This window comes from Heptranchias perlo, chromosome 8 (assembly GCF_035084215.1).
Source record: "Heptranchias perlo isolate sHepPer1 chromosome 8, sHepPer1.hap1, whole genome shotgun sequence".
NCBI lineage: Eukaryota > Metazoa > Chordata > Chondrichthyes > Hexanchiformes > Hexanchidae > Heptranchias > Heptranchias perlo.
Genome location: NC_090332.1, coordinates 81,209,029 through 81,263,824, shown reverse-complemented (window position 1 = coordinate 81,263,824; position 54,796 = coordinate 81,209,029). Strand labels below are relative to the sequence as shown.

The 54,796-nt window shown below is 42.5% G+C and overlaps 1 long non-coding RNA gene across 1 annotated transcript; it reads left to right on the top strand.

Annotated features, from left to right (window-relative positions):
* The first annotated feature begins 13,894 nt into the window (after positions 1-13,894).
* On the top strand, positions 13,895-40,848 carry LOC137324252 (uncharacterized). The gene is made up of 4 exons (XR_010963572.1): positions 13,895-14,095; positions 27,477-27,579; positions 28,968-29,192; positions 40,181-40,848. It is a non-coding gene; the product is annotated as an uncharacterized lncRNA (long non-coding RNA).
* Positions 40,849-54,796: the final 13,948 nt, after the last annotated feature.

The following is a 54,796-nucleotide window of genomic DNA, read 5'->3' as shown; positions in this document are numbered from 1 at the left end:
TCGGAAACACCTATCGTTACGACCTCCTGTTCCTCCCATGACCCCTCGCCTTAGAGCAGCCACCACAGCCCCTTGTCGGCTCAATTTGCCCCGTAACCCCTGAATCATTAACTTACATCGTCGACCGGGAGCAGCTCTGCATAAAGGAGCGCGCAGAAGTCTGCGACCACCTGGCGACTCACTCTCAGCCTTCGTAGGCTCTGCTCCTCAGAGAGGTCCAGGATGCTTACCCTCTGTCTGTAGACCCCCTCACGAGGGTAGTGCCTCCTGCGGCGTTGGGCCTTCTGTTGTTGCCCTCTCTGCTCTTCTGCAGGTCCCTGTGGCTCACCTCTGTCTTGTGGAGCTGCAAGTGGCGGAACTGCATGCCGTGCCCGCCTCGGATGGTGATGTTCCTCCTCCTCGGATGTACTGGTGAATGCAGCCATTGTGCCCCCCCCAATCCTGATGCTGTCAATTTGAGGGTATCCAAAATAGGTAAATGTGTGTAAACAGAACAATTCTGAGTGTGAAACAAGAATTCTTAGTCTAAACACAAAGAACTCCCAGCCAAAAGTTTGTCTGAGAGAACTGAGTGCCCTGCTGCAATAAAACACCTTTTAAACCCCAGGGATTTAAATGGCCAAATGGCTGCTGGCTCCAACCCGCCTCGGTTTCCATGGCGTGTTTCACACTGCACGAGAAACACGATGAGGCAGCGTTGAAATCATTTCCTGCATCAATAAAAATAAAAATTACCATTTCAACGACTTTAACTACCTTAATTCCTGCTTTAAATATCAGTCCACTGGCTTTAATTACCGACGGGATTTCTCGCTTCCTGAAGCACGGCCACCCAGATGAGTCTGGGTCGTACACGTTTTTCGGCAGGTTGGAGCTAGGATTCCTTCCCGCTCCACAAATCCGCAATTTTGATTGCCCCCCACACCCAACGTGCCCAGACTTCGGGGCTAAAATTGTGCCCGTAGCCTCCCTTAAAGCCCCACTACAGTTGATGAGTCCTGACTCTAGTCTCCCATTTTTCTCTGTAAGCCTATCTCTGTCTTGTAATATTTTCCGTCACTGTAATCCCAGTGCTGTCGCAGTTTTAGCCACCAACTGCGAACTCTCCAGCATCGTAAGGACATCAGCCAGACGTTCTTTCAGGCTCTCGTTTTCGTCTGACTATCTCTTAATTTCCCCGTCTTTCTCGTCTGAATGTCTCTCAATTTCCTCTAACTGATTCCTATTTTCCTCTTTTAATTGTTTAATATGCTCCTCACTCTTAAGTGCACACAAGTTTTCTTCCCACATAAGGGCCCTTTTACCAACTCTCTCCATCTTTTTATTTCGAACTTGCTCCTCGACCCATTCTATGGCCGTCTCATAAGTCTCATTCTTCTCCACTATTTTGGAGATTAATTCTACAGGTTCCTCAGACCCCGTTAGTTTCTTTTTAAGTTTCTTTTCTAACATTTCATGGACATTTGCCATGATCACTTATACTAAACAAAACCTCACTCCCGGAATTTGAACAATTCACGTCTTTTGTGATCACATTAAGTCTGTGGATTTTTAAACATTTTTTTCCTTTAGGTGTTTGATTTCATGTCAACATGAAACATTGATTAGTCACCTCCTGGCTGGAGTTAGGTCACAGATCAGCCATGATCTCATTGAATGGTGGAACAGGCTTGAGGGGCTAAATGGCCTACTCCAGTTCCTACGTTCCTATGTCTTTTCAATTTATAACAGATTCAGATGTGACACCAATTGGTAATCAATGCCTCATTTATTAATAGTTAAACCAAACATATAAAGGTATCAAATTTTTAGACAAAACAATATTACTATCATTTAGATCAAAACAATATTACCCCATTGAACTCTGGGCAGAGGTCATAATTAAATTGGTGGTATGGCTGTTTCAAGTTTTCCAACATTGAGGTAGTCTTCTGATAGTCAGGTGTTCTTCTGACAGTGGTGTCATCTTAAGACAGCTAGATGTTCTTTCGACAGCTAGGTGTTCTTCGCTGATTGCTCTGCCCTGAGCTCAAAAGACATTGGGTTTTTATGCCCCCCATCTCAGATACTCACACCATATATGGAACAACATTCATAAGACCCTTATAGATTAACAAAGTTGTTTTTCAAAGAATTTAAATGGTCAGCTTATTTTTAACATTACTCATCTAACCACGAGACCCTTTTGCAAGGTCATTAATTCAAGATGGTCAGCTTGTTTTAACATGGCACATTTAACCGCAAGACTCTTTTCAAGGTAGTTTTTCAAGGAGGCCAGTTTGTGTGACTCCATTGTCTAGATAGCTTGTCATGATCCTGGTCTTATTGCAATCTTTAGATTATTGTTCTGCTTTTTGGGTCATTGTTCCTCTTTTATCATGTAGCTGCCTTGCCTCACAATGAGGGTGACACGATGTATAGTATATCAAAAATGGGTAATTGGCAGTCTTAACTACATAGAAATTACAACATGGAAACTGTCGAGGATGGTGCTAATGAGATTTGGCAAATCTAGGAAGGAGGGGGTGGGGAAGAAAGCAAGGGGGGACTGCATAATGCACAGATGTTAAAATCCAATATTAAAAGTTATTTTTAGGAAAAGGAGGAGGTGGCTATTACGAATCCATGTGAAAGCAGAAAAGAGTGATTTATTGACAAACAATAAATGGAGATTGGGTGAGACAGTGAAAGCTTTGCTCTCTCACCTCTTAAGTTCAAATCCAAGGCAGACTAATGGATGCAAGTTTGTTCTTTCTGCATTATGTATCCCAGTCTTTGCTCTTTACACTAATATAGACTGGCAAAGTATTAGTGTAAAGGGCAAAGAGGGGGAGGAATTTCTTAAGTGTGTTCAGGAGAACTTTCTTGATCAGTATGTTTCCGGCCCAACGAGGAAGGAGGCATTGTTGGATCTAGTTCTGGGGAATGAAGTAGGTCAAGGGAGCAAGTGTAAGTGGGGGAACATTTAGGGAACGGTGATCATAAGGTTAGATTAATTATGGAAAAGGACAAGGAGCAATCCAGTGTAAAAATACTTAATTGGAGGAGGGCCAATTTCAGTAGGTTGAGAATGGATCTGGCCCGGGTAAATTGGAATCAAAGATTGGCAGGCAAAACTGTAATCAAACAATGGGCAGCTTTTAAAATGAGATGGTTTGGGTACAGTCTAGGTACATTCCCACGAGGAGGAAAGGTAGGGCAACCAAAGCCAGAGCTCCCTGGATGACAAAAGAGATAGAGAGTAAGATGAAGCAGAAAAAGGGGGAGTATGACAGATGTTAGGTTGATAATACGAGTGAGAACCAGGCTGAATATAAGAAGTTCAGAGGGGAAGTGAAAAAGGAAATAAGAGGGGCAAAGAGAGAGCATGGGAATAGACTGGCGTCTAACATAAAAGGGAATCCAAAAGTCTTCTATAGGCATATAAATAGTAAATGGCATTAAGAAGAAGGGTGGGGCCGATTAGGGACAAAAAAGGAGATCTACACACAGAGGCAGAGGGCATGGCTGAGGAACTAAATGAGTACTTTGCATCTGTCTTTACCAAGGAAGCAGATGCTGCCCAAGTCACAGTAAAAGAGGAGGTAGTTGAGATACTGGATGGGCTAAAAATTGATAAAGAGGAGGTACTAGAAAGGCTGGCTGTACTTAAAGTAGATAAGTCAACCAGTCCGGATGGGATGCATCCTAGGTGGCTGAGGGAAGTAAGGGTGGAAATTGTGGAGGTGCTGGCCATAATCTTCCCATCCTCCTTAGATATGGGGATTGTGCCGGAGGACTGCAGAAATGCAAATATTACACCCTTGTTCAAAAAAGGGTGTACGGATAAACCCAGCAACTACAGGCCAGTTAGTTTAACCTCGGTGGTGGGGAAGTTTTTAAAAACGATAATCCGGGACAAAATTAATAGTCACTTGGACAAGTGTGGATTAATAAAGGAAAGCCAGCACGGATTTGTTAAAGGCAAATCGTGTTTAACTAACTTGATAGAGTTTTTTGATGAGGTCAATGTGATTGATGTTGCGTATATGGACTTTCAAAAGGCGTTTGATAAAGTATCACATAATAGGCTTGTCAACAAAATTGAAGCCCATGGAATAAAAGGGGCAGTAGAAGCATGGATACAGAATAGGCTAAGTAACAGGAAACAGACATTGGTAATGAACGATTGTTTTTCATACTGGTGTTCCCCAGGGATCGGTACTAGGACCACGGCTTTTTTTGATATATGTTAATAACTTAGACTTGGGTGTACGGGGCACAATTTCAAAATTTGTAGATGACACAAAACTTGGAAGTGTAGTAAACAGTGAGAAGGATAGTAATAGACTTTAAGAGGACTTAGACAGGCTGGTGGAATGGGCAGACACATGGCAGATGAAATTTAACGAAGAGAAGTGCAAAGTGATACATTTTGGCAGGAAGAAAGAGGAGAGGCAATACAAACTAAAGGGTACAATTCTAAAGGGGGTGCAGGAACAGAGAGACCTGGGGATATATGTGCACAAATCGTTGAAGGTGGTAAGACAGGTTGAGAAAGAGGTTAAAAAGCATACCGGATCCTGGGCTTTATAAATAGAGGCATAGAGTACAAAAGCAAGGAAGTCATGTTGAATCTTTATAAAATACTGGTTCGGCCACAACTGGAGTATTGTGTCCAATTCTGGGCACTGCACTTTAGGAAGTATGTGAAGGCCTTAGAGAGGGCGCAGAAAAGATTTCCTAGAATGATTCCAAGGATGAGAGACTTCAGTTATGTGGAGAGACTGGGGTTGTTCTCCTTAGAGCAGGGAAGGTTGAGAGGAGATTTGAAAGAAGTGTTCAAAATCATGTCGGGTTTAGATAAAGTAAATGGAGAAACCGTTCCCATTGGTGGAAGGGTTGAGAATCAGAGGTCACAAATTTAAGGTGATTGGCAAAAGAACCAAAGGCAACATGAGGAAAACCTTTTTATGCAGCGAGTAGTTATGATCTGGAATGCGCTGCCTGAAAGGGTGGTGGAAACAGATTCAATTGTGGCTTTCAAAAAGGAATTGGATAAATAGTTGAAGGGAAAAATTTTGCAGGGCTACGGGGAAAGAGCGGGGGAATGGGATTAACTGGATTTCTCTTACAAAGAGCCAGCACAGGCTCGATAGACCAAATGGCCTCCTTCTGTGGTGTAACTATTCTATGGTTCTATGATTCTGTGATTGTTGAGAAAGATGGACCCATGATGTTGGCTACCCATTATATTGTAATGATTATAAATCATCTTGAGTTAGAACAATTCTGCTCCAAACAAGTAGTAAAGATGATTGGAATAACTGTTAGAAGTGCCTTCAATCCTCATGAAAACTCAGCAATACTTGTCACCATTGGCAATGCTGGTGTTCTACCAAACTTATATACATGTACCCAGTGATGGAATATTGTTAGTCAACATTATTACCATTTTTACTGCTAGTCTATTCCATATATGCATGACTCTGGGGAGAAAATTCTTCTAACCTCAAGTGTTAATTTTGTATTGATGTCATCTCATTCTGCAGCCATAGTCAAAGTTAAATAATGTCTTTACTTCCACACCTTCACATCTCTTACTTATCATTTTAAATCCTCTTCTCAATCTTTTCTACAGTAAAAGCAAGTTTCATAGCTTGGAACTCTATGTGAATAATCTTTTTCACTCCGAATCCTGTGGGAATGTTACACTATCGGAGGTGCCAGCTTTCGTATGAGATGTTAAACCGAGGTCCCATCTCCCTTTACAGGTAGGCATAAAAGGTCACATAGTACTATTTGAAGAAGAGGATGGAGTTTCCCCTGGTGTCCTGGTCAATATTTATCCCTTATCCAACATCACTAAAACAGATTATCAGGTTATTTATTTCTTTGCTGTGTGTAAATTGGCTGCTGTGTCTCCTTACATTTCAACAGTGACTACACTTCAAAAGTTCTTAATTGGCTGTGAAATGCTTTGTGAAGTACCTGTTCCCTGTGCCCTGAAAACATGCCTCAGGTCAACCTCAGATGAGCACCCTTTATTATACGAGTGTGATTTTTTTACCATTTCCCATATCAGCCACCTACTGGGCTCTGAGTGAGATTTTCAATTAGTACCAAATTAGGCACAGTTTTATACTGTTAGTCCCTGCCCACCAGGAACTTAATTGAGACTACCCAAATTCATATTGTCTCCTTACACCCGGTAGACAGGAGAGACTTCCGTCTCATCAGTCTGGGTTAGATTTGGACCCTTGTTCCAGAAATGAGCAGCCAATTGTTTAACTCATTACACCACCCAGTTCCTGTCTATCTAAAATTGTTAATAAATTATAAATAAATAGAAGATATTTTGTATCTAATTTATATATAAAGTATTTTGAAAAGTCTGTAAATTTGAAAGAGAAAAAGGTAGTAATGGTAGAATACATCAATTAAAACCTTAAAATACTGGAAATGCCTGACATTCAACATTTGAAAGAGAATGTTTTGAAATGGGCTTCTTCATAAAAGAAAATGATGATAAAGTATACCATGAGTTCTAAGTATGTACTTTATTTGTGATGATTATTTGGTAATTTATTTCAAAGGCTGCAGTCTATGAATCATTTGTATCACCTATTTAAATCTCCTACAATGTCACCAGTACTATTGAGTGGATGAAGCAGCAACCCCAAATTCCCCACTCTACTCTCTCGCCAACCTTCTCGCCCAGCATGCCCGCTGGGAGCTGATCTTGACAATCTCCTTCTGTCCCATTCACCCATCCCCGCGCTGACCCTGTGGACTCTGCCAGTGGATCAGCTATCACCGCCCCTCTCCGCATCTCCCTCCAGAATGTCCGTTCACTTGTGAACAAAGCTTTTGCCATCAATGATCTTATTGTGGATGATTGCATCGACATCATCGCCATGATGGAAACCTGACTCATGGGTGATGACACCTTCCCCCTTACTGAAGCCTCCCCGTCTGGCTTTACATTCCTCCACCTGCCCCACCCAAACCGCGGCGGTGGTGGTGTGACCCTTATCACCAAATCACACCTTGGTCTGTCCCCCTACTCCTCTGGCACCTTCTCCTCCTTTGAGCATATCATCTTGTTCCACCCCTCTCACCTCTCCTTTAAAATCCTCATTCTCTACCGCCCACACAAATACCGTGCCAACTTTCTTACCGAGGTATCTTCACTGCTTTCCTCCCTCAGCCTCTGCACCGAGCGACTTCTCATCCTCTGTGATTTCAACCTCCATCTTAACTCACCTTGCCCTATCTCCTCTGAGTTCCCTGCCCTTCTATCCTCCCTTAACCGCTCTCTGCATATAAACTCACCTACCCTTACTCACAGCCACCCTCTCGACTTTGCCATCTCATGAGGCCTCTCTACTCCCATCATCTCAATTGCAGATCACTTCCTTGTATCCCGCTCCACTCACATCCCTCTGCCCACTCCCAACCCCACTTCCTTCTGTGTCTGCCCTGGAAAAAACTCCAGCAAGTCACTTACAACGGCACTTTCAAATTCCCAACTGTCTAGCCTTTGGCCCACCATTTGCCACAATATTCTTACAGCTACCGATTTGCAGGGCCTTGGTGAGACCACACCTGGAGTATTGTGTGCAGCTTTGGTCTCCTCACCTAAGAAAGGATATACTTGCCATAGAGGGAGTGCAGCGAAGGTTCACCAGACTGATTCCTGGGATGGCAGGACTGTCGTATGAGGAGAGATTGGGTCGACTCAGCCTGTATTCACTCGAGTGTAGAAGAATGAGAGGGAATCTCATTGAAATGTATAAAATTCTGACAGGGCTAGACAGACTGGATGCAGGGAGGATGTTTCCCCTGGCTGGGGGGGTCCAGAACGAGGGGGTCACAGTCTCAGGATACAGGGTTGGGCAATTAGGACTGAGATGAGGAGAAATTTCTTCACTCAGAGGGTGGTGAACCTGTGGAATTCTCTACCACAGAAGGCTGTGGAGGCCAAGTCACTGAATATATTTAAGAAGGAGATAGATAGATTTCTAGACACAAAAGGCATCAAGGGATATGGGGAGAGAGCGGGGATATAGTATTAAGGTAGAGGATCAGTCATGATCATGTTGAATGGCAGAGCAGGCTCGAAGGGCCAAATGGCCTACTCCTGCTCCTATTTTCTATGTTTCTATGACCCTTTGTCATCATCGACCTGAAACGTTAACTCTGTTTCTTTCTCCACAGATGCTGCCTGACTTGCTGAGTATTTCCAGCATTTTCTGTTTTTATTTCCCATTCACCCACCACTCCTGTGCTGGCTGATCATTGGCTCCCAGCCCAGCAACGTCCCGATTTTAAAGTTCTCATCCTTGTGTTCAAATCCCTCCTTGGTCTTGCCCCTCCCTATCTCTGTAACCTCTTCCTGCCCTACAACCCTCCGAGATCGCTGCCTTCCTCTAATTCTGGCCTCTTGTGCATCCCCGATTTCCTTCGCCCCCTCCATTGGTGGCCGTGCCTTCAGCTGACTAGGCTCTAAGCTCTGAAATTCCCTCCCTAAACCTCTCCACCTCTCTCTGCTCCTTTAAGACGTTCTTTAAAACCTACCTCTTTGACCAAGCTTTTGGTCACCTGTCCTAATATCTCCTTATGTGGCTCGGTGTCAAGTTTTGTTTGACAATGTGAAGCACCTTGGGACGTTTTACTACGTTACTATTGCCAGTTACTGAGCATTACTGCCAGAGGCCTTGAAATAAGTTTTGTATTGGTAATCTCAGACAGGGTACAGTGAAGAGGAAGTTCGAGCGGAGGGAAAAAAAGCAATTATCTGTTCTAAGAATATAAGAAAGCATAAAAGAAGTAAACGGCTTTGGCCCATTTAGCCTATTCCTACCAAATAAGAAATATTCTCTGCTCTGACATGCACTGACCGCTCAATCCATTTAATATCCTGAGGAAAGATTCTGCGGTTTCTCTTTGCCCCTGAGAGGTAAATCAAACATCATTCCACAATATCTATCCAACCTCACATCTTGCATAACATAACCTAGACCACTTGCTTTCTTTGGCTCCATGGACCCAGAAACTCAAGAACCATCATATTCCACATGACATTTGATCATATCTGTCTGTACTTATCCTCATAAAGCTTAATCTGAAACCAAACCAAATCAAGCAAAACTTTAGATAACTCTTCAAACTTTATTAAAAATTAAAAATATATAAAGATAAGAATGCTGGCATTGAAACCTGGCGACTAGGCAAGGTCAAACGACTGAAATTTGTTTACACTGGAATGTAAAATATTGAAATGATGAACTCTCTTTTCTAATTCTGCTTTTTTTGTTCACAAATGGGCAGACAGTCCACTAGAGGGCAGACTGCTGCTGTAAAATGCAGTTCAATCGGAGCAGTCGTGCTCGCTGTCATTTTATTGCCAAGGACAATTTGTAAGTAGAATTGTGATTCCGGTCGTACTGTTGCTTTTGAATGAATATGAAATACTGGTGCAGCACTGTTCTAAATGAGAAGGTATGTTATGTTTCACATGGTTAAAGATCAGCATTACTGATCAAGTGAATACCTGTGATTTTAACGAACAGTTATGTACTGTCAGGATTTGTGAGTGTTTTCTCATGCTTTCTTGTTCCATGCATTCTTGTATTCTTACAAAAGATAGTTGTTTTTCTGTCCTTTGCTTCAGTATCCTTAAGAGTACTGAAACAAAATCTACTTCACGGCCTTTGATAATATTGCTCAGTAACTGGCTGCTGGGAGATATGCAAGCCAGCTTTCCTCATTTCGGGTAGTTTTTTTGTTGTGGATTTACCAAAACTATCAACACTGGTGAGATTTTCAGTCGTGAGTTGTATATCTGAGGCATTAACTTCTGCCCAAAATGTAATCATAGCTGAAAGTGTCAAGTTCCACCCGTGACTTGGACCACAAGGGATGGTTAAATGGCATTCTTTCTTTCTCTTATTATCTATTTTTTTCTTTGTTCTTTATTTTTCTTTTATTGCAACGCACATGATCTTGGGATTTGTGAGTGTTTTCTCTTGCTTTCTGTGACTGACAATAATTGACAGTTATGGAGACAGGCTATCCCAGGATCCATGACAGCAGTGAAAACACACTATTAAATTCATAGACCCACACAGATTGAATAGTCTCTGATCCTACAGATGGGCATAGCCCTACCTTCTTAGTGTTCTCTTGCTTTCTCCCATTCTCCAGTGAGAGAAACCAAGAGAAATTACCAGCACAGTCAAAACGCACGGGAGATTGTAATCCCCAGGTAGAATGGTAAGAAATCACAATCATCTGCATTAATCTCCAACTAAATGTGGGCAAGTTGCTAGGCCTGGCTCCCATGCATGGTAGGAACTGAATTGTGACTGTTTAAGGTCACTGCATTTAGGATTCTTATGGCCTTTAAAGAAACAATACTTTCTTTTCACCAATTTGAGTCAAAACCCCATTCTAGAAATGTAATGAGAGTGTGTTAACCCACTGCCTAAACCCTTTGCCTTCGATACTCTATTATTTTCTGAAACTATTTTAGTGGGAGTCTACACATACGTGCTATTTACAGCTGTTGGTCAGTACTGTGTGGGAATCTGTTGGAATAGTCGAGTCTGAAGGTGATAAAGGAATGGGCAATGGTGGGTGATGTTATGGAGGTTTAAATAGTGGTCTTTGTGATGGAGAAGCTATGGGGTTGAATAGGATGACAGGGTTGTGAACACTATGTTAGAGTTAGCTTAACTAAAGTAGAGTTAAAAATTGGAACATTCGAAAACTGATTTCTGGGAAATAATATTCTTTATTCCTTAGCAATGTCTTCTACACAACATATCTAATGCTCCGTGAGTTTAGAACTACCCTTCAAACATGACAAATCTATTTAGTATTGTTCAGTCATTTGGTACGTAAAAACTGTGGTGGCAATATTTGTATCATGACCAGGTTTGTTACTAATATAAATTTCACCAAGGCTTAATTTTCAAAGAGTTGCACTCTTCGAAAATTAAACCAATTAGTTGGAGATGGGGCAGGACTTACGGCAAACATTGTATTTTACAGCAAACAAAATTTATTTACTCAGCAAACAGCAAAGCAACCAAAGTCTATTTACATAGTCTATTTAAAACGAGTCTCTACCAACTGCAGCAAACAGATCACATGACTGAAACTGCAGCAACTTCTCCCGATAAAAGCAGGGTGATTTCTCCAGCAAAATGCAGTTAGTGGAGGATAGTTACATACAAATTATGTGCATAAAATTAATCTCAGTCATTTACAGTAGTGTGGTCTCCAGGCGTGATTGAGGGGGAATTACCCAATCATTTCTATTCTGGCCGGTAATAGTGGTGTCATTATACGCAGCCAATTTTCCTCTGTGCTATGCCCAGATGATCTAATATGTCTAGGAACAATAACAGGAAAGTCTGCTCCAATGCCTTTTTTTTTTAGATGAAGTAATGCATTTTTATAACTTATTAGATTGCTTTTCATTCCCTAAATTTGATGTTTTAAAATTCTAATAATGATTTGAATCAGCAACTAGCAATAAATGGTATCTGGTATTACACCAGGCAGCCAAAACTCTTAATGCTAGAACTTTAGAAAACTCATTGTAAAATCATAGTTTAAAAGTGTGTCATTTTAGACAAGTCTGGAGATTCTCCAGTTTCTAATCTAACCCACACGAGCATTAGAAATTCACCAAAACAAATTGTAAGTAATTTTTACAACACATACATAAATATTAAAATTCATCAAGTTTGATATAATATTCAATACTGACAAGGTATAATATTTCAAAATAGCTGCAACCTCCACCAATGGATTCTAGAGTTGAGATCCCCACACTGTTTGTGATGTAAAATTACTTGAGTGGTAGGGAATTAAAAGGTTTTATTTTGCAGTGACATATTGGCCAGGAAGTTCTTCGGAGCTGCTCGGACTCCATTGAGGTTACTTTGCTGGAAGTGGGGTTTAAATCCCGTTTACAAGTGCTGCACTTCCGGTGAGGTAACGCCCATGGCGGCAGAGCTGCTCTGAGGAATTGCCTGGCCATTTTGTTATTTATTACGTACAGTAACATGTTACTGCAACACTCTATGATATAACACAAGCTCTGGTTTAACTCGCATTGGCATTGCTCATCGAACCATAGAATTATAGAATTTTCCTGCATTGGCGGCCCTATTGCCTATTGCACCTGTGCTGGCTCTCTGAAAGGGCTAACCGCTTAGAACCATAGAATCATAGAACGATACAGCACAGAAGGAGGCCGTTTGGCCCATCATGCCTGTGCTGGTTCTTTGAAAGAGCTATCCAATTAGTCCCATCCTCCTGCCCTTCCCTCATAACCCTTCAAATTTTTCCCCTTCAAGTATTTATCCAATTCCCTTTTAAGGATTCTGTTTCCATTACTGTTTTCTGGTAGGGCCCATGTCATAACAACTTTTTGTTTTCCTTTCTTTTAGGAAACACAAATAAAACATTTGCTTATAATATACTCCTTAGTGTAACATGATTTTGTTCTGGATCTTAAATTTACCTCATTAGATCCAGCTGTTATTGTACAATAATATTTATGTATAAATATTATTTGTCACAAAAACAATTACTTGATTTTTTTCATTATAGAAGGGGTTTCCTTTTTACTGTGGGTGTGTATTTTGCTGTGGATCTTAAAGTTAGCCTTGTATAAAGATGCTATTATATTATAAAACGTACTAGCTGGAAAGGCTGCAATGCTTGCTTGCCTTTTATATCCTCGTTTATTTTAAGCATAAATGTTTTGGGAGTTATTTAATGCAGGACTTGATGTGGTGAAGAGCAAAAGTGTGCTGTAGGGCAAGTCTTTACCATTCTTTTTTCACTCCCATTCTGTTGCTATTTTGATTAGGTGGTGAGTGTGTTCAGTGAAAAATAAAGTAGGCAACATAGATTATACCAATTATTCTGATACCCAAGAATTGGCACGAAAAGATTGGCAAGAACTCCACCTAGTGGATAAAGCAGTAGTGCAGTATTTTTGTTAAAGTGACAGTTATTACTGTACAGTAATATTCTTAACAATCAAATGCTTTTTGTCAAGTAAACATTTAATTATTTGAGGAGTGTGAACTTTTCATTATAAAAGGGGTTTCTTTTTAACAGTGGATGTGGACACATGCTTAACTCTGATCATTTGTTCTTCGATTTATTCCCCTTGTGCATCCTTTCCTGAAAGCAAAATGCTGGGGTATGTTCTCCAGGTAGCAACATTTCTCTTCACGTACAAGCCTGGACACTGAGGGGGAATATAATGCAGTCCCCAAGCAACACTAGTGGTGTCTGCTAGTCAGTCACTTCAAGCGCCTGCACAAAAATGAAGTGACCTTGCCTGATAAAGCAAGGCATCAGCATAAGGCACCCACTGTTGTACTATCGACCCCTCGGTGTTGGTGGTCTATTTGACTGTGGGAGCCATCACAGCTGAGCCTGATTCTGTCCCCATCCACATCCATAGGTGCATTTCTAGCAGGCGTCAACAGATAGCAATCAGGATCAAGAAACCTAGCTGATGCTGAGGTCGGTTATAGTCATCTGCGGTGGTATTGCTAATTTAGCACGGAACAGGGATTGAACCTGGGACTTTACTGGCCTCTATGACCCTGTACCACACGTAATGTGTTTACCTACTCGAGCTCTCAGTGTCGTAACCCTAATTGGAAGACCAGATGTCTTGAATTTCCTATGCAATCCTGGCTATTCAAGTATGCAGCTGATGTTGATTCTTAGGTACTTGAAGGAATTTGCTCAGGATTTCCTTTTGCTGGAACCTTGCACCATTAATATTTTAGAAAGGATCTTAATTTCCTGATAAACAATATCTATTTAGCAACAACGTACATTTCAATTGTGCTTTTCACGTACAGAAAGATATCTAAGATTTACAGGGTAGAGGAGAAAACAAGGACAGTGGAATGGAAGCACGGTCAAAAAGGAGGTCCCTTTTAGGAGGCTTCTGAAGCAGGGAGAGAGTTGATAAGAAGGAAGGGTTGAAGAAGGGAATTCCAGAGTGGCTTAAATAACAATAACAGGCTGCCAATGATGGAGTACAGAATGAGGAGCCAGCCAGTGACAGGTAAGTGGAGAGGGCAATGCAGAGGCATATAGCTGAAGGAAATTGCTGAGTTGGAGCAAAACTATGGATGGATTTGATAGCATGGATGAGGATCCTAAAGTTGATGCAGTGGGGATGGGGGGGCCATGGGGATGTGATTTTAGTGCGGATGAGGGTACAGGACCACAGCATTTCGAATGAGTTGTGGAGGATGGAAGTCAGGAAGGAGAGCTTTGGAGAGATTGAGTCGCTAGATGATGAAGGTATGGATTAGCGTTTTGTTAAATGAGGGGGAGAGGATAATATTTCGGAAGTGGGAGAAGGCGGCTGGGTAAACGAGCAGATGTGGGGCAGGATGCTGAGCCTAGGGCTCGAGCAGTATGCCAAGGTTGATTGATCAAAATTACCCAGTTTTAATTTTGAGTAGATTCTGATGTCGATTTGTGATCTTTATAGATGTTTGTTTGGTTTGGGTTACGCTCAGCAGTTTATGCCTCCAGAAACCCATTATTATTTTCCCTCCAAGCTGCCATATCCAGACAAATCAATAGTTTGATCTGCCAGCCACTTCTGACGTGTTCTATTTATTCTAGTATTTGTGTTTGAAGTTAAATGAAGTTAAATCCGTCGGGTAAGATGATAGGCAGACTCGGTCCTTGTTTCTTGTCTTGCCTTTATTTCAATGTTGCAGTGCGACAAGCAGGATACAGTCAAGCCCAGGCACGAGCTCTTCAGACAGTACCATAGCTTTAATTGAACCATCCCTTTTTATACATTCAAATCTCCCACTTATTTCCCTTAAATGTAAGGAGTCTTACAACACCAGGTTATAGTCCAACAGCTTTATTTGAAATCACAAGCTTTCGGAGGCTTCCTCCTTCGTCAGGTGAGTGTAGGATTCAAGATCTGCACCCATGAGGACGGCCTCAACCGGGATCTTGGGTTCATGTCACACTACATGTAACCCCACCAGCGAAAAAAAGTTATCTGTTTTTAATACAACTGGTCATTCTCTCTCTTTCTCTGCCTTTCGGGTGTTTGTCTCTCTCTCTCTGTCTTTGTGTTCTGACCGTTTGTGTATTCAGTAGTCTTGTATGTAATGTTTCTCTGTCTGAACACCATTCAACTCCTTTGATTGCCTTGATAACGGGCAGTTGGAAAGATTATCTGTAATCACCAGGCATTGTTCTCTGACTATATATGCTGTACCTTTACGGAATCCTACACTTACCTGATGAAGGAGGATGCCTCCGAAAGCTTGTGATTTCCAATAAAGCTGTTGGACTATAACCTGGTGTTGCAAGACTCCTTACATTTGTCCACCCCAGTCCATCACCGGCATCGCCACATCATATTTCCCTTAACTCTGTGATTGGTTATAAGTTTGTGCATTGATGCATCACCCTCTTTTCTGTTTGTGCTACCCTCAGTGTTAATTGTATCCATGTGATTTATATCAATTAGTGTTAATTGTATTCAGGTGGGGGCGTATCAATTGGGATCTCTCTTGTATTCATTTATAAGAGAACTATCTATGGTGTGGATTGCGTTGATCTCTGTGAATAAAGGCTTGGAAGCAACTGAAGACCAGGCTCGGGTAGTCTATGCTTCATCACCTGGCTATCCAGTTTGTAACACTCAGCAGTCTCAGCCGCACCCAGTTTCGGCCTGTGGCAAATGAGTTTTCAAGCTGCTAATTTAATCAATTGCTGAGGTGATCAGGGCCATTGTCTTCTGCTAATTTAATCAATTGCTGAGGTGATCAGGGCCTTTGTCTTCTGCTAATTTAATCACACACGCATTATCATATGTCCCAACTATCCTTACTGCTCATTTTCAACTTAACTCCTTCCTTCCCATGTCTCAACAATGTTAGATTGCTTTTCTTAGAGACTGTAAAATAAATTTTCCCTTTTCTTGTATAGTTTCAGGTAATTACATGTGACAATAACACACCCATCAGTCTGCAACTGCTGCCCGCATCTACATTGACAAGGCCACCTAAAATGGCCAATAAAAATAAAATGACAAATTGTCACATTTTTTGTAAATATTAATGTGAACAGAATACATGTCAGAGATAAGAGGTTTCTGCTATGTTGTGGCCATTATTTTTCAGCTACCATCATAAATCATCAATGCTAAAATGCATTCTCTGTTTTTTAGAGTGATTACTCCCATCTTTTCAGTATCTTTTTCCATTTTAAGAAGGCTGGTCAGGTATGTTGAGAGACTGATAGTAATAAGTTACAGTCACAGTGGAAGAGCTGGAATAGTTTCCTCTTTATGCACTTCTCTTGTTGATGACATATTACAGATTGATTAAGCTGCAAAGTTAACTTCACTTTCATTCAACTATTTCTTCTCAGTTCTTCACACTTTTTGTTGTTTGATTATTTTTCTCGTGGTAGACTCTGTTACTTTTTTTTTCAAAATTGCCTGTGATGTCCTGCCATCTCTGACACAGTTGGTGCCACTCTGCCGCACATTGTGACATACTGTGGGCTGATCAACCATTGCTATGTATGATTTTCACTGCATGGTTTTCACATTGTTTTGCTCCCTCTAAGTTGTTATGGGTCACTACTACCCATGGCTCACACGTCATAATCCATTTGAAAATTGCTTGCAATTGATTCATAACATTGCTAATGTTTGTGTGAGGAGTTTCAGTTTTCTTGACTCATTTATAGTGTTGTCAATGCATTCATTTAATACAGTCCACTGGCTGTGGACTCTAGTTTGTTTGTGTGCTAGCTATATTCCAAATGTGTTTCCATGTGTAGTTTCTAAAGACCTGGTCATGGTTCTTCAAGTTTGAAGACAGTCAACATCTAGTGGAGAATTGTCTTATATGGTTACACCAATGAGGATGTCATCATTTGAGGCACATTGTAGCTGGGCAAGCATGACAAGAATGCTGGCTAAAAGCAGAGGGAAATTCTCCACCATGACCTAGTGATACTATTAACCTAACTCAATGGTATTCATGATGTGGTCTGTGGGTCACTTGCAGCCTCCCTCCTCGGAATCTGTGGCCCTTGGGAGACCTGCTGCTCCATAAGTCTCTGGGCCTCCAATCATGGTGCACTTGGTTGTGGGATGTTGCCATGGCTGGCATTTGTGGCTGATCTCTGTCTTCTTGTTGTCCAGTGAAAGAGAACAAAGGAAGGCTTTTAGGAAATGGTAATTTCTCATTATCCACATAGCTCAAAATATAGGACCAATAGCTTTAATTGAAGTATCAGCCCGTGCTTTTATCCCTTCCTGCGGAAGGTGAATGGCCACCACTCAATAAGTACCCATGCAGGCACATTTGAAACTAAGAGCTTGCCCTGTGGTATCTATGGATCCAGATCTAAACCCCATTACTCCATGGTGCAGTGTATTGGAGTACGCCTGAGAGTAGCATTCAATTAAGACATTGTTTGGAATTGTGGCTCTTGACAGAAAGTTAATGAAAAACACTGGTCTAATTAAACAAACAAATGGTTTAATGTGAAGATAGCTGTCCTTTTAATCCTGAAGATTATATTTTTTATATAGTGTGGCACTTTTGCTTACAGAAAAGAAGACTGTGGAACATTTAGTTGAAGTAAAAGTTTAAAACACTGCTAAACAAAGAGAGCGCTGGATATTATTGAATACAGCTGTTTTGGTGTAATTTGCTATCTGGCAGGGTGGATTAATGTATGGCTTTAGTAAGATGCAGTTATGTACATATGATTTATAGTTCATGTACACACTATTTGTTATCATGGAGACTTAAGGTCCACCCAAAGCTGTATTTAAGATGAATTTATGCAGTATTATGATAAAACGAATAAAACTTTTATTCAAAAAAAAACAGAAAACAGCTGTGTTACCCAATCTTTGTAGTTTATAAAATATTTGCCCAAAGTGGCTTTTTGGTTCAGCAATGTAGAGGGATGCAACTCATTTATGGGGCCTTTGCCTCAGAAGAAAAAGTGACACAAACTGACTCCCAACTTGCACATTGTACCAGTAAAATCATTTATGGCCCCTACTGATGAGGAACAGACATTTCCTGGTTGATTGTTCCAAAGTAAACCACATTTTTTCCACACTAGTTCACAAAATTTCCCAACCAAAATAACAAAGTAGTTTGTACGATAAAAAGCAAGTTGGAGGTTCTGCGCGAGAAAAGGATAGCTACAAAAAATCCTGCAAAATAAATATTGGGTTTTGTATTATAATTGACCCTGATGTCTGTATTAAATGTGACCTTTTGGAAGTTATATATACTATAGATTGGGAAAAAGTAACACATAAAATCTTTTATTGCTGAATTCGGCATTTCAGTCTTTTAGTTTCAATGTATATTTGTTGATAAGCTATGGTGATTAGACAACTGCAGTATTATATTGTGCTTTTTTTAATACAATGATTTCCAACACTGAAGAGAGCTTAACCTGAGAGGAATGTTGCTTTTGTTCTGTTCTGGTTAAGGATTTCAGTCTCAGCCAGTGGACACTTTCATCATTAATGCACAAAACTTCTTCTCTCTCAAAACTCAAAGCACATTCTTAATGATTTAACCTCATATAAATGACATTCATTTACTAAGTTAATAACATTTTAATGAGTGCTTTTTTAATATACCACCCTCAACGTAAAGATGAATGTTTTGGAGTTTTAGATAATCTTTGGGGATCAGTGACTATTTATCTAGTAATTTTCCCTCAGGAGATTAAATAGGTTTAGAGCCCATGATGCAGTACATGGTCTATGAAAGAATAGGCTAGATGGGCAAACAACCTTTTCTCATTCAATGCTTCCTGATGTTCTAAGTGTAAAGCTGATAAGGACTAAGAGAATTCTTACAGCTTTCCAATTGGGAATTGAAATTCATAGGTCTAGGCTGAGATTTCTGTTCGATTTATGAGATATTCTCAATGGAACACACAGAAATCTCAACCATGAGTCCATGGTTGGAATTCATTGCAGAGAGGCACTCAGGAGGTTTCTCAGGGGTGATACGAGTAATGTCTGAGGTGCTGAGGTCACTTAAAGATGATCAGCATGGACTGTATTCATGGAAAAGACAGCAGCGGGCCCTGAATGCATTCTTCTGTGAGGCAAGCAACCCCAAATAGAAAAAGAATGAGATGGAAAGAAAATGTACTGGAAACAAAATTTTTAATTCTGCTTTGAGCTTATTTGCCCAAATTTATTAAATACTCTTTCAACATTCGGAGAAGACAAAAGGGGAGTTCCCCTCCATTCCGTCCCGTACCTGACTTCCTGCCGGCCCGATATTGCACTGGGTCCAGAGCCGGGATACAGCGGGTTACCCATTCCGAGCACGCAGCTTGCCGGGCTCTTGAAATGGATCGGGCCTCCCACCAGAGGGATCAGGTGGTCAACCTTTCCGCTCGCCCGATAGTTAAAAGCAGATAAAGAGAGACTTGGCAAACAAAGTAATAGAAAAACATTTACGGCCCAGAAATTGCTCGGAGCGGGAACCGCTCCATAGATTTATACTAACCCACGAAATTACCACGGTCTTTACCGGGTGCACTTCCTCGAAAAGGAAGCTGAGAAGAGCCCGGCGTTAGTTCAAGCAAAGCTAGGACCCATGGGAGAAGTGAAAGGATTGATCTCTCCCCTCGAACAATCAGATTGCAGCATTTTTGACGAGCTGCGACCATTTTCTGCAAGCTGGAACGTTAAATCCAGCAAGTGAAAGCTACAATAAAATCATTTGTAAAAACAGTTATAGACAGCGAGAAAAAGAGAGGGTAAGAAATAATCAAATTAAATTGTAAATTTAAAAAAATTTAAACAAAAAACATTTTTTAATGACCAAAAACGATTAAAATGAGGAGTAATGAGACTCCACATTTTTAAAAGTTAATTTTTAGTTTTTTGGCGGTTATTAAGACTTACCGTGCTGTTAAAACATAGTTTAGACCTGGTATTTATAAATGTACCTGTTTTGTGGTGATATTAGTTACTTTCCAGCTAGGCAGATGAGCAAGTTGCCGTTGGTCCATTGATTCCACAGATTCCAACCGGCGATATCCCTTTCATTCGAAGCTGTCATATCGCCGTCATTGCGCATGTGCGAACACCAGAACTTGCTCCTGGATTTCGCCACAAACAACAGTGAGCGCTGTTCAGCTCACCATTCTTTTTAAAGCAATTTATGGGCCATTAATATTTCATTAAAAGAAATCCAGTCAAACAGCTTCCCTCAAGTATTAACTTGACAAGATTGAAATCTAGTCCATGGAACTGAAAAAATAGTCTGAATAATTTAACTTCAGAAAAGATAACTACCATCAGAAATTCATTAGAAGTTAAACACATGTTTCACAATTTGTTCCAGGATATTTTTAGTGTCGAGCTTAGGCCATTGGAGTATTACAAGCAAGTCAGATTGAACCCTGATGTTAAACCAGGTTCTCTCAAGAAAAAAGACATGTATCAAAACTTTGGCTACCAACAGCGTCCCCCACTCTTTACTATATTCAAAAATAATGTGGAAAGTGCATTTATAGTAATGTTAGCAAATTTCCTGATGATGCCAAGTCAGTCCAGTGACCAGTGCAGGAGAAACTGACAGCATTCAAAGGGATCTGAATATATCGAATAAATGGTCCAAAAATGGTTTAATTCAGGTAAATTATCTGAAGGGTAATGTATATTGGATGAAGGAAACATGAAACAAGCACAAATAATGAACTCCTCAGATAATGAAGCAGTCCGAGCCCGCATGCAGCAAGACCTGGATAACATCTAGGCTTGGGCTCATAAATGGCAAGTAACATTTGCGCCAGACAAGTGCCAGGCAATGACCATCTCCAACAAGAGAGAGTCTAACCACCTCCCCTTGACCTTCAATGGCATTACCATCACCGAATCCCCCACCATCAACATCCTGGGGGTCACCATTGACCAGAAACTTAACTGGATCATCCATATAAATACTGTGGCTACAAGAGCAGGTCAGAGGCTGGGTATTCTGCGGCGAGTGACTCACCTCCTGACTCCCCAGAGCCTTTCCACCATCTACAAGACACAAGTCAGGAGTGTGATGGAATACTCTCCACTTGCCTGGATGAGTGCAGCTCCAACAACACTCAAGAAGCTCGACACCATCCAGGACAAAGCAGCCCGCTTGATTGGCACCCCATCCACCACCTTAAACATTCACTCCCTTCACCACCGGCGCACAGTGGCTGCAGTGTGTACCATCCACAGGATGCACTGCAGCAACTCGCCAAGGCTTCTTCAACAGCACCTCCCAAACCCGCGACCTCTACCACCTAGAAGGACAAGAGCAGCAGGCACATGGGAACAACACCACCTGCACGTTCCCCTCCAAGTCACACACCATCCCGACCTGGAAATATATCGCCTTTCCTTCATCGTCGCTGGGTCAAAATTCTGGAACTCCCTTCCTAACAGCATTGTGGGAGAACCTTCACCACGTGGACTGCAGCGGTTCAAGAAGGCGGCTCACCACCACCTTCTCAAGGGCAATTAGGGATGGGCAATAAATGCTGGCCTCGCCAGCGACGCCCACATCCCATGAACGAATAAAAAAAATGAGGGGTGTCCAATTATAAAGGCAGAAAAGAACAAAATTATGTGATTATTGACCATTTCCTATACATTAGGTCAGTGTGAAGATATAACTAACTGGAGTAATGAAGCATTAGGATGTATCTCAAAGACATTTAATTATTAGCCAAAACATGTCGGGGGAAAATTCAACCTCGTTTTGTCGCAGTATTTTTGTGGAGTGAGGAGGAGCGCTACTGCTCCTCCTGGCTCCGCAGAACTGAAACTATTAAAAAGTTTTCTTACCCTATTTTGAGTGGCCCCCAGCAGTCCCTTTAAGGACGACTGGTTCGGCCGCTCAAGACCCGGAACAACTGGGCGGAGCATGCATGGCACCAGCCAAATTGCAATAAGCAAGGCTCCTAATACCTATTTCAGGTAGGCGCTCTGCACACCCCAGTAATCTCCACTTCCCAATTTGGCAGACGGTGCAATTCCGGGGGAGATCAGGCCCGTGAGATCGCGACCTGAAATTTGTCCCTCCAACGTTAACTTAATGCCTAAACAAACGGGTGCAATTCTCCCCTTTGGTATCAGAAACGGAACTGTAGCAGCTGGAATTATTGCCTTGTTGTGCTGTGCCCTTAACTCATTCTATGGAGTGCTATCTACATGATATCTAAGTAAAAAATCATTGTAATGCATGTATTATGCATCCTTGTACTTCCTTTGAAAATTACAAGGGCTCAAACTGGCCAAGCAGTCTCCAGAAAGATTAATTTCAAATGACCTTTAGTTTTGCAGCCAATTTGATCCGTTTGTCACAGTAACTATTGGATTGTGAATGCCCAACCTAATTTTCCTTGCAATCAATAAAAGGTGTCAGAGACAAGGTGACTTTTCTCTCAGGTGGCTGGATTAGATTCTCACTCAGGTCCCCACATGTGTCATAGCACATCCTGTTAGAAAGGTACTAACTAGCACAAGAGCAATCACAATCTTCTTAGGGTAAGAGTTCTAAAAAGGCGTTGTCTGATTTGAACCTGCAATTTGATTACTTCGTGCAGCAAAATGCTCCCCATTATCGTGGCCTAAATATGAGCACAAAGTACATGAATTATTGAGGAAAGATGCTTTGCAGCTAAAACTGATAGAGGAATACATTTACAGTGTGTTTGTAGCAGCAAGAATGCTACATACAGACAAATCATCGAAACTTACAGCACACAAGGAGGGCATTCGGCCCATCATGCCTGTGCCGGCTCTTTGAAAGAGCTATCCAATTGGACCAATTAACTGCTCTTTCCCCAGAGCCCTGCAAATTTTCCCCTGAAAATGATGGGGAGGAAAAGACCATCTGGTCCATCCTGTCTGCCCCGCACAGTTGTGATGCTTGAGGCATCTTAAATAGGCACCTCCTACCCACCATCATCCATGTAATCTCTAGGAAGAAACAAAAAAAAGATAAAAACCCAAGGGCAATTAGGGGGAAAAAAAATCTGGAAAATCCCTCTCTGACCTCATAAGGGGATCGCATTGACTATGCTTGTAGTACCTGTTATCTCACCTGCCTCTTATAAGATATGATCGCCGCCCCAGCCAGGAACTAGTCCAGCTCTCTTTTGAAGGTATTCAGAGAATCAGCATTCACTGCATGAGCCATCTACTATCCTCTGGGAAAAGAAGAACTGCCTATCATCTAACCTGGCCTACTTTTGTGCAACTTATATGCATGACCCCGGTCGTCCCCATTATCTCAAATTGAAATAATCTATCAGCAGCAACACAATCTAGCCCTTTAACTATTTTATATACCTCAATCAAATCACCCTGAAGTCTGTGCATCTCTAAAGTAAATAGACCAACTTTTTAAGCCTATCCGAGTAACTTTCTTTTATTCGTTCATGGGATGTGGGTGTCGCTGGCGAGGCCAGCATTTATTGCCCATCCCTAATTGCCCTTGAGAAGGTGGTGGTGAGCTGCCTTCTTGAACCGCTGCAGTCTGTGTGGTGACGGTTCTCCCACAGTGCTGTTAGGAAGGGAGTTCCAGGATTTTGATCCAGCAACGATGAAGGAACGATGATATATTTCCAAGTCAGGATGGTGTGTGACTTGGAGGGGAACATGCAGGTGGTGTTGTTCCCATGTGCCTGCTGCCCTTGTCCTTCTAGGTGGTAGAGGTTGCAGGTTTGGGAGGTGCTGTTGAAGAAGCCTTGGTGAGTTGCTGCAGTGCATCCAGTGGATGATACACACTGCAGCCACTGTGCGCCGGTGGTGAAGGGAGTGAATGTTTAGGGTGGTGAATGGGGTGCCAATCAAGTGGGCTGCTTTGTCCTGGATGGTATCGAGCTTCTTGAGTGTCGTTGGAGCTGCACTCATCCAGGCAAGTGGAGAGTATTCCATCACACTCTTGACTTGTAACTTGTAGATGGTGGAAAGGCTTTGGGGAGTCAGGAGGTGAGTCACTCGCAGCCTCTGACCTGCTCTTGTAGCCATAGTATTTATGCGGCTGGTCCAGTTAAGTTTCTGGTCAATGGTGACCCCCAGGATGTTGATGGTGGGGGATTCGGCAATGGTAATGCCGTTGAATGTCAAGGGGAGGTGGTTAGACTCTCTCTTGTTGGAGATGGTCATTGCCTGGCACTTGTCTGGCGCGAATGTTACTTGCCACTTATCAGCCCAAGCCTGGATGTTGTCCAGGTCTTGCTGAATGCGGGCATGGACTGCTTCATTATCTGAGGGGTTACGAATGGAACTGAACACCGTGCAATCATCAGCGAACATCCCAATTTCTGACCTTATGATGGAGGGAAGGTCATTGATGAAGCAGCTGAAGATGGTTGGTCCTAGGACAAGTCCTGAGGAACTTCTGCAGCAATGTCCTGGGGCTGAGATGATTGGCCTCCAACAACCACCAGCATCTTCCTTTGTGCTAGGTATGACTCCAGCCACTGGAGAGTTTTCCCCCTGATTCCCATTGACTTCAATTTTACTAGGGTTTCTTGGTGCCACACTCTGTCAAATGCTGCCTTGATGTCAAGGGCAGTCACTCTCACCTCACCTCTGGAATTCAGCTCGTTTGTCCATGTTTGGACCAAGGTTGTTTAAGCTTGTTTAACCTGGGAATCATTCTTGTGATGCCCTGCTCTGAACCTTCACATCATCCACAATATGAGGAGACCAAAACTGTGGCACTTAGATGTACAAGTTTCCTTGAGATTAAGGGAGATGACATTTAAGCCAGCTGCTCCAGATACAGCTGCCAGTGTAGAAGGTGAAGTTACCCAGGAGCAGAGGCTCCTGGAACAATGGATAGCACTTCTGCAGATGAAGATTCATCACTCTGACTTCTCAGATGGCTAACACCATCCTTCTGAAGTTCATCCACACCTCATAAGGACGAGGTAGTATATAGTTTGGAAACATTGCTAACTACAAGCATATATGCATTATATATTCTAGGCATAGATTGGGTGGTCAACCCCAGATGGTTCCTTGATAAGATATTGAAGTGAAAGGGTTATGGATTGGTCTTCTCCTTTATTTGCTTTTAAATATTGACATAGTCCTGCTTCAATCACTAACTCCAATAGTACTGGTGACCCCCAGGATGTTGATGGTGGGTGCTTCGGTGATGGTAACGCCGTTGAACGTCAAGGAAAGGTGGTTAGACTATCTCTTGTTGGTGATGGTCATTGCCTGGCACTTGTCTGGCGCGCATGTTACTTGCCACTTATGCGCCCAAGCCTGGATGTTGTCCAGGTCTTGCTGAATGCAGGCACGGACTGCTTCATTATCTGAGGGGTTGCGAATGGAACTGAACACTGTGCAATCATCAGCGAACATCCCCATTTCTGACCTTATGATGGAGGGGAGGTCATTGATGAAGCAACCTTCTGTGTGAGACAGTTTCTCCTGCTCGCAATCCTAAATCTCTTACATTTAATCTTATATTTATGTCCCCTCATTCTGGACCCCTCAATCACTGGATACAGTTTCTTTCTATCTATTCTGTCCCATCCCTTCATAGTTTTAAACACCTCTAGCAAATCACCCAATAATCTCTTTTGTCCTGTCCTAATGAAAACAGACCGATTCTTTCAAGAAAATGTGATTGCCAATTTATGAGTAGTTTTTTTTTGTTGACCCTATGCCTACCAGGAACTGGTTTGAGGTTGTCCAAACTCATGGCACACCGAAACCTGAAAGCCAGCAGAAAAAGGAGACTTTCAGCCTGGACTGAATTTGAACCTGGGTGCAAGACGTAAAGCTGTTGTGCTAATCCATTGTGCCACTCACCCTTCACTAAGGTTACTTACCTCAACGTAACCGTTCATCTGCAAAGTTGTGTTGAAAAGTAGGAAATGGCAGGAGTGATAATGAAACACTCAAAATTGTTCCTCAATTGTAATAGTCAGCAGCAATGCAAATGAATATAAAATATACAATGAGTGCTTTGGTGCACTAACTGTGGACTCAGTACCACAATGGGCAGTGCATTTACGCAGCGAGCCGAACAGCACAGAAAGAAAAGAAGGAACGGTGTTTAAAAATAAATAATTCCACATAATGTAAAAACTACAGGGTGGACACAACAGACAGTAATTAAATCTTGGGAAATAAAAACAGAAAATGCTGGAAAACTCTCAGCAGGTCAGGGAGCATCTCTGGAGAGAGATGACCTTTCATCAGAATTAAATCTTGGGGTTCAGATGGTTTAGGACATCACCTGACTCCCATGATCAGATTACTGCCTTGTAATCCATCTCAGCCAGTAACCCAGTTCTTTATACAGCAGTGTTAATGTTTCTGTGTGCGTGCAGCACATGTGCTGGCATTGTGCTATTGTGAACAACAGAAATGACATATGGGTCTTCAGCTTTTCTCCATCCTACAGTTAGAAAAATGATTGCCAAACACTTTGTCACGAATACAGTGGTCATTTAACAACAGCTTGGGTTTAAAATAGCAAACAGACTGGCTGAGATTGTAAATGAAGATACTCATTATACAGAGGTGTAACATGCCATGGATTACATTACTTTCCTATGACTAGAGAATACTCTTGCATTCTAGGGAATCAGAATAAGGATGTTTAGTCAACAATTCTTCAGCTGTTAATTAAAACTAAATACAGAACCCACGAGAAAGCCCTGTATCTATCTCAACATCAAGGCCTAGAAATTCGATCGAGCCTAAAAACGGGCACGCAGTGGTGGGGCATGCACTGCACATGCTCGTTCACATGATGTGGAGATGCCGGTGATGGACTGGGGTTGACAATTGTAAACAATTTTACAACACCAAGTTATAGTCCAACAATTTTATTTTAAATTCACAAGCTTTCGGAGGCTTCCTCCTTCCTCAGGTGAACGTTGTTGGAAATGAACGACAACGTTCCCAACAACGTTCACCTGAGGAAGGAGGAAGCCTCCGAAAGCTTGTGAATTTAAAATAAAATTGCTGGACTATAACTTGGTGTTGTAAAATTGTTTACAATCGTTCACATGGTTATGGGGACCATGTAAAATTGGTGCTGCGAGCTCATTATAATGAGTCGGGCGTGAAGCTAGTGCTACCCACGCTGCTTATTGGCTGCATGCCTGTTTGTAGGGGCGGGAAATCGGGCTTTACTGGTGTCACTTAAAGGCAGCCAGCGCCTCTTAAAGGGGAGGTACACTCTGGCTGAAAACAGCAGGGAAACGTTGTGAAAGGTGTAAAATGGCTGGATGAGGTAGAGACAGGGCACCCAAGTTCTAGGATGCAGTGTTGGGGGTCTTGGTCCAGGCTGTGGACAGGAGGAGGGAGATCCTGTTCCCCATCTCCCGAGGGCAGAAAGCCCTCCACTAACACACTCCCTTCTTTCTTGCAGGAGATGATTGCACACAACATGCAGCAGGAGGTGGTGACCGAAGGAGGCAGAGCCCACTTGCATGCCCTTTCCCCTCTGGAAGAAGACGTGCTGGCCATCACGGGTAGGGGGAGAGTCATGGCCGTGGCAAGTGGTAACGCTGGAGAGACATCGTGCTGGGGTGCTTCACAACGTATCCTCTTTTTCCATTCCATCTCCCCCTACACACTCTACATGACAAACTACAGCTGCTTTCAGCCATCTCTGCTCCCCCTTTGCACTAAAAGCCGACCCTCGTATCCTCTCTTTCATTTCAGCTGCTGCAAACGTCAAGGCCCTTGTGACACTTCAGGAAGAGGAGGCCAGCCTTTCTGAAGATGTCACATCACTTGATCTCACCTTAGCAAGCACCAGCTCAGAGACTGGCACCATGTGTGCTTTAGAGCGTAGGTTGACGGAGGGGTTTTCAAGTGGTGAATCACCGGCCACAAGTGTGCAGCAGCTAGGGCAGCACAGATGCCAGCTCGCCAGAGGGAAAGATAACATATTAGATCTGCTGCAGAGGGCGCAGATGCTGACTTCGAGGGCCCAGTCTACTGAAGAAGGCTGGTGAGCGTACACCAGGAAATGCTAGGTGCACTGGGCAGCCTGCCAATGAGCTAATGCGCAATGGTTCAGACCATGTCACTTGCTGCAGCCTTGAAGCAGCCATTGCATTAAAAGTTAAAGGCCATGGTGACCTTGACAGCCACAGGCAGTGCTGTCCATGCCCTGGTTTGAGGCTCTAGTTGTTGCTGCAGTAGGTGACATAGCTCGGAGACAGCCTCCTTGGTAAAGCGCAGGCACCTCACAAGTTGCTCCTCGGTGAAGTTGAGGTATGAGAAGTGCTCCCTGCAGACCGGCTGTGGTTATGGTCTCCTGTGCAATGTCCTCCTCCTCCTCCCTCTTCTCCCAGCTGCTCCTGCTCTCTCCTGTCTTCTTCGCTGCTCCCCCTCGTCCTCCAGCTCCAAAGGTTAACCTACCAGACCACCCATGACTGCAATCAAACTGTCTTGAAGGCAGTCAAAAGCAGTGCAGTGCCAGCACAAAGTTGTTAGCAGAAGTCAGAATTAGAACATAATAGAAATAGGAGCTGGAGTAGGCCATATAGCCCCTCGAGCCTGCTCCGCCATTCAATTCAGATCATGGCTGATCTTCGACCTCAACTCCACTTTCCACATGTCCCTTGATTCCCTCAGAGTCCAAAAATCTATCGATCTCAGTCTTGAATATACTCAATGACTGAGCATCCACAGCCCTTTGGGGTAGAGAATTCCAAAGATTCACCACCCTCTGAGTGAAGAAATTCCTCCTCATCTCAGTCCTAAATCGCCCATTCCTTATCCTGAGATTATGCCCCCTAGTTTTAGACTCTCCAGCCAGGGGAAACAGTCTCTCCACATCTACCCTGTTAAGCCCTCTAAGAATTTCATACGTTTCAACGCGATCACCTCTCATTCTTCTAAATTCCAGAGAATATCGGCCCCTTCTACTCAATTCAGTTGTGGAATGCAGAAACTAGGCATAAAAAGGAACAGACGTTAATCAGCAGCCTGAAAGGATAAATCGACAACTAACCTGTGTGGAGTGGATGAACCCTTTAAATAATGCTGCTGCAGGGCCCTTTCTGCCTGTTCGTGCCATGATTTGCTGAGCGAGTTTAGCACATGGAGACCAATTTCACAATAGGATCCTACAGTAAGTATTATTCAATTATTATAAAGAGCATTTACAATACTTCCAGCACGTGAACTGGACGCCTACGGAGGAGCCCAATCCAATACGGCAGGTGCTACATTTCCAGTGTGGAATGAGCGCGCGCCTGCCCCCTATCATATCGGACCCTTAGGCACCAGTTTTACGTCTGTAAAACAGATGCAGCACAATTGAATTTCTAGGCTCAAATATTTAATTGAATTGTGGAAAAGCTTACAGAGAAGAAAAGTGCAGAATAATAAAAGGACTGGTAATGGAATATTAAATCATTATTTGGAAGATAAAAACATGTTTTATTTCACCACATCATTCATTTTCTATGGAACGAATATGGTACATCAAGTGAACAAAGCAGACTGTAGTACATGATGTACTAGCAGCCGAAAGTCATACACAACTTAAAAATGTCTGGCCTTGCTAACATATTTATAGAGCTAATCAACTTGTTGTCGTGCCAGCTTTTCAGACTCCTCCAAAATGTTCCATTAAAGCACTATGAAGTGGTACTAGCAAAATGCAAGAAAATGTTTTGCACACAAAGGTTATTGATTCTATTAAAAGAGTGGAACTATTTGGATTGCAACATCCCAAGTTTTACCACCGATGCCATTTATTATTTGGGTGAATAGAACTCTGCCATAGCTTCGGTCTACAGCTGTAGCCACATGTGGTGATTTTCAAGAAGCTGAAGACTAGATTCATTTAGGAAATTAAAAATAAATGTTAACTGTGTGTGTGGGGGGAGGGGTAATCATTTTAAAGCTAAAAAATGATGTCCTGGAGTTTACTATTTTCTCTTCTTCCACTTTTCCTCTCAAAGTGTGTTCACGCCACCTGCCTTCCCCAGTTGAGGAGACAGGCTGCCCTGTTAATTGTATCCATGTGATTTATATCAATTAGTGTTAATTGTATTCAGGTGGTGTGTATCAATTGGGAACGTGCTTGTAACCATTTATAAGAGAGCAGATCTAGGGTAGGATGGTGGTGGTAATATGGATCTCTGTAAATAAAGCCTTGGCTCTAGTATGCCATCCTTCACCACCTGGCTATCCAGTTTGTAAGATGCTCCACATCCTGTTCAGGGGTAGCCATGGTGATTCTCTCTGATTTCGCACAGGGGCAAGTGCCTAGTCTCCACTTGATCAATGGAAAGAATGGCTCTGATGAGTTAAATGGTCTTTTCTTGGCCTATGCTTTCTCTTGTCCTTGTATAGAAAGCAGTTTTCAAGTTGTTCAATTTTGGCAAAAAAATTAGCTGGCTATGTATTGGTTTGACTGAAGCAGTATTAATAGTGATTTATCTTGTTTGTGTTTTTTAAATTTGGTGGACTGCATGTTAATTTGCAGTCATGAAAGTGCCATACGTTGTCACAGTGGTGGTGAATGGATGAAGAATAGCTTTAGAGGGTTAGAACAAAAAAAATCAATATGGTAAGTATGACAAGCTATAGGTTCTGCTGGGACTTAACATCACCACCAGGAGATTAAGGTCAAATCATAATAATATGTTTGACAGATAAGTGTTCTGTTTGAATGAGACGTTAACTCTGTCTTCCCTTTCAGGTGGATGTAAAAGATCCCAGTATTTGAAGAAGGGCAGGGGCATTCTCGTGTCCTAGCCAACATTTAACCCTCAACCAACATCACTAAAACAGATTATCTGGCCATATATCACACCGCTGTTTGTGGGACTTTGCTCCCACAAAGGGTGGTGGCGTTCATCTGAGTCAGTGTTCAATATGGATTGCCAAGACGGTGGGGTCAATTTTCACTTCTATCGCCTGGTATTAACGGCCTCAAAATTGGGGTTGGTAGCCTTACTGCCCCATTAACGCCAATGAAAGAGGTCTAATGTTGGGTGCCCGAAGTGCCCGCTTGTCTTAGGCGGGAAACTCTTTTTAATGTGCAAACTAGCACCCCGATTGCACTTAACTTGCTGGTGACTGCGTGGCCTGATATTGGGAGGCCTCAATTCGGCGACCTGCATTGATATGCCTGTTTGGCAGCCTGCAGCAACGCCGGTCCGATGTTAATGAGGCCGGTGCCTCAAAATCCTGGCCGCCTCTTCACTGCAGGTATGGCCAATTGGCCGTTCGGTTGCCCAGAAGTCAAAATTGACCCCTGTGTCTTCAGTGCAGACAGCTATTCAGGTAAGGAAACCTCAGCAATGGCACGGACTTGAAGAACTAGTAATGACTACAGTCTACTCTTGTCAAAGTTGCTTAATTCAAATTGTCCGATAATTCAATTTCTTTTAGCACTTACATTCCCACTTTGTGGTGTAATTTATATTGCTTAATTCAAAATTCATTTTTTGCACAAAAGCACTTTGACTTATTAGTAGACTGTATAGTGGAATTATTATCAATATCAATGGTCTGCTGGTGTGGTGCTTTTTCTCCTGATCCTACTGCCACAGAACCTTTAGTAGAATTAGATTGCTTTCATTTTGTTAGTGATATGTGGTGAACTGATTTTAAACAATACAGCAGAGGGGGCTATACTCTGCCTCTAATGGTTGTCCCAATCCCCAGCACTAACAATGCTCATCTTGAGGACAAAATTCACATACAAATAAAGCAAAGGATAGAGTTATAAATGACTGCAGTCTGGTACAGCTCTTAATAGTTTCATTGCCTATTTCACGGTGCACTACGATGTGCACTAAAGCAGTTATGGGCAAATATACAGAAGTGCCACAGAGTTTAGATGGAGAGTTAGAAATTTGAAGTAAGTTGCATACCAGCTGATCAATTGCCTTCAGCCTAGTGTCCCTGGGAATCAGCCATCGATATCAACCTTGTAGGTATTGCCTTCCTTGCTGTCAGCATCATTCTGAATCCCTCCAATTGATTACCACATTGCTGAAACACTTGAAATAAATTTGTGCTCAATTCCAGACATTACAAATGCATTCTTACACTGTGTTGCTGCAATTCTCGTCGTTCCTGAACAAAGGAAAGGAAAAGAGAACAAGCAGCAGGTTCCACATGGCCTTGGCAAGTGCCTGGAAACAGGCCATCTCTTGAGTATAGTTGGTGCATAGTCTGGAGGACACTGGGGCAAAGAAATAAAAGATTTAGAAGAAATCTGAAAGAGGATTGGATACCCTCAAAACAAATTGGGAAGCAAAAGAGCCTAGAAGAGCTCAGCTTAAGTTTTGTCTTTTGCATGTCACGCACAAGCAACATAATGATATATTCACAATGACCATAGAATCATAAAAATTTGATCAGAGAGGTGACTATGCCTGCACTGGGGGATGATTTAACAATGCTTATGATATCCAAACATATGAAAATGACTGGCTGGAAAAGACCATCTGGTCCATCAAGCCTGCCCCACACAGTTGTGATGCCCGTGCATGATGATTAGACACCCCCTACCCACCAGCAGCCATGTCATCTCCTGGGAGAGGCAAAAAAATCAGATTTTAAAAACCCCATGGCCAATTAGGCAAAAAAGATCTGGAAAATTATTTTCTGACCCCCTTAAGCAGTCGAAAGCTGGTCCAGAATATATCTTGTGAACCAAGTACAGGCCACCTGTTGTGCACATACAAATGGGGTGGAATGGTGGGGCGGACGGAACCTTCCCCAACTGTTTTAAAATGCTACAGTGTCCCTTTGAAACATTAAAAAAAAGTGTCTTGTTTTGTCTTAAAGGCAAATTGTTTCATGTATGTGGTAGGGACAACTTTCCATTCAATCGTATCAAGAGCAACATTTGGATATTCACAAATAAACCAATTTTAGATCACTTTAGCTTATGAATTCAGTTCTGTACCAATGCCTAATGGCGTTCTACTAGATTGCATGGCAGTGGATGTGTGGGTTTCAATGTTACACATTATTATATTTTACATTACTAAATCATGCTAATACAATTGAATGTTTCAATTTTCTAATTCTCTTCCTCCAAGAACTGGTGTTAGGCAGAGTATATTTGAAATGCATAATAATAATCATTGAAAGAATGACTCATATTTAATCACAAGGGAGGAATAAAATAATTTAGTTAAAATTATTTTATACTTCACCTGTGCTATTGATAACCATTAACGTATCTAAGCGGTTTTCTGAAATCTTGCTTTATCTAAATTGCTCACTAAAGTGCATTTGAAATTTTTATCATTTTTATTGAATTTGAAATTGCACTTAGTCAGACCATTGTTTTAGTTTAGTTGTTCAATAGCAGGATTTTGATGTACAATTAAAGACTCAGTAAAACATTCTATAGCAGACTACAGCTTGGAAAAGGGATAGGATATAATTCAATGTTTTAAAACGTACTGTAATATTTTATTTTCACTCCTGCACACCCACCTTACTACTGTTGACATTTTAACTTTAGTAGGTTAGAGGTGAGATTGACTGAGGTTCTGCTATAACTTCCTAAAGGACACTTCCCTATCTTTTCATAAGAGCACAAAGAGCACTTATTTGTAAACCACCCTCCCTTTTTAAATGTATACATTAGTGCAAAACTGGTGAAAATGAATTAATTTTAATATACACTGAGTATCAACTGTTTCCTCTCCTTTGAGGGTATCTCCATACTGTTGAGAAAATTGTGCCTAGGGACTTCAAGCCTGATTCTTTCAAGTCATTTTTTTTTTTGGCAGTTATTTTAACATTCATTGTTGCTTTCTTTCTTTAGGTTCCTCAATACCATGCATTGTGCTTATTTTAGGTCTCTACCAATACTCCATTGTAAGTTTTCACTGCAAGATTTAGCCATTGATTCTCCCACCCTTGCAACTGAGATTGGGAACTGCTGTGGGAAACTCTAGACATGAATCTTATTCTACTACTCCGTGCAACTCTACGGTGTTACTCCACCTCCTGTATAAAACCCAGTTTTCATGTTGCAACTTTCTCGAAATTCAACAAATGCTAGCGGGTACACACAAGTGTGTACAGTTCATAGGATAATCACCTCTCTCCATACATCTGCTGATCCAAGTGCTTCTATGTCTTCATGAGCCATTTAGTTGTTAAATTTTACTTTTGTTTCTCCTGCTATCCAGCTATAAGACAACCATTAATCTTCTTCAATTCTGAGCTTTGTGATACCTGAGGCTAATGAAAATTTCTGAATGCCAAATGTCACTGCTACATTTCCTGCCCTGATCAATGTGAGAATAGTTGTTTTGAAAATATTAATATTGCCGACACCACCTGAAAATAATTTCCTGGATATTTTTCTCGTTCGATTTTGTCCTATTTCTATTACCATATTATCCAAGCATCTCTCCCAGAGGTTGGCACAGTGGTCTGTGCATTCTTAATGACTGCTGTCAGTGGCTCTATTTAATGTAGTTGTAGTGTCGATTTCTGGAGCTGACTAGATTAGCCAATAAATAGGAAATGTTGTAAGCCAATTTAAAAAAAATTATATGTCAACATATGCCAACAAATATTGACTACTTCTGGAATCTTATGTCAACAGTTGTAAGCACAAAGCCAGATATGTAGGTTTCCACAAAGAAAATCTGACCATTAGTTTAGTGACTAGTTTCCAAATCTCAGCACTTTTAAGCATAAGCAATCATTTTGGTCAATATGCTTAGCTGATTAGTTTTCAGACTTATCAATGTATCACTAATCTGGTGAACTAGTTATTGACATAGCAAAACCAGTTGACAGCAAATTTTGCGCTACATGGCTTCCAAGTATCCCAGCATCTCCGGGAAAAGGCTTGATTTCACAAAGAGGAGTCAGATGATGTCAGGTTCTGCACTTTGTTTCATTTGCGAATTCAGCTAGAGACCCATCTGAAAACTGACCAACTAGCCCAGTTGGTTTGAGTGACGGGTAGATTTGGGAACTGATCACATAACTTTTGGTTAGGAGTTGAGTTACTGAGATATTCCTTCCTATAATTTAATTTTCTTACTGATTATCAAGCATAAGGAGCAAGGATTGAAATACAGCACTTCATTTAAAATACCAGCGACATGACATTTTCATTTCTTCTTATTTGTTCTCGGGATGCGGTCGATGGTAGCAAGGCCACATATATAGCCCATCCCTAGTCCTGAGATGGTAATGGTGGGCCCTCTCCTGAACCACTGCACTACTTGTGGTGATGGTGCTCCTATATTAGTGTTAGGTAGGGAATTTGAGGATATTGACCCAGTGATGATGAGTAACAGCGATATATATCCTAGTGAGGATGTTGTGTGACTTGGAGGGGAACTTGGAGGTAATGGTCTTCCCACGTCTTGGCTGCTCTTGTTGGGAGGTGCTTTCAAAGTAACCTTGGTGAGTTGCTATTGTCTAACCAGTGTAAAATAAATCATGTTTGTGAGCAAGCGATCGGTAACTAAATTCATTTAAGATGATTTATATTCACAGTGCTTAATAATTAGGCAAGTGATTTGTTATTGCTTCGAGCTGCTCAGAAACTGGCATCTTCATTGCTCTGGGACATCTTTTGCAGAATTGCAGTAGTCAGCAAATCACGCTACACATGGCAAGTAGATAAATCACTTGCCATTTCAGAATAAAATGTTTATCATATATTGATCTTGGCTAAAGAAGGTTAACTGAGAAAAATCGTGTCTAAATTTAATTTACATTCAAGATGCTTTTGGGAAGGGGAGGAGCAACAGAGGTGGAATACAGAGCTAATAAGCTCACAATTAATCTTGAACTATGATTTTGATTTCAAGGCCTTAGCTCCCAGAAGAGAATGGACCGTATCTTTATATGTTCAAGAGAACAGAGAAATAAGAATGGTGAATTGATATCCCAATGAAAGACACAAAACCAAATTGTTTGGCTTGATCAACAAGCAGGCAGGCAATAGCATTAACTATAGGGGTCTGTAATTAGGAAGCTATGTGATAAATTAAGTTTAAAACTGAAAGGTGTAGGATAGTATACATAGGTTAAAAATGTAGGATATGGGTGTGCAGTGAATGGAATTAAATTAGCACAGCAAGGCTTATAAAAATCACTTTCAATGTCTAGACAATGCAGCAAATTAGTTAAAAAGCTAGTGGAATGTTGGGATATATAGCCTGAGCAGTAGAATATATGTCTATAGAAGTTATGTTAAGGCGAAGGCTAGTCAGATTACATTTACAATACTGTGTTCAGTTCTGATGACCGAGTCACAAAAAAAGATATACTCGGATTAGAAATAGTGCAGGAAAGAGCAACAAAATTGTTCGTAGCTGAGCCTGGTCCTGCTCTCATCCAATGTTTGCACATGCTCACATTTCAGCAGGGGTCACTGAAGAAGCAATCGGGAGTGGGAGCTCTTGTTGCTTAACCCCCTTTCTAGCCTAGGGCTACTGAGGCATTTTTAATTCCCCTGCTGCTGCCCTGACTAAGATCAGCTAACTCAACAGAGATTCACAGTTTTGAGGTCCTGGGAAAGAATAAAGTAGAGCTAGAATTAATGCGATGAGTCTTGATTTCATCATCGTGAGGATGCAGGAGGAATGATTTATAATGGTGTATTTTGGCTGAATTCTCATTGTGATACACACTGGACTTACTGAGAGTCCCCTCTGCTGGTCAGACTGGAGAATGTTGCAGATTTTCCAGCTGTCATTAAGGAAACTGGGCCTAGGAATTAGAACAATCCCTGCGCCAGAACAGGTAGGCCCAAGGTCCACCTGATATTGGGCCCCGGGCCTCATTTACATAACACCTGCAAACTGCAGACAACTGCTGGGCATCCCCAGGCAGCTCGCCGGTGAAGAGGATTGCAATTTCAGGCTGCTGCATCGCTGGCAGCGGCCCTCAAGTAAGTCCTGGGAGTGGGGTGGGAGGGGGGAGCCATTGGGATGCAGGGGGCGACCGGGAGAGGGAGAGGGGCAGTGAGCTTGAGAGGGAGGGGGGCAATCGGAAGGGGTCTTCGGAGTTGCAGTGAAGCTGCGAGAAGCACTCCTGCTCCTCCCGACTCCACGTTCAGGTAAGTATATTTTACAAAACATACCTTTTTTGGTGGCGGCCTGTAGCGGTCCCTCTAAGGCCGCATGTAGACCACGTTTTACTCAACTTAGCCAGCCTGGCAAGGTTGCGTTCAGGGCAAACTAATTTTGTAAAGTGGGTGTCAAAGAGACATTAGACCTCTTATTTGTATATGCATTGGGCCTAACGCCTGTTTCAAGCATGGGCCCTAGACGCCTCTCTTAATGTCTATGATGGGCGTGCACCTCCGGCTCAGCACCACCCGCCATATTGGACACCGTAAAACAGGTCCAGTGTCATTGAATCTCTAGATCCTGATATCAGTTGGGATAAAGGTGGGGGTGGGGGTGGGGGTGGGGGTGAGGGGGGGGACCACAATTGGCCTTAGTAACCCTGGATTAGGGAAGGGAAAATTAGGTTGCCACTCCTGATCACTATCCAGTGATTCCCGCTTATGGATTGTTTTTATAAACTCATCTGAAATGTTGCCACTTTTTGTTGAAATTATCACTGTAAGTAAATGAACCATGTTTGCTGGAGCACATGCACCACATTCAGTCATTTTTTGATGCTTTGCTTCACTGTATTTGTGAGAAAATGAGATTCTGTTGTTTAATGTGGCACAAATGTATTCTTATCAGAAGCACAAGTAATAAATATTTTATTTTGTGCTAGTATTGTGTATAAGTTGACAAGGCTCCAGTGTAAACCGTCCCTATTATTTATTTTGTTCTCTTGCCAATTTTCTCCCCTCTCTTAGTCTCTTCAAGTTATTGAATCCTCACTGGGTGCAAGTGGCCATTATTAATATCTGAGCCTTGACAGGGAATGTCAATGGGATGTTTGACTTTGAGGAGTCCAATGCCCATGTCCATGTACTCCCAGCAGGATTCACTGGATAGTGATCAGGAGTTGCCACCTGATTGTCTCACCCCTAATCCAGGGATGCTGAGGTTACTGTAGTGGCCCCATATTTGTCCCAACTGACAACAGTTAACTCAGCACAGACCTAGGATTGAACCTGGTCTGTCTAGATTGAGTTCTGATGAAACATCGACCTGAAATGTTTAATCTGTTTCTCTCTCCACCGATGCTGCCTGACCTGCTGAGCTTTTCCTGCATTTTCTGTTTTTATTTCAGATTTTCAGCATCCGCAGTATTTTGACTTTGTCTCGATCTACTGCTCACTGGATAAACTTGGGGGAGCCATCCACTCTTATTAAACTGCACTAGCGCAGACCAAGTATAAATTGCTGGCCGTAGGGTATTGGCTGTGTAAAAATAGTACATTTTCATTGTAAATCTGTACAACATATCATATGGCTACTTTAGAAAGATAAAGAATATTAAAAAAAATCATGGCCTCAAGAGGCAACCGTGTAACCAGTTACTGCCCCTCGATGCCCCACCCAGCGAATTCCCAATCTCAGCCAAGTTGTCTACTAAGTGTACTGAAGGAAAATTCAGAAGTGTATCATCGTGTGCCATTTTCTGTTAGCCAGTACAGACTAAATCGTGCATATCATTTAAGCAACTGTAGGTATGAACACGAGTTTTGTACACATCTCACAATTGGCACAGTTCCTGTGCTGTTAACTCCCTCCTGTCTGTATTTTCCTCCTTTCCTCAAGAGACTGAATCCTGCTGAGGTAGAATTCCATGGTGCCAGCATCGATCTTCTACCTCACCCAAGTGCTCATTCTTATTGCGTGAGCCTAGACAGTAAGTGTCATCAGGCCGTTTGACTATGGGGAGGAGGCATCATGGCTACGCCTAATCCCTTGCTCACCTGATCTCTAAACAAATGCACTTTATGGTATGGGTTTTGTTTCCTCTTCCAAGGCTCCAGGAACAGATACCAATTGTGGGAACCCCTACTGCTATTCCATCTCAGATCAGCTAACAACACAGATCTGGAATTAAATGTGAGACGTTTCTGGTATATGCATGGTTTAGTACTACACCAGATTTACCCTGTTCAGCCATCAAGGAAGCAGGAACTGCACCTAGGATAGTTTAACGTTGATGTAGTTGGTAGTTGAAGTAAGTAAAAACAAAACAGCTCCTGATACTGGTGTAAATAGATCTTTATTACATTTTCTATCGATATGGTTCTTCAAAGTAAGATCACTACATTAGACTCAATCAGTGGCAAATCTGTAACAGTTTATTATGTTGATTTGTGTCCATTGTGAACTGGAATGGGCCTGATAAAACTAATTTCAAAGGATGCATCGACATAATCTGAGGTATTGATAAAATTAAGCTGAATTTGATCAATAGTAATAAGAGAAAGGCATCTTTCTTCAACAGTTAACCCAGCTGGTTTCTTATTGAGAACCCATGAGATCTAGTCATTCGGACTGTTAGTTTCATCCAGGTGATCTGAATTTAACTCTTGACGAATGCATTTTAATTTTGTTTTGCTGTAAACTAAAATAACTTTCTGCAAATCTCTACCTTTGTCATCGTTTGCTATTACGAAGGGGGGAATGAAAGAAAATTGCAAACATAATGCGTCCTTTATGATTTGAAGGAAATGATTCTGGCAGCAGATTCTAAAATAGAACAAGTAAGAGATTAATTTGTTGTCAGAATGTAGCAATTGTGACTTGAAGCACCCACCAGGAGACATTGACTTCACTGCTAACATTTTCTTTCAAACCCTACGTGTATTGCAAAACATCTCAAGTAGAAAAATGTGCTGGCTCCCAATGCTTTGAATTCACGCTTTTTATATTGCAGGGTGGATTTAGAGCATTGGTGGCAACTGGGGGAATGTCCGTGCAGAGCAATAATATGAAAAATTGTGTTGTTGACCTGTGTGGTGCTTTATTTCCAGAAACAGGGTGTGAAACCATTTCAGTTGGGTGCTGTTGTGTGCCTTCTGTTGCACATATAGTGCCTTGGTTATATCATGGAAATACCAATGATGTAGGAAAAATAATGTGGAAAGCCTGTTACTATAATAAGAATTACTGTGTTGTTAAAATAATAAAGATGTACATGATTCTCTCTCCTCTCCTGGGACTCTTGGGACAGTGTACAGGCGTTGGGTGGCCGTGCTGGCTCAGGCTATGGCGGTAGGGGTGGCTGAAGCTGGTTGAAACCCTGCTATTTAAAAAAAAAAACACTGCAAGAACTTCTCTGCCTTTTCCCTGAATGGGCGGCGTCTGACGAGACCACCCTACCGAACTTGGCAAGGAAGTGACACAGCCAAGGTGATTGAAGCATGGCTTGGAAGAGACACAATGAGCACACACCTGAGTGCTTAAGGGGTGCCAGACTGCAGATTAATCTAATCATGGCCTGGCACCAGCTATCGAGGTACTGAACAAAAGGGAGACTAGAGGCCAAGGCCTGTACATGAGTAAAGGAACCAATTGAAAGATGGCCATGCAGCTGAGGCCCAATCGCCGAGCCCAAAGAGATTAGGCATGAGGTGGCCATGCACCCAGAAAGATGTAAGAGAGGGATGCCAAGTTCAGACCACACGGCGGAGAAGGACAACGAGCCAGGAAGGACGTGAGGAGGTTCCCTCAAAGCCAGAACCGGAACAAGAAAAAGAAGTTAAGGATCCAGAGTCAGCGTGCTTCGTTGTCCAAGGGAAAAACGGGAAGTAAAGCCTGTATTATACCTGTACATTACTGTCTTGCTCGTTAAACTATATGGATGCCTGTGTTTAATAAATCTTTCTAAGTTGTTTTGAACGAATTGGTCTTACTGTCGATTTGTGCCAGGCGCAACCTTAAAAGTAACGTAAGTAAAATTCTTACAATAGTGGCTTTCTTGCCTTTAGAGGCATTTTTGTAGTATAAATGGAATATCAGTGAAGGAAAGGATTGACAGCTGAATTGGATGAGTTCTTCTGCACTGGAAGCAATGAGACTGCACATTTGAGGGAATGGGCAGCGCTCTGAACAACCCTGTCCACAGTTTATTCCCTAATGTTATAGTTGGAAATGCTGTTTAACCACCACAAATAATGGCACGGTTTGTTCAGTTATAGTGAGGACACTACATTCCAAATTAATGAATTTTTCTTAAAGCAAATCCACAAACATTTAGATCAGTGTCTCAGAAGGGGCCAGAGTTTTGAAATGAATAATTAACTAGTCGATCTCCTGTGGCATTGCACATTGTAATTTGGAGAATAAAGTCACTCTCTTACCTGTTTCTGATATAGTCATTTTGGTGATTCTCTGTGTCTCATCTTGTCTGCTTCTGTATCTCTCTTTGCTGCTTCTCTCCCTGCTTCTCTTTGTCTCTTCTAATTCCCACACTGTCTTTTTCCTCTCCTTTCATGTGGGAGGTGGTGGGTGGCACCGCATGGTGTAGTGGAGAAAGGAGACACAAACTGCTGCGAGCTGCATTTGGGAAGGGGCTGTGAGGAAAATGTGACCCTCAGTGTTTCTCTTCCCATCCCTTAGCCTTGCTTGCACTTCCCTCCAATCTCCTTCCTCTACCCCTTCACCCATCCACTCCCTCACTCCTATTACTATTCCTACCTTTTCCCCTTTGATTGATCAATCTTTGCCCATGTCCTCCCCTTCCTCTTGCTCCAATGTCAATCACCTCATCTTTAACCCTCCTTTCCACTCTTCCCCACTCCCTCCAAGGGTGGGTGCTGACAGGCCAGAGGCAACCTCACCCTCAACCAGCTTCCCTCCTCCTCCTACCCTTCCTTCTTATTTCCCTCAAAGGTGCTTTGTTTACTTTCAAAATTCAACTTGCTTGAAAAAAGCAATCAAATTAGAATAAGGAAAAAATGCCTATCTACTTTCTCTCTCTCTCTCTCTCTCTCTCCCCCCCCCCTCCCTTCCCCCCTTTGTTAAAATACAGTGTTGGAATAATGGAGCAGGTCGCTACAGGGAGGGAGTCATGCTCTGTATCCTGGGCCAGACAGTAGTGGAGGCGAGGTTGGGGGGTCAGGCGGGGGATTTGCAAATATTGGGTGGATCAGGAGGTGGGACGTGTCAGGCACAGCTAACACATATTGGTCGAAGGTGGAGGCACTGTTGATGGAGGGTAGTGTGTGAGATATCAACTCAGAAGGCTGCATGGGGAGCCAATTGTCACTGAAGATGACAAGGACAGACAGTATAATGGGTTTCCCCACTGGAGTAAGCTTGATGCGAAAGTTTTTGATGAATTACACATACCAAATTCAATATGTAATAGATTGATTGGTGGGAGAAGGGGCAATACTTACTATATTTATGAAGTTCAGACAGGGGCCTTTCCTTCTGAGTGCACCACTCCGCCGCAGCTGCTGTTCAACTAAATTTATATACCATTACATAATGTTTTGGTGCAGTTCAGTTGTGTGTCACAATTAACATTATTTTATCTTTGCAGGAGGTATAAAATCCATCTGGCTAAAATTGAGACTGCAATATCTGTTGAACGTTTTTGAATTGACGAGTGTTGATTGTATTAGCGTACTGCACAATCTCCAGAGGTGGAGCTGTTGCACTTTAAAACCTTGTTGGACCATAACACACATCTATCTATCTCCAAGTTTTGAGCGTGGCCTTTTCATTCTAGACATCGCATTTTGTATAAAATATCAACAAATCACAACTGGACAATTTTAGGAAAGGGAGAAAGAAGCTCGATTATTGCCTGCTCTTCAGATAACTTGAAGACATTGTTGACGGGCTGAGAAGAAGAACCAAGCAGCAGTTAATCAAGCAAAACTTCCAACAACAATTGGCTTGTAATTTACCTCAGGATCTAAACATTCCTCCTTCTTACATCACTGTTATGGATTAAAAACAGAAAATGCTGGAAATACTCAGCAAGTCAGGCAGCATCTGTGGAGAAAGAAACAGAGTTAATGGGCAGGATTTTAATGGGAAAAATAAGTGGGTTGGGTTGGGGGGGGCATTGAAAATTGCAACAATTTCAGACCCGCCCCCAACCTGCCTCCATCCCGCCCATTTCTGTTTTTCACCGGGGCAGGATGAGGGGCGGGCGACCAACCTGCTCTCAGGAGGCAGGTTGGTCACTAAAACCTTTCAAGGAGGCAGCGGGCCTCCATTTTGAAAGATTTTGCGATTTCAACCTCTGGGGGCCCGGATTCCCAGGGCTTCTCCTTCAAGCTGCATGAGAGGAGGCGAGAAGGCCCGAAACTCCAGGTAAATGCCTTTCTGGCACAGCTTGTGGGCCCTTGGGAACAGGGGTGCTTCCCCCAGGCCCAATAAGCCTACCTGCAGCGACCCCGCACCCCCCAACGATCACAGAACCCCCCCCAACGATCGAGGATCCTCCAATAACCCCCGATCCCGAACCCCACCCACCTCGGTGACTGACCCCCTGAGACTGACACCCGATCACCACCCCCACCTTGAATGATACCTGATCACACCCCCCCCCCCCATGACTGACTCCCTGGTGACTGACCTCTGATGACTGACATTCCCCCGTGACCCCCCCTGCCCACCAATGCCCCCGTACCCACCCATAACCCCCATGCCCCTATGCCCACCCATGGACCCCCCACCCCCACCATCCATACAATCTAAGACTTACCTGGACATTTACCTGAACACGTCCTCTTCCTTCCTCTGCTCCCGTCTGACTGAGACCAGCCTGTCAATCAGGCCGGCCTGTCGGACGGGAAACCGACAAAAAAAAAGATATCCTTATGTCAAAATCGTAAGGACGTCCGGGAAACCTGTACGTCCGGATTTACCGTCCACGATTCGACCCCCTCCCGCCCCGCCCCGCCCCCTCCCTGGCTCCGGGTCAAAACTCTGGCCAATATTTCAGGTTGGTTTCGTCATCGACCTGGAACGTTAACTCTGAAACTTTCTCCGCAGATGCTGCCTGACTTGCTGAGCTTTTCCAGCGTTTTCTGTTTTTATTTCAGATTTCCAGCATCCGCAGTATTTTGCTTTTGATTTACTCTTATGGATGTTGTGGAACCTCTCACTGCTAAAAAAGTAATCCCTTTAAAATAGTTCTCAGTCTTTCTGCATACTTTTCCATTTGTCAGGCAATCTACCAAGTGACATTCAGGAGTGAAATTTAAAAAAAAATGTAACCTGTTTTTACGATGTCACCCATACAATTAACGTAGCTCGATATATTTAAATGCGTTGTAATCTGTGTCACCCTTGCCAATCAGAAATATCACTCATATTTCCTCTGATAGGCAAGGAAATTTACCCCTGGCATTTGCCTGTGATGCTCTTGATGTGGTATGGCCTTTGCCTCTGCTTGCTATATTAAATAGAAAATGCTGCAAACAGGTAGGTCCAACAGCAAATTCCGCAGTGGCTATTCCGACCTAATGCAACAAACATAGCAACGTGGTAATGTTTTGAGCAGGAAACCATTGGTCCATCTAGTCTACCCTTAAAAACCTCCCATCAGTTTTCTTACTATGATTCTGGAACTAAGGGGGGGGGAAAAAAAATTTGATAAGGGCCATTTTTGGGCGTAGGTAGCGTGATGTGCTATTACTCCGTGCCCGATGGCCCCTACACAGGCTGCATGTGAATTTCGAGCTGCCTGCTACGTACCATGATATCTCCGTGCAGCCAGTGCAAGCCGCGCTGCTGAGAGGCTGAACGGAGAATGAGGAAGTTGGAAATGGTGTGTGCTCAGCGCACGTCATCAGCAGCCTGCACCTCTTAAAGGTGGTGGGGGGAATGGATACCACATGTGCCATCTCGCTGGAGGGCGAGGGCACTCACTAGTTCTGCTGCAGAGGAGTCAGATGAGGACTATGATGGGCCGCGTTACAGAAGACGGCTGATGGGCGTACACCATCAAATGCTTGGAGCATTGGAAAGCCTGCCAGAAAGCCTGCGCACAATGAGAAGGGGTGTGGAGGAGTCCAGCTGCAACTTGGCACAGGGCTTTGCGCAGAGCTTGGAGCCCATCCTTTCCAACATGGAACGGGTGGTCACCTCCATCAGCACACTTGTGGAACCCTGCTCTGAGGCTGCAGATGCGGCTGCACCAGTTAACAGATCTCGGTCACGACTTCCTTGGTGAACCTCATAAAGTTAGATTAACCTTGTATAGGTTACTCTGTGGTTCAATCTCCGTTGGAGTTCTCTTAGTCGTGTAATTTTAGTGGAAAATCTGGGGAAGCGAGGAAGAAATGGTGGAAAAACTCCTATGGAAATTCAACCCTTTTGAGTTTTAAAAAGGTGCAAAACTTGAATGTGACTGACAAAACTATTTTCAGAAAGAAGGACTGATGTACTCTAAAAACAGGCAGGTGTTGATTCTTAGTAATAATATGAAACTCAACATTATCATTTAATCACTAGTAATGTGAGGCAGGCAATCTGATTCTCACTGATGAGCTGTTGAGACATTGGCCTCGATTCGCCTCTGAATTACAACCTGTTTTGAGGCAGATTTGTGTTAGCAAAAAGAGTAAAATGCATTTTAAAGGCTACCACCTGAAGAGAAAACAACGCTACAGACCCATGAATGTCATGGAGACCATATGAGGTCATGCATGCCATGATGAGCTGAAGTGCCTGTCCTTTTAAAAGAAGTGTCCTTGAAGACTAGCAGAAGCCCTAATGGCAGGCAAAGTGAATTGAGAAAGTGGTTTTGAGTAAAGAAGGTGCTTGAGTGTTTGTCCTGTGCAAAAGTGAGATTCCTTGATACCCAGGCACTAAGAGAAAATTTTATGATTGGTAAGTAAAGCTTTAAGAGTGGTCGAGAATGTATATTGGCAACAGAGTCTTGTCTTACCTTGGCCGCCCTTGTGTGAGGTCGATGACCTTTTTCTGCATTGTGTTGAAGTTCTTAAGGTGATGGAGGTTGCACCGACTGCCTTGCCCCCCGACCTCCAGATACCCAGCACCACTCTCTAATGGTGCCTCCTGCCCTCAATGCCCATTCTGGGCTTAACTTCTGCCAGCAGAAAATGCTGGATGTTTGCATCAGGTCAGTCCGCATCTATAAAGGGAAAAGACAGGCTAACTTTTTGGGTGTAGACCCTTCTTTAGAATTCATTTGCTGCTTTTAATTTCAGATTTAAAGCATCTGCATCATTTTTTCTTTTCATTTGAACAAACTAAAATATTTCTAATTGGTGGATATGCACATTTTTTTTGAAACGTCAAAATATGAATTTTCCTACCTCCTTTTCAAATATCACAACTGCGAAGCGGTCACCTTCAAAACTGGATGATTAACTGGATGGGTGGTCACCTTAAGCACAGGCAAGTCCCAGGTTCGATCCCTGGCTGTAACAAATTAAATGATGTCAGCTGTTGTGGTGATTGGAGGCTACAGTTGCCCTCAGTGCCCTTAGACTAAGCAAGAAAAAAACTCATCCAGGAATCCTGCTCCTGACTGCAAGCTGATAGCTGCTGCTGGAAACTATCCTTGTGTGGAGGCCAGGTGAGGATGGGATTAGAATTGATTGTGAAAGAACTCCCCCAGTCCCGCAGTATTGATTAATGTGCCGACTGTCACTGTCTAGACTCACATGGATGAGGTATTGGTGGGCAGCCAGCTCCCATGGCACCCGACTACAGCATGAGTTGGCATCTTCAGGGGAGGATGGAAGAAAATTATGGTTGAACAATAACTGTAAGAAATTGAAACGATCAAATGTTTTACCTAAAAAGAAAATATGGGTTCAATTATAATGGATGCGTATGAGTGTTGTATGAGGGAACTGAGGATATGCTGCTGGACTAAAGAATAAGACACATTTGCCTCCTTCCATGTAACAAGCTGTTTTTGATTTCTGGTATACTTTATGTGTAAGTAAACCATTACTTTTAAAATGTTGATTATATGTATAGATGAAGCCACAAACCAAAGAAAATGGCAAACTACCAGTGCCCCTTACTGTCATCATTTCTACTTTTGGACCAAACTCCATTTTACAAACTCACGTTAAAAAAAGATTTTCTTCTCCAATAAATGCTCCTGTTTTTCTGGAACATTTCAATACAGGCTAACCAGGTTGTGACGTTTATGACTTATTGTGTGAGAGCGTGTACAAAGGTGTGTTTATCAAAAGACAGCATCGTTATACCTGTTGAGGCACCTTCAATTGATTGTGAATTTAGAGTCAGCAACCACTTGTATTTATATAGTGCCTTTAACATAGGAAAACGTCTCAGGGTGCTTCAAAAAGAATAATCAAATAAATGGACACTGAGCCAAAGAAGGATATATTATGAGGAGTAACCAAAACTTTGGTCAAAGAAGTGGGTTTTAAGTAAGGTCTTAAGAGGGAGTTGGAGAGAAAGAGAGTTTAGGGAGGGAATTCCAGAGCATGAGGTCTAGATGGCTGAAGGCCCAGCTGCCAATAGTGGGGCAAAGGGAGGTGGGGATGCCCAAGATGATAGAGATGGGAGAACGCAGAGGTCTGGGGTTTGTAGGGCTAGAGGAGGTTACAGAGATGGGGAGGGGCAAGGTTATGATTGATTTAAATGCGAGGATGAGAATTTTAAATTTGAGCCATTGGAGGATCAGGAGCTAATATAGGTCAGCAAGGACAGGGTGATGGGTGAGTGGGACATGGTGCGGGATAGGATACGGATAGCAGAGTTTTTGGATGAGCAGATGTTTACAGAGGGTGAAGGATGGGAGGCCAGCTAAGGGAGCACTGGAATAATCGTGTCTGGAAGTGACAAAGGCATGGATGAGATTTACAGCAGCAGATGGGTGGAGGTAAAGATAGAAGCAGGAGACATTACAGATATGGAAGCAGGCTGTCTTTGTAATGGAGAGATTATGGGGTCAGAAGCTCAGCACAGGGTCGAATAGGACGCTGAGATTGGAAACAATCTGATTCAATCTGAGACAGTGTCCGAGGAGGAGATGGAATCTTTAGCAAGGGTACAGAGTTTGTGGTGGGGGTCTGGTCTTCCCAATGCTTAACTGGAGGAAATTGTGGCTCATCCAAGATTGGATGTCAGATAAGCAGCCTGACAACACAAAGGTAGTGGAGGACTTGAGAGAGGTGGTGGAGAGGTAGATCTGCGTGTCATCAGCGTACATGTGGAAGTTGACTCCGTGTCTGCGGATGATATCATTTAGGGGCAGCATGTTGCTCCGGAAGAAGAAGGGACCAAGGATAGAACCCTGGGAAACTCCAGAGTTAACGATGCATGGGTGGGAAGAGAAGCCATTAACGGTGATACACTGGCTACGGTTGAATAAATAAGAATGGAATCAAGCCAGGGCAGTCCCACTGAGAAGCATTGGAGGAGGATAGTGTGGTCAGTCGTGTCAAAGGCTGCAGAGAGCTCAAGGAGGGCAATGATAAATAATGCATCATGATCACAGTCACAGGGAATGCCATTTGTGACTTGGTTTAGGGCCGTTTTGGTGCTGTGGCAGGACGAAAACTCGATCGGAGGGAAAAGGAATGAGAAGTTTGTGCAGGGCATGAGAAGTTTGTCAATAGCACAAACTTGGAGGGACATGATCCTCTTCCAGCTTACACTATTAGTACACCAGGCCATGTGTCTCCTTTAACTGAGCAGGTTCAGCATGTGTGAGACATTGAAGCTTTTGAGAGGTCATACACTATGGGGAAACAATTATTGCAACAACATCCTTTGCTTCTATCCAGATGTGTCAAAAAACACAACTAGCAAATCAAGAACTACACAGCCAGTAGGAGACAATGAAATGTCACCATCTGGAATGTATCCATGTAAGCAACTACATTGTACATTTCAATGTCAAAATATGTTTACCTTGTTCAAATTTATGCTTCCAGTGAGCCACAGGGCCAGAAATCTAAGTTAGCCTTGTGTAGGTAATTGGGAGGCAGAATAATCTACACACTATTCATAAACAACATGAAATATTAATTTTCAACAGTTTGTAAATGTGTTGGAGCACCAGCGTGCAACACGATGAAGGGAGGAGATTTTAATTCACAACTGTGACCTTCCACATTCTAAATTATTAATCTCAGCCACATTGCTGAAGCTAGGTCAGATGCTTCCTTCTCAGTATTACATACACACTCTCATTGTTATGTATAGTTCTTTACTCAATCTCTACCTGTTTTCAGCTACCTAGGCCCTAAGCGCTGGAGTTCCCTCCCTAAACCTCTCTGCCTCTCCCTCTTCCTTCAAGATGCTCCTTAAAATCTACCTCTTTGACCTCAAGCTTTTGGTCACCTGTCCTAATATCTCTTTATGTGACTCGGTGTCATATTTTAGAATCATAGAATCATAGAAGTTTACAACATGGAAACAGGCCCTTCGGCCCAACATGTCCATGTAGCCCAGTTTATACCACTAAGCTAGTCCCAATTGCCTGCACTTGGCCCATATCCCTCTATACCCATCTTACCCATGTAACTGTCCAAATGCTTTTTAAAAGACAAAATTGTACCCGCCTCTACTACTGCCTCTGGCAGCTCGTTCCAGACACTCACCACCCTTTGAGTGAAAAAATTTCCCCTCTGGGCCCTTTTGTATCTCTCCCCTCTCACCTTAAATCTATGCCCCCTCGTTATAGACTCCCCTACCTTTGGGAAAAGATTTTGACTATCTACCTTATCTATGCCCCTCATTATTTTATAGACTTCTATAAGATCACCCCTAAACCTCCTACTCTCCAGGGAAAAAAGTCTCAGTCTATCCAACCTCTCCCTATAAGTCAAATCATCAAGTCCCGGTAGCATCCTAGTAAATCTTTTCTGCACTCTTTCTAGTTTAATAATATCCTTTCTATAATAGGGTGACCAGAACTGTACACAGTATTCCAAGTGTGGCCTTACTAATGTCTTGTACAACTTCAACAAGACATCCCAACTCCTGTATTCAATGTTCTGACCAATGAAACCAAGCATGCTGAATGCCTTCTTCACCACCCTATCCACCTGTGACTCCACTTTCAAGGAGCTATGAACCTGTACTCCTAGATCTCTTTGTTCTATAACTCTCCCCAACGCCCTACCATTAACGGAGTAGGTCCTGGCCCGATTCGATCAACCAAAATGCATCACCTCACATTTATCTAAATTAAACTCCATCTGCCATTCATCGGCCCACTGGCCCAATTTATCAAGATCCCGTTGCAATCCTAGATAACCTTCTTCACTGTCCACAATGCCACCAATCTTGGTGTCATCTGCAAACTTACTAACCATGCCTCCTAAATTCTCATCCAAATCATTAATATAAATAAGAAATAACAGCGGACCCACCACCGATCCCTGAGGCACACCACTGGTCACAGGCCTCCAGTTTGATAATCGCACCTGTGAAGTGCCTTACTATGTTAAAGATGCTATATAAATGCAAGTTGTTGTTGTTGTCTACCTATGGACCAGGATACTGAGTGTTCTTACCAACTCAGTTTGATTTCTTTGTTGCCTTGGTTGTTCTCTTCCCCGTCCCAGCTCAATCTCTCTAATTTTGTCCTTGCCATTCCCCCCCAATTTCTCGGCTTCCTCTGCAATTGTTTTCCTTCCCAATTTCTTTCCCTTGCTGTTTTTGTTTTTTGATGCCAAAGAAACTGGTGCACAATGGAAGGACAGGAAGGAAAAGCATTGATGAGCTTTAGATTTTCTGATGCTTCTGCCTCTTGCCAATCTGAAAGAAAAAACAGAACTAGCAGCCAGATTAAGGCTGTAATTTGCCTGTCATGCACCACTATTACAAATGGATTCAATAATATCTTAACTCCAAAGAGCATCCAACACAGCATTTCAACTCCCAACACCAAATATTGATACCAATGCATAACTTGGGAAATAGATTGAGATGAGGCAAAGTCATTTCACTTTAGATCCTTAACAATCATCAGATAGGAGACTTTCACTCACTCTGCAGGAAATTCATTTCAACCCAGGTCTCAAAAAATGAAATGTTGATATTGAAATCCATCATTCATTCCACTTGCACTCACTGCCTATCTGAGAATAAGTTCAGTTTTGACCTATCCCTAAAAACTCAATTAAACTTTTTGTTCTCTATATTTTTGTATTAATTCTATTCGTGTCAAGTTGAAGCATGCCAATGCTTGGGAGTAGAACACCTCTTCCATTTTTGGCTTCCAGCATCAAGTTCTCATTGCACGAACCCACTTCTTTTAAGAAAATCACATTAATGTGCAGAATAAATATCCATGGAAAACAATAAATTGTAACAATATCTTAGAAATCATAAAAGTAAATCTTTGAGTGTCACGGTAATTTGATCCTGAGGAGTCCAGTGAACTTATCTCCAAAGGGAATGCAACTTTGTGTGGGGCATTTATCAATGGGTAGTTGAATTGATGGTGGTCTCGCCAGACAGGAAAACTGTTGACCCTATTAGAAATATAGAAATCCCCAGTGAAGATCAACCTGACAGCTGAATGACATTCTCAGAAAAATGTGTACTGCAAACTGCTGCTCTGAAGGACTGATGTAAGGAATCTTACAACACCAGGTTATAGTCCAACTGTTTTATTTGAAAATCACAAGCTTTCGGAGGCTTTCTCCTTCGTCAGGTGAGCGAGTACCTGACAAAGGAGAAAGCCTCCGAAAGCTTGTGATTTTCAAATAAAACAGTTGGACTATAACCTGGTGTTGTAAGATTCCTTACATCTGTCAACCCCAGTCCATCACCGGCATCTCCACATCAAGGCTCCTGAAGGACTGAGACCACATGTTTGGGATGAGTACCATCATCAGTTACTGTGACTGCTTTAATGGCCTAAATTCTATTACAAAGTGCTTAAACATTAATTACATGCACATGTCGCTTTGTACATAGGAACAGGAGTAGGCCATTCAGCCCCTCGTGCCTGTTCCACCATTCAATTAAATCATGGCTGATCTGTATCTTAACTCCATCTACTCGCCTTGGTTCCGTAACCCTTAATACCCTTGCCTAACAAAAATCTATCAATCTCAGTTTTGAAATTTTCAGTTGACCTAGCCTCTATCCACCCTGTTTACTCATTAAAACACCTCAATTAGATCACCCTTTAATCTTGTATATTCAAAAGAATACAAGCCTAGTCTATGCAAACTGTCCACGTAATTTAACCCTTTTAGCCCCGGTATCATTCTGGTGAATCTGCGTCACACTCCCTCCAAGGCCAATGTATCCTTCCTGAGGTGCAGTTGTAAATTTTGCTACAGTACTCTTTTGTGGCAGAGTTGACATATTTTATGATTTAATTACTAAAATTCGAAGTAAAAGTGATCATGGTCTGAAGCTGTTCCCCATGGCTCTTGTGTGAAAGGTGCATCAAAGTGATGCCCCCTCCACTTCTCCCCATTATCAAAGCCTGGTCTTTACAATCAAATAGCCTAGAGACACAAAGGCCCCGATTCTAAAGGGGGGGGGGCGGAAACGGTACGCATGACCCCCAAAGTGCGCGGCGCACCCGGAGAGTGGTTACAGCACAGAAGGAGGCATTCGGCCCGTCAAGCCTGTGCCAGCTTTCTGCAAGAGCAATCCAGTTAGTCCCACTCCCCCGCCCTTTTCCCCTGCAGATTTTTTCCCTTCAAGTACTTATCCAATTCCCTTTTGAAAGCCATGATTGAATCTGCCTCCACCACCCTTTCGGGTAGTACATTCCAGATCATAACCACTCGCTGTGTAAAAAGGTTTTAACAATGATCTCAACGGCCGGGCCTCATTTAAAGAAAAGTTCCCGGAGTCCTGCCCGACACCCGGCCAGATTCACTACTGGGCCTACAGGCGGGAGCGGGAATCTGGCAGCAGAAGATTGCAGCCCAGAACCCATGTGAATGGTCCCCGGCAGTCAGTGGGGAGAGGGGTCTGGAGGCAATTGTGAGGGGCTGCAGCCATGATCCAGGATCGGGGAGGGTGGAGAGGAGGGGGTTTCACTGCAATTGGACATAGGCAATTGGACATCGGAGAAGATGAAATGGTGTTCCCAGGTGGGAACTAAACAACCTCAGGCCGGTAAGTGGACTCGGCCTAATCTTAACCTTTCCCACGCACCATTCTCACTCGGTGAGGGGGGTTAAAATCAAGGCCACACATGAATAATGGCTACTTGGGTGGGACACTGGAAGGTGGTTGGCATCTATGCAGCTGTACGTTAGTAAGGAGTCAATCCGTTCAGGGTATACAGTGAGGCCCTTGCTCTCTGCCCCCATCATCAAATAGTCTGGCCTCGCCATTAAATAGCTCAATGTCCAGGCCCACATATTTGAATAACGGGCACTTGAGTGGGGTACTGGAACGTGCCCAGCATCTTTGCGCCCATGCCCAAGTAAGGAGTCAGGGCTTTCAGGAGAGAGGAGGAAGTGGGAAATTTGGCAGACCAACATTTGAGAAAAAAATACAAATATACGCATATATGAGAGAGAATTGACGTAGCATTAGTATTGTATAACATTCACCTGCTATCAAAATTGCACAGGTTTTACAACATTGTGTATTTCCATCAGTATTGCTGTCCATAGTGTAATTAATTACCTACTAATCCAAGGGGCTACAGATATTAAAAGTATATTTCTCTGGTAGATGATCTTGATCAGCCTTGATTAGGATCTATCAAAATTCTGAACAGAGGACTGATGCTGTACACAATGAACAGATCTATTCATTCTAGCAAGTTATTAAACATTACACTTTATTGCCATGAAAGCAAATGTCAGTCGAGTTTGTTTGTTTTCATCGTGAATTCTATTATTTCACTTATTGAATTGTCTGATGTATACCCAGAGCTCCAAATAGAAAACTTACCAAAGAATTCTTTCTCTTTTCATTTATATCCTATTGAGCTAGAATGCTTTAGCAGTTCCTGCTATTTTAAAGCTGAGCTATTGCTGGCTCCTTCATATACTGAGAATGGCTTGCCTTTGCAAGAATGGGAACCCAAGGACACAAATAATAGTAAGGAATCACTCTAAATGTAAGACTTTAATCAAACCTTCTGTTAATAATAATAATATAACAACTTGGCAACTTACCTGTGCTGTAGTTAATCATATTGTTACAGAACTAAAACAAACCAAACAATTTTATAAAAGGTGGGGTATAGATACGAGTAGTTACTTTTCTTAATTTCTACTTCAAAAGATAGATGTGGTTTTTTGATTTTTAAAGATGGCAGAAGAAATTTGAGCATTTTAGCCAGCCTGATGATGTACTTATACACTGCACCACAGTAGGTCATGGATTCTTGCTCAGAGTTCCCCACATAGTAGCATCTTCATCTCAGCTGAACCATCTGAGGGAGGTTGAGGAAATCAGACACTGCGCCGTGTTGCATCTCTGGAGTTTTAAGCAACTGGTTCACAACAACAAACGCAGATCTGGGATCAGGTTAGGTATCACTCTCTTACTCACACAATGGTGTGGAACAGCGAGGGGGATGGGGAGTGGCATGCAAGCTTGGTTCTACAACGGTTAGAGAAATAGGTTGACGTAATTTGTACACCTATATAAAATGAATTTGGGCAGTCTTCATCCAGTTTCTAGAGGCTTTTGGCCAACTTGCATAAAATGAACAACTTGGCATAAAATGGCACCAAGTTATTTGAAATAAAAACAGAAAATGCTGGAAATACTCAGCAAGTCAGACAGCATCTGTGGAGAAAGGAACAGAGTTAACGTTTCAGGTCTATGACCCTCGCCGTCAGAACCCCAAGTTATTTGAGCAGTCCCAACCTATTCCTATTTTCCAGTACTGTGCTTTCACAATAATACGAAACTACCCACATCTAGT